This window comes from Paramisgurnus dabryanus, chromosome 17 (genome assembly GCF_030506205.2).
Source record: "Paramisgurnus dabryanus chromosome 17, PD_genome_1.1, whole genome shotgun sequence".
Lineage (NCBI taxonomy): Eukaryota > Metazoa > Chordata > Actinopteri > Cypriniformes > Cobitidae > Paramisgurnus > Paramisgurnus dabryanus.
The window spans coordinates 19,714,613-19,786,701 of NC_133353.1; the positions used below are offsets into that span (position 1 = coordinate 19,714,613).

A 72,089-nucleotide genomic window follows, 5' to 3' on the forward strand; every position below is an offset into this window, starting at 1 on the left:
AATATGAATATCACCACCTTTAATGAATCTTATCTATTTATTAATTGTAAATCTTATTAATTTTGGCATTTACTTATACATTTTTTTTAAATCAAGGTTGAAACTGTTAACATTAGTGAATGCACCATGAACTAACATCAATTACTTTAATCACATAAACATGAATTAATAAATGCTTATATACACTATATTTTCCATAGTTTGTTCATGTTATATAATGCATTCAAAAATGTGAACAAATACAACTTTTTCATCAATCATATTATTCAGTAAACGAATAATCCAGGGTCTGTTCTGCTCACACAACAGCTTACAGTCACAGCTCTAATATAGTAACGTTATGTATGAATATAAACCATGAACGAGTAACTCGAATAAAACTCGTGTATACTTCGCACAGGATGCCTGTAATCATAGTGACAGTTGTACATTGAATGACTGTACCCTTTATCAACAAATTATTATTTTACAATAGAGGCAGAGCTGAGGTGCTATTTTATGCGCAATGTTATGCACTTATAACAACGCATTGTAATTACACAAGAAGAAAATTCAAGCTCACGGATAAACAGTCAGTGATGAAATAAGGATAATAAACAATAATGTATATATCTTAGTAAAGGTATAAATTGATTTACTCAAGAGCAGTGAGAGATTAATTGCTTGATTAACATTAGTGACAGATAAGCAAAAAAGGTAACTTTTTCCTTCTGTTTACTTTCTCCTAAGCTCTAAATGGTCGTGTTTGAGGATACTTGCAAAGACGGGATTTTTGATGCATAACCTTATGTGTATTTAAGGACAATAAGCGGCAAGAATACTCACAAGCTCAAAGAGAAGCGAATGCGCAACTTTCTTATTCCCCTCATACAGAAACAGCGCATTTAACACTGTTGTTATTGTTTCAATTTAAAATCACTTGTTTTTAAATGCGGATACATGTTAAACGTCAACATTTCTTGACCACGCGCACATGCAACTGCAAGAACTGACAGGTGGATGACATCAAAGTACTGCGAGAGCATTTCGGAAGCAGTCTCGTCTCATGAGTTCTCGGTTCGCTCTCACGGGATTTTGATGTCATCTGACTGCCTCTTGGTTCTTGTGGTGCCAAGTGAAGTTTACCCATGAGTTTAACAACTCGTTGTATCAGCCACTGGTTAGATCAGCGTAGCAGTCAAAAACGATCACGTACGAGACAAATCAATTACCCCCAAAATACAGGACCCTAGGCTTACTGTGCAAAGACACGTAAATTACCTGGCTGTTTGATTTTCTTAGCCCACGAACTGAAAGGCTTGCCAATCTTCCTCATTTCGCTAAGTCAAGTTAATCTCCATTGGTCTTATACACCTTTATCGATGTCCAAAACATCGGATCCTTCCTGCATTACAAGTATGTCCATGCTAGCAGAAATAAAGTTTTACCTCAGTTTAACGTGAGATACAGCCAGAAAACCCGGAGTGGATCTGGTGCGTATGATTACAGAACGCTTACAGTGGAGAGAGGAACGTGATTTCGCTCCACTCCAGGCTTTGATCACATTCCACTTAACAAGGTGATTACACGGCGTCTTTATGAAAAGTTAATTTAATAATTTTGCAACTTACAGAAATCCGTCGTAGACTCGCTGCAATCGACGGAAATCCGTCGCTACGACTGAGAACTTTAATCCATGTGGTAGCCAGTGTAAAGATGCCAGAATTGGACTTATGTGGTCATACTTCTTAACACAAGAAAGAACAATTTTTGAACAACTGTGGAGGATTCGCACACCCCAGAGGACTGTTTAGGATTTTCAGGAACTGTGGACACTATTTGCACAAATTAAGGCACAATCCTTTTGTTGTTGCGAAGGTGACCGAACTCGCAAACAAACAATCAAACGCTGTGCAAAAGTTGTCTATGACGCTGCGGACTCTTGAAAAACATGACACAAAGATCATTCCAACGACTTCGCAATGGCATGATGGGGTATGTGTATGGTACCAACCTTTTTAAAGAAATGGTTAAAGAGAACTACAAGCGGGAGATGACCAATCTTCTGTGTACGGCCATATCCAACGATGCCAATGTGTGCCTGCCACCAAATTATTAACCAGGCTCAAGGTAAAACAGATGGGGTGAAAAGTATGGATGAATCTTTTAATAATATGGTTCAGATGGCTGTTAAGGCCAAAGAGCCACCCTGTGTGTTTATTAGAAAAGCCCTAGAGGTGTTCTATGAATGTGATAATGAAGAGTTTTACATTGCTAACATCATCCTCATGTCCACATTTGTAGTTGATATATGCGTTGATGTGCTTGGTTCCTGCATACACTTTCTATGGTATTTAGACCAGTGGTTCTCAACCTTTTTCCGCGTGCGGCGCCCCTTGTGTACGGTGCACAGCTTTGTGGGCCCCCCCAAGAAAATTTATGACAAAAAAACTGTTCTAATATTTAACATTTTAATTAAACAAAACATAATAAGTTTTACATAGTAGTGCTGTTGCTTAGTAGCCTTATTTTTTTTTAGGTTTAATACACAGAATCCATGATAAATTAGGGATGCACCGATACCGATACTGGTATCGGGTATCGGCCTCGATACCACATTTTCTAAAGTACTCGTACTCGTTAAAAGTCCCCTGATACATGGAATCGATACCACGGTCTGAGAAATGTCTATGTTTGAGTGGCGTGTAAGGGGGTTAATGCCTCTTGTGTTGTCCAAAGAGGCAGAGTTTACAACAAACTGGAAAACTAGTCCTTTGTTTTTTTGTTAAATTATATGACTAAAGCTGTTACCTGTAGATTTAAATCATGTTTTTTTATTAAGTACTCGGTATCGGTATCGGCAAGTACTGAAATGCCAGTACTCGTACTCGTATTCCAAAAAAGTGTTATCGGTGCATCCCTATGATAAATTAATGTATTTTATAAAATGTCATAAAACATGGGCCCCCCTGGCACCATTTCGCAGCCCCCAGATTGAGAACCACTGATCTAGACAACATCATAACGTTTAATGATGATTAAAAACCATGTGTGTGCCAGTGTTACCTCTTACGCAAGTTTTTACATGATATGTTTTTAGTTTTCAAAAAGATTTTATCTATTTTATTTTTACTTATCACAATGATTGTACAATCAATCCATGTTGTATATTTGCATATATTTGTATATTTAACAAAAACTACGCTTAAGTAGTTTTAATGTTTTTTGTCACTTTGGTTTTCTGCATTGAAAATGTTTACTGCATGTGTTTTGCTGTATGTTTTGCTGCTCTGATTTCATAAAAACACAAATATACATGATTTCTTTGTCTTAATATCAGTGATGTTACCATTAAATGCAGTAATTAGAACATTTAGACATCTTGTTCAGACAATGTGTGACATTGGTCATATATATATATATATATATATATATATATATATATATATATATATATATATATATATATATATATATATATATCTTTATATGTTTTCTCGATTCCGCACAGAGAAACGTGAAACATTAATAGAAATTAAATGTGCCTTATGTCTTTCAGCAGTGTAAAAATAATGTCAGCATTAGTATAAAAAGCTAAAACCCCACAGGCACGACCTGATCCTAATTCAGTAATTTTGTTACCTGATGTTTGTCACATAGACAAAGATCAGCTACTCCATGTCTCTACGAATCCTTAGCTTTAAAACTGAATTATGCCATCATTTTCTTTTAAGACACAGTGTCTTAACCTTAATAAACCCCTATTTTCCTATTTTTTTTACTTCCCATCTATACATTAATGCTGTGTTTTGGGAGATATGAAGTACTTTTGTACCTGTCTACCACTCAATTCCTCAACTACACCATTAGCTTGCCTGTAAAATATCACATTTTTATGAAAAATTCACATAAATTTTTATCTTAATTTGATTTAAATTGTTTTTAGATATTGATCTTGATGTTATGTGTTGAATTCAACCATTTGGTGTATAGAAAAAAAAAACTGTTTTATGGTTACAGTTTAGGAAATAAATAATTTTTGACCAGCAGATGCCCATAGAGACCCATTCATTTTACTGTGTGTGGCCAACTGCGCAACATCAATACTTTAGTGAAGCATTTTGTGAATTTATGTTTATACAAACATTAGAAAGGTCATTAAAATACAAATAATTTCAAATAGTATAATTTTTTGTAGTTTTTGAAGCATTTTGAAATGTCAGTTTTTACAAAATGCCACAGAAATTTAACTAAATGTAAGGGTGTTTGTATGTGTGTGTGTCTGTCTGTCAGTATGTGTGTTTGTGTGTGCACGTGTGCGTGCGTGTTTGTGACTTTGTCTTTTTGTGTGTGTCTGTGTCTTTTTTGTGTGTGTAAGTTTTACTGTGTCTTTGTGCGTGCGTGTGTGTGAGTTTGTGTGTGTGTGTGTGTGTGTGTGTATGTGTGTGGGCATGCACACACCTGTGTGGGCATGCACACACCTGTGTGAGCATTTTACATCTTTGTTTTGTATCTGGGTGATTCTCACGAAACCATTGAAACACCACGGCACTAATGATTTTAGCTATAAAATGTGTAATATAGTAATATTAAAAAGCATCAGAATTAACACACTACTGTGTTCTACCTTGCACAATGTGTGATTTCAACATAAGAATTTATAATTTGTCAATTTTATCTCATTTTCTGCTGGAATTCTCATTACCGCAATGTGTCCGGCTGTGTTTGAACATGCGTTATGTTGTAATTTAATCAAATTAACACAAAAATATTTAGAAAAAAAATAAATGGATGTTTTGCTAGACTACTTTAGATGACAGAAAAAATATTTACTGAATATTCATCTATAATAATAATGAAGAAAAATTAGGAAAATGATGTGTCCATGCCTGATGTTCTCATCCTCCGCAACACTTTTTGAAAACAGTTTAAGCACACATACAGAATTTTAATAAAGTTTGATTTTGAGTGACAAAGCACATGGACCAGTTACTTCAAGATGGCTACCAGGTAAGATCATTTTTTTACAGTTAATTTGAAATATTGTCTTGTCAGAATGCTTACACGACATTTTGATTATCATTACCGCAACAGATGCTTATTAAACGTTAATTTAATTAATAGAAGCATAATACTTTGATTTTAAATGCATGGGCAGAATCTCCAAATTATGTTCTTTCAGGTTTGTCATGTCATTTTGAAAATATGTCAGTGTTGATGTTTTCTGACTGTTGCGGTAATGAGATTTTTTAGAACTCATTTTTTTAATTATGTTACAAAAAGTGTTAAATGATAAGTAAAAGTGTTTAAATTAATGTTCCCATTTACTCCAGACTTTGTTTTTCAATGTCTGGTGGAAAAAAAAGTAAATTTAAGCAATTTTTACATTTTCATGCTTGACATTTTTAAAACCAAGTTTTCATGAGAATCACCCATCTGTGGCTGTTTTTTGCCAAATTCTGTAAAAATGCTCTCTGTGGCAGTCATACCCTTGTGTGTTTGTGTCTGTTTGTGTGTGTGATTGAGCATGTCTTTTCTATATTGCATTTGTGCTCTAGTACCAGGCCTATCTTTCTGTGTCAAAATTTTCAGATTTATTCTGGATGCATTGATATTATTTGATAAATAACAAGAAAAAAATGATTTTTTTTGCATTTCCCATTAATTTCAATTGGGGTCATTTTTACCCCCAAAGGGCCTCTTTTGGTGAATTTTTTTACACCTCTTTAGAATGACCAAATCAAGCCAGGGATCTGAGATGTACTTTATTATTTTCTGAAGTAATTAAAAAGTTAACTATAGTAGTAACTGCGCAATAACTTAAGCGATAACGGGGCGGTTTCCTGGACAGGGATTAGACTAGTCCTAGACTAAAATAAATGTAAGAGCTGTCCAAACTAAAAACAACTTGCACTGACTTATCTTAAAATACATCAGTGCCCTTTGTTTTGCCTTAAAATGTGAACACAGGAAATGATTTTAGTAAGGCATGTTTGTTAAAACTAGTTATATTTCCTAATTAAACTAAGGCTTAGTCCTGGCTTAAAGGCGCTCTAAGCGAATTGAAGCGTTTTAGACCATAAAACATTTTTTGTTACATACCGGAAACATCTCCTCACTATCTGCTTGCTGGTCAAACTGTAAAAAAAACGCGATCTCTGTAGACAGCCCAGGCTTCACAAACGGCAATATCAACAAGTGGCCAAACCTAGCATCACAAAACAAAACGAAGTATTCCAGCCAATAAACGACAAAAAGGATTTGGGGGTGGGGGTTGGGCGCGTTCTTGAAAGCACGGAAGGGAGGGGGAGGGGTTAGCTACGCTCCGTCTGTTTGAAAACAGTTTCAAACGTCAACAATAACTAACGTCTCGCAGATTCGCTTAGAGAGCCTTTAAGCTAATCCCCGTCCGGAAAACAGCCCCAAAGGGTTTGACAAATGTTACATAACATATAGAAACAAAACAAGCTGAATTACAAAGTCACTGACATAAAGTTTACACTTACAAAGAAAACTATGAAAACAGAGAAAAACAAATAACACAGATGTTTAAATTGAAGTTGTTCCACCAAGAGATGTGTGTCCCTAACTCCAGGACCCCTTCCGTTTGGTTGCTGCCGAACCGCGTCATAGCTCATTACCATAAAATTGAGCTGATTTGAACTCTCCTCGACGTCCAAACCATCCATGACCTCGCAGCTGGCTCTCATTGAAAATAAATGACTTTGATGCTCTCGCCGGTGGCGGTGTAAATGCACCGTTATGGCGAGAAACAGCTCCTTCATGCAAAGTGATATTATTATGGGTCAAGGTGGTACATCTCGGTATCTTGCCACACCCCAATTCACACATTTGAAGGTGTAACTGCCAAATAAGTGAGAGATAAGGTCAAGAGTGTTACTGGAAGGCAGCGACAGATACTGTACTCAGGAGCGTAGCACAAGATCGTGGACCCTATGCAAATGAAATTGTGGGGGGCCCTTACATCACTATTCTTAAATTATAATAAAATGAATAGTAATTAGTATATTAACATTTTTACTACACAGGACATGTGATTTACTGATTTAGTAACCACTTGTGAATTACTGCCTTACAGCATTGACGTATAGAATAGTATAACAAAGTGTTATTAGCATTCATGACAGCACTTTGATTTGTCAACATCTGGGGCTCTGGCCATAATGCTGGATCAACAGCTACAAACTGAGAAGGTACCGGAAGGTCGTTATTTTCGTTAATAAAGTTTAAATATGGATATTTCTTTTTTTCCCCTTTTTTTTGCAGACATACAAAAATATGACAGTAGTTACAAAATTGAGCAAGTTGTCTGAAGAAGAAAAACAAACAAAATAACATAACGACAATAACCCCCCCCCCCACCCTCCCCAGAGGCAACACATACATCGATCACACACACACTTGCAAAATACATAAGTCAATAAATAGATAGATAATAACATTAGCAAGACATAATAAACACACACGCACACAATATATAATAATTAAAAAAAATAATAATAATAAAAAAATACAATAAAGTAGTCAATGGTCCATCTGATCAGACAGGTCTGGGGCCCTATCTTGCACCCAGCGCAATTGACTTTGTCAGTGACACAGCGGGTTTTTCCCTCCACAGACGTACGTCGGCAAACTAGGGAATGAACTTGCGCTCCCTGGGCGGTTCAGCGCAAAAAAGGAGGTGTGTTGCGGCGCAAATCATCCCTGATGCTGTTTTGCAGTTTCAAAAAACAATTGCGCCACTGACCAAAAAAAAAATAGTTTAAAGTCAGTGGCGCGTTGCGCGTGGTTCATTATGCTATTTTAAGGGCGCATGCTTGACCATAATGTATAGCGTGCACAACGTTCACACACTTTGCTTATCTAATCTACACAGATGCAACAGTTATTTTTGAAAATCATAAATTGTTACAATAAAAAATATTAACACATGAGATAAGGGGAATCATAGTGGTGAGCATTGTGGTGATAATTTTTATTTTTTGTGTTACTGCGTAAAAAATTCTCATGCAAATAACGATAAAAATATTTTCATAAGTTTGTTGTGTGGCTGTATTACGTTTATTTTATGTAAATAATCATTCAAATTTTTTTTAAAGGTTTTCATAAGAAACCTTAATGTATGTGAACTTGATTTGTAAGTGTACTTCGGGGTTGGACCTTGCTTGGGTTTCTTGGGTCCGATTTCAAAGCCCCCAAACCCTTTCAGCAGTGAGGGTGGACGCAGCGATGTCCTCTGCTGGCGTCAGGTCCTGTGTAGAGGCAGATCCACCTCCCGTTACATGGCGTGCCCGATTTGTGATGGCAAGCAGCTTGGGATTCCCCCGTCTCCTGACATCATTGTAGCACTTGGTGCAACGATGGGGATGCCAGCTGATGAGACAATTGTGGCTATTTCCTCTCACGCCTGTTTAACCGACATGATTTGGGCGGGTTTCTCCTATCCCCATACAAAACAACTTCTCTGTCTTTGACTGCTCTTACAAGAACGTGGGTCTCCTCGGCTGTGAACCGCTCCTGGCGTGCGCCTGGTAAATCCGTCATAATAATAGCAACCCGCCTTGGAACTTGCGCCCTTGCGTTTAAAGGGAATGTTGGATGACGTTCTGAAAGTCACTTTTGCGCTTCACACTTGCGTTTCAGATTGTTAAAATAGGGCCCCAGATGTCACAGTAAGGTTTTCAAAAGTAGCCATTATAGGACTCCACATTTTGTAAAAAGATTTAAGCGAACCTTTTAAAGAATATCTGATTTTTTCAAGCTGAATACATTGCAAAACCTCTCGTATCCAGTCCTCATGTGATGTGGGAGAGGCATGTTTCCATTTAAAAAGGATTGCACGCCTAGCCAACAAGGTGGTGAAGGCAATGACGCGTGCTACAGATGGTGTGACTGAATCTGGGGGTAAACCAAATAAGACAGTCAATGCAGTAGGAGCGATGGTTATGTTAAGGGCCTGCAAAAGTGTTTTAAAGATGTCAGACCAGAAGTCATTCAGTTTCGGGCAAGACCAAAACATATGAAGATGGTCAGCTGGAGACTGTTTGCATCTGTTGCAGGCGTCACTTCTATTTGGGAATATTTTGGCCAGTTTGGCATTAGCAGAGCCGGCGCCAAGGGGGGGGGCATTCGCGGGCAGTGCCCCCCTAAGAGGTTGTTGTGCCAGAAGTCATTCAGACCAGAAGTCATTCAGCTTCGGGCAAGACCAAAACATATGAAGATGGTCAGCTGGAGACTGTTTGCATCTGTTGCAGGCGTCACTTCTATTTGGTAATATTTTGGCCAGTTTGGCATTAGCAGAGCCGGCGCCAAGGGGGGGGGGCATTCGTGGGCAGTGCCTCCCTAAGAGGTTGTTGTGCCCCCTACACAGTTTTTTTTAATAATTTAATTTATATTACGAAAAATTTTAATATATTGAACGTTGAATGTTTCATGATTTAATGTAATAAAAATGAGAAAATATAGTTGATATATGCTTTTTAAATTAAAAAAAACCTTTCTCTGATTGGTTGAATGGCCGCGTCTCATGCGTCATTACGTCTTTAGCGTATTGATGTGACTAGACGAAGCAATGTTTTTTCGCGGCATTTTGTGAATTGTTTAAAAAAATGGATATTAGAAAATGGCTCGTCGGTTCTGCTTCTAAGAAAACTTCTTTGGATTCTTTGGATTTAGAATGTACTATCAACACCCTGCCTTCTCAAACAGCACCACCTGCTCCCTCTGACATCACACAAATACCGGTTGGCTCAAACTCAACGATTAGGACTAACGAGGCAGAGGCGGAGTTTTCAAATGTATAGCGTAAAAAACTGATTCTGCGTTTTGCTTTTGCTGTCGTAAATTTAATGTTGGTACGAGCCGTGTTGATGCGTTTGTGAACACTGCACTGTAAAAAAATTCCGTAGAAATTGCAGCTGGGTTGCCGGTAATTTACCGTAGATTTACATTTATGTTACTTACTGGCAAGAGTTTGTTCAAAGTTAAATGAACATTAAACATTTACAAGTCTTTGTCTTTACAGAGTAAAACTAAAAAAACAGCATCAAGCAAAACATTCTGGGAAACAAAATCTGAAGCAAAAAACAGAAAAAGGTTGCTGATGATTTCTGGTTCCCAGAATGCTTTGCATGAGGCTGTAATGGTATAGTTTTATTCTGTAAAGATAAAGACTTGTTAATATTAAAAATGTATTTAACTTTAAACAAATTCTTGCCAGTAAATAACATAAATGTAAATCTACGGTAAATTACCGGCAACCCAGCTGCAATAACATTGTAATTTCTACGGAATTTTTTTACAGTGTGGCTATCGTAACTGGAAGAATGCCAGTGAAACAGACCGAGGATTTCACAAACACGAAACGTCTAAAGAACACCTTTCTTCATAGACAATGTGGAAGGAGAGAGGGAGACGTGTAAGCAGTGGAAAAGAGATCTTGACTCTTATAAACGCAGACCAGCTGCAAAAGAACAGGTACAATGTGTCATCCATAATAGACGTTATTGGCTTTCTCGTGGAAAATCAGCTACCTTTACGGGGGAAATTGGATGCCTTTGACAACATGTCTGATGGAGGCAGCTGCCTTTTTCTTTCATTGCTGGACTACACAATTAAAAAGGATCCCCTTTTGGCTGACGCAGTGAAACACTTCCTCGAAATGCTACATATACGTGTCATGATGTTCAAAATGAGATCATCAGTTTACTAAGTGATGTAGTAACTGAAGCTATCGTGAAAGAAGTGGGTGACTCATATTACACAGTAAAAGTAGATGGTACCCGCGACCCCACTGGCTGCGAAAATATATCAATTGTCATTCGGTTTGTAAATGAGAACGAGTCTTTCGAAGTATCGGAGCGCCTGTTAACCTTAGCCACTGCTGAAATGGGTGATGCCCGGACACTGACAGACACCATTTTAGCAGAGCTAAACAAAGCTGGTCTTAACCCATCAAAGATCCTTAGCCAAGTATATGATGGTGCATCACTAATGTCAGGAAAGTTTGGCGGGGTACAGAAGCTGTTACAAGAAAAGCTTAATAAGAATATCCCTTATGTTCACTTAATCATCAGCTACATTTAGTTGTAGTCCATGCGATGTCAGCCGAGGAAGCTGTGATGGATTTTTTTAAAGTTTGTAACGCCTTGTACAAATATTGTAAGAAGCCCACAATAGCTGTGCATTACAAGGGTTGAGTGCCTGAAACGGCTTCTTGAACAAAGTTGGACAGGCCATTTTGCTACCGTGTCCGTCCTTCTCAACAATTTCAAAGATATCACATCTCTTCTGACTGAAATTGACTCTGTAAGAGCCCATGGTCCGGAGCTGCGAATGAAAGCTGTTGGCCTGCTAAGAGAGATAACTGCACCGAGCTTTTTGTTCATCGCAAATCTTGTGCACGAAGTTCTCGCATTGTTGGATCCGCCAAATAAGCTTCTGCAGGGAAACTGATCTTTGGACAGGTCTGGACATTGTGGCAAGTGCAAAAGCATGTGTGCAGAAACTTCGTTGTGATGAGGGATTTACAAAAGTGTGGGAGAAAGCCACGGCTGATGAACTGCCGAAATCCACAACCCCAAAGCAAAGACGCACCGGAAACAAGAATATGGACGATTATTTTGTAGAAGAAACGACGGGTCAAAGAGAAAATGACATGGAAACAGAACTCAAGAGACTGTACTACAGCACTGTAGATTCAGTGGTTGGAGAGATGGATCAGAGATTTGGTGAACGGAAGTCACACTTGTACCGCGCACTTAATGCGCTTGATCCGAAGAGCGATTTATTTCTGGATCCAAAGACCGTGAAACACATAATGGACCTTACACAATCACCAATTGTTGATGCAGAGTTTGAAGTGGCAAAACACTTTTTGAGGTCGCAACAAGAATCGAAAACAGAAGGGGACAACTGGACCACAAAATTCGTTCTCTCGAAGTACCACACAGTTCTGCAAACTATGCCTAGTGTACTGACTGCGTTTAAACATGCTCTGACTTTCGGCGCTTCTACAGCAACCTGTCTATCGCAACCTCTGTGTGTGTGTGTGTGTGTGTGTGTGTGTGTGCGTGCGTGTGCGTGCGTGAATGATTACCTTGATATTAGTTCATTACAGATTCGTAGTACATTTATTTTGTGCGTTTGATTTCAACTGTAACATTTTCAGCATTTTAGCTAAGTAGTAGCCTAATGATACTCATCACCTGATAAATGGCTTTCAGTAAAAAAAAAATCAGTAAAAGTTTGATTTTGAGTGTGTTTGCGACCCCCCAAATTTTTTTAGCAACAGCCGCAACTGCAAACCAGATCCACGAATGTGTGTGTTTGTCATTATATTATTCTGTAATCGCAAGCGTTACTGCCAGATTCACAAACCATTAAGAGGAGCAAACGTATGCGTGTGTTCGTCAGGATGACGTTGGCTCTGATTCGCGTATATGCGTGCGTTAACGTATGTGATTATAGTTAATGCAAGCAAACTTTTTAACAAAAACTCAACTTTATATTGATATCGCGAGACCGCATTTTACCTCAACGAGAAATCTGATATTTACATAACTGGCATATAGCGGTCTGATATGAAACGGACAGTTTTGTCAAAGCAGCAAACACTTGGCAGGTTCTCTTAATTTCTTACTACTAAAATGCTGTTTGTCTCTGCCTATTCCTTCGATCCATGCCCAGCGCCACTGATTTAAGTCCTTTATCAATTAAGTCATCTTACCTAGGCTTCATAAACGTACTCTTCATCCTGCTCTGACAACGTTAACTTGTAATGATTTGATTTCTCCGCGGCCGCGCTGTATCTGCAGCTGGATCTCAGCCACACCTCAAAGACCCCTCCCTATTCTACTTCTGATTGGCTAGTTTGTTAGTTTGGTTGAGAGTGAAAGATGTGTTTCTCTATGAGGTGTGATTTGTGCAAGTTTTGCAACTTACTAAGCAAACAGACAAGCGAACAAACGTGTATACGTTCGCCTGCCGTCTGGCCAAAATCCCATAGTATTCAGGCGTAAGATATGAGACGTGAGACGTCACGGTCACTTGTCGCAGCTGCGCTAAATTTTGCGCGGGTGTCGCGGGCGGACGTATTGAAATTGATAATTTTTTACTTTGCGTCCGGATAACGTACGTGCGGTTGAACGTCCGGATAACGTACGTGCGTTTGAACGTCCGGATATTAAATACTATCATCATCTTTACTAATTCGAGATATAAAACCAAGTTTGAAAAGATGCAAAGAAACAAGTGCTTAATAAAACATTCATGCATTAAGAATGAATATCAAACTATGTAGGCCTACTATTTAAAAGGTTTAGTTTTGATTCACTTTTGAGGGCTGTAAAACCACTAGTAGACACTAGCAAATAATGAAAAATGTGTTTGTTTGTTTGTTTATATAGACTATAGATAAACTCTTTACTTTAATATGTTGCCTAATGTTGTGAAAACATAATAGTGTGACAATAGTCAGTGAAAGCCAAAATCATAAACACATTTAGGACAGGAATTACAGAATTACTCCTGATGGCACATGGTGTATCTCCTCCTAGACCTGGATCAGCCCATAAGTGAGCTCCTGTCTATATGGTGCTACTTGATGGCTTCAGATACATGAGATCCCAGAGGTTCTCAGTTGGATTAGGGTCTGGAGAATGTGAAGGCCAGTCAATGGCATCAATGCCTTCATCGTCTAGAAACTGCCTAAAGACTCTGGCCAAATGAGGTTGTGCATCATGTATCAGGAGGTCTCTGCACTGCACCAGCATAAGATCTGACAATAGATCTGAAGATTTAATCTCGATGTTTCATAGCACGTAGAGGTCGTGAGACCCTCTGAGAATGGTCCTCCCTAAACCACTCTTGCTGTTGCCTGTCCAATGTATCTGTTTTCAATTGTATTTGCACCAAAATATGTATAAAGTTTTACAATCACTTGTGCCTCCGTACCGGGGTTGATTGATATTCCTGAAGGTTATCTGACTTGGTGTAAAGCTGTGATGATTTTCTTAATTTTTTGAGCAGTATATGTATATATATATAGAGGATGTATATATATAGAGGGTAGTACATGTAATCAGATCCCCAAAATCAAGAACTTGTATTTAAATTACATTACATTTTAAAATATATGTGTATTCTATTAATCTTCACATACTGTATATAAAGCATTGTAAAGTTTCATTGAGTCATTCCCATCATTGATGTTTTCTAACAAAATGTGCTTGCAACCTGGTGTTAACTGTGGTGAAATCTGATCTAAATACATATTTTATGGCTGATATGTTTGTTTATTTTTGCATACATGTCAAATGCAATTACAAACATGTCTTGTTTAAAATTGGCATATATTTTCTTGCTCTTTGTGCTGTGTCAAAATAGTACAATACTGTCTTACTTAAATGTGAAATATGAAATCATATATAATATATTGAAATCAAATATACATAGGTCAAATGTAGATGTAATCAAAAAGTACTCATATTACATAACACAAAATGTGTAATCTAACAGATTAGGTAACTGACTACAAATTTTGGCATGTAGTTTGTAATCAGTAACTGATTACAATTCTTATAATCTACCCAAAGCTGGATATATACAATATTTCCATATAAAGTGGAAGATGGTTAAGGTGGTAGTGAAATAGGTAGGTCTAAAACAGAAGAAACCTAAAAAGAAAAAAGGTTGTTTCGTATTTAATATTATTTAATATTGTGTAAATGTATTTAATATTATTCTGAAGATGTGATGAGTTGATTGGGATGAGGTTAGAAGTGCTGGAAAATATGTAGTGTTTGGTGTGCCTTCAGGAACATATTTGGGGAACATTGACTGTGCCTTTTTGTTTTGTAAAATACAGTAAAAATGTGTACAAATAAGTATGACAATCATGATTTAAAAGGAGTGCAAAGTGAGTTTAACGTATAGTACAGTAATCAAATTTCTGTTGTGTAGGTCTACTGTAAAATGTTTGGGTAAGATTTGGTAGGCCTACTTTAAAGTATTTGTCTGTTTATGACCCTTAAACCACAAAAGCTATAAACAAAATGATATTTCCCCTGAATCATTGAACCAAGTTAATAGGGGCCAAGCCCCGAGGTGCAAGGACCCTATTGTTCTTCGGCGAGTAAGTACATCTTTGATGTCTTTCAGGTATTTCTTCCTCTATTTGGTAAATACACTTTAAATCTAGATATCTTATTGTTTTTAAATGATGATGATGTATGGTTTCAATTATTCTTTTTACTGTTTTTATTTTTATATTAATTTTATTGTGTAAGCCGAACAGCACATTGGTGAACATTGTTGTGTTTAATGGTGCTACAGAAATAAATTGACTTTGAATAGCCACAAGGTGGCGCTGTGATCCACCTTGTTTTGTCAGTGCCAAACAATGGATTATGTAAAGAAATTGGACAATAAATACTTTATAGACAACACATAACAGAGGCCATACACTGATTTTATGCAAGGCATTTTTTCATTTACATCATGTGACTTAATACGTGAAGAGAATCTGTAAGATTGTACTGTTTATGCCATGTGTTGCTATACTATTAAATAAATGTGCCTTTGGGTAAGATATTTCTCAACTGATTATTTTAACTTATTTGTCATTAAAAGTGTAACAGCTTTTAACATATAATTATAATAAAAAAATTGGCCCGGACGTACGTATCTTCACACGTACGTAGTATCACACGTTCATTGATCACGACGTCTGCTCACGGAAAAGTACGCGACCATCGGCACGACTGATTGCTTAGTTTGCAAAGCAGATGCATAAGCAACACCTCATATTTCTCTCATACTATTTGTAGGCGAACGCATGATTTTTTTTAATTCGCAGCCTACACCACACGCCGGAGACCCCACCCGACTGCAAGCTCTTTGGTGAGCTCTGCTTTGAATGAAGTTTCATCGTGACAAATAAATAGACTAATGCGGAGTGATATGCGGTTATTTATAACGGTGCACACTTTCTGTTTAGTAACTTAGTATGATAAGAACATTTATCACAGGCTTGGAAACAAGTTGTATCTTGTATACATATGGAAATAGAGACTATTGTGCAGCAAGCATTTATTTTACAGGCTAGCACTGGCTAAAACGTGTGCAGTGCTTGCCTAACTCAAATAATTTGGTTTTCACCTGCTCTCTTTCCTTATTTTTTTCTTTTATTTCTCTATCATTTTTTTCTTGATAGCCAGGTTTTTGTTTTGACATCAATACAGCAACAAGCGGCGAGTGGCGTGTCTCTCAGCACCGGAACACTCACCAACTTCCCGGTCTCATTTACAGAGTCTGACTTTTCTCTCATAAGCACGAGTGTCACAGATCGCACAGATATAAAATAATAACTTTAATAATAATTATAAAATGATCGTCAAAGGGCCCCTCACATGCCAGGGCCCTATGTACTCTGTCACCCCCCCACCCACTTACGACACCCCTGACTGTACTCAACCATGGGTTAAACAACCCTAACACACTAAACAACACATCCTTTTTTAGTGTTTAACTAAACTAAGAATACAGTCATGATTGAACACATCAAAACTTAAGGAGATTTCACAATCACTTAACACAAGACACACACTCAACAAAAGAGTGCATACATGTTTATTTTACAAAAGACAAGTAACAAAATACACCATTTGTATGGAATCCTACTCTCCAGAAAATGGAGAATTAAGGAGCAATAGGTTGTGATAAGTAGAGAGACTGGGCTACAGTGACATATATGGAGGGACACAATTCTTTCTTCAACACACTATCACACAAATTATGTTCTTATAGTGAGTCACTCCTCATTAAGTTAAAAAAATACTAATAGGTAAACTATACACTGAGCTCACTCCCTTTCTCCTGAACATACAAAGACTTGCTCCTAATACTTAATGCCAAGCAAGAGTCCAGATGGCTGATAAAGGCACCTCTAAAGAGTTAACATTAACAGTCAACCGAGGAGAGCTCAGTAGGAGCTTGCCATATGGCATGTGGCACCACTGCCAAAGGAAGTTCAGGGTGGCTCTGATAGTGACTCAGAACAGAGCAATAGATGTACACAAAGCCCACTTAAGCATGTTAAACTGTCCCCAGAACAGCAAGCTGTGGATAGAGATCAGGTTGTTCAATGGTGCAGTGATTTAACAGAAAGTGCTTTTTAAGTTATACTGTCAAAATGAACAGTAAATATTCCCGTAACATGAGAAGGCTGCTATTTTGTAACCAGAAAAAAATACAGGTTACCTCACCCTATTGACAGGTGAATATCAATTCACCGCACCCTAATGACAGGCTAAACATTAAGTGCATATTATTCCAATTCAGAACACAAACATGCTTAAAACCATTAACAAGAGCTAGAAACATCATAAGCTCATCTGGGCAACTTGTGAAAATTAGGTAAGGTATGAAGATCAATATGATGTATCTTTTCAAGGGTGAGATGAAGAGTTGACCTCCATTTTAGTGATGGGGGGCCTTCACTTTCCAAAATCAGTAGCCATACTTATCATTCAGATGTGTCCTACCATCACCAGTCTGATCTGTAAAAATCAGAAAAATATACAAAAGCAAAATTAAGACCGGGAACTACAGTGGAGATCAAAATTAGAGAACAATTTTTAAACACACTTTCTGAAATACTCGCTACTTAAGTTGTCTGTTGATTTTTCTGTATTTTCCCCTGCTTCTATTAATGTAAAGCTGCTTTAATACAATTACCTATTGTGAAAAGCGCTATATAAATAAAATTGAATTGAGCTTCTTTTTCAAGGATGCACGATGGGAAGCTCTTCACAACATGTATTTATCAACATGTGTGTGGCTTGTCATGTCAAATATGTGTTCAGCGAACCTATGTAAACCTATGTGCATCACGTGTCATGTCAAAATACAAGCCTGCTGCAAACACTTTGATGGGTTTATGATAAAAGAGACACTTGCGTTTTCCAGATACTCGCTTAATCTCACGTGTAATCACAGTTTAGTGATAAGTTAGTAGCCTCTTTCACACAGTAATTTCAGTAAATTACCATGAATTTACCAGAATGAATTTACCAGTAAATACAAAAATGTGTGTTTCCTTTTTTTTAATCCATGGTCAGTATTTTGTTGTTTTCACATCTGTGGCCAACGCTGATGGTCGCGAAGTTGCTTGTGACCAAACAATATTGTGTTAGGCGACGTCAAATGGAACCTGTATTTGCACATTAGGCTTCACAGAGGGTGTGCTAAGGACATCAGCAATTCGGCAAATAGATGGCAAGCTGTTTCAAATGTTAACTTCAGTTCAGGTGTGCTCGACTTTTAAGCAGTGTGTGTGTGTGTGTGTGTGTGTGTGTGTGTGTGTGTGTGTGTGTGTGTGTGTGTGTGTGGAAACGTCCGTAGACAATGCGGGGGTAAACGTGCCATCTGTATCAAAACTATATGATTGGCCCGATGCTGTCAGTGTGGTCTGACATCGTCCGTTCTTAATGCTGGTTCTGTTTGCACATGACCTGTTAACTATTTCCCCACCATTGACGAGTTATCTCGAGATTAAAGGGCAAAGCTGCAAAAAGTGTTTGATTTCTGGGGTATGCTTTAAACTGCAATACATAATAATAATAATAATAATAATAATTATAATTATTATTATTATTATTATCAACTCTTTTCTGTAGCACTTTTAGATATGAAAGGATGATTCTTCTCAAATACCACCAATGTGTAGCATCCACCTGGATGACAGCAGCCATATTGCTCCAAAACACCCACCACATATCAGCTTATTAGTGAAGAGGAGACAGAGTGATATAGCCAATTAGAATAAATGGGGATGAATAGCAGGCCAATGGACAAATTTGGCCAGTATACCAGGGGCACACCCCTAAACTTAATTTAAAAGTTGAGACTTATTAAAATCAGAGCCCTCAGGGTAGCAATGGGCACATTCCTGCTCAGTTTACCTGCTGGAGGAACCCAGACACAGTAGTCGGGATCATCTTCTGGGTAATCCTTGGACATGGTTGCAGGTGGCTAGAAATAGGGGTATAAATATATAAAAATCAAGGAACAAGAAAACTGTAGCTCTAAATCACAAAGGATTAATTTGTTCGAGTAATCCTATAGACTTATGAACTTATTTCTATTGCTGCAAGCACATTTTCTATAAATCCTGTATACGTAGAGCCTGTCAAGCACATTGTAGCTCTTAACAACACTTACCCTGCTTAGGCCAATGACTGTTTTCTTCATACTTGTCTTTGGACTCTTGACAATAGAAATGCTGTTGTCACATCCTTCTGTAGAAGGGATAAATCATATTATCAATGAAGAATCACATAACATTTTATAAAACATTTATTTCATATGACATACATTATCATAGTTATGACTTTAAAAAAAACTACAAGACAACTCAAGAAAGACACAAAACCACTATGTGATTTTTTTTACCTTTTGATGGAGAGGCACTTTTGCTGTGAAGATTAAGAGATCTGGCCTTCTGTTTATCATGAGATGCCACTACTTCACCAGTCTGGTCTTCACTGTCTTTCATTTCTAAACACAGAAACAAAAAGGTGTTCAAAAACTACCCTCAAGTCAAGATTCTGTGACCATATATAAAACGTGAAAAGCAAATTCACATTCTGAATTTAAAGAGGCACAATACTGCCTTCTTGTGTACAGCCATGGAATTACTTTGTAATAAAACCTCACAAAACTACAATATCCCTCTGATTTAGAATAGTTGTGGGTAGTTATTTTGCTCAAGATCTAACCGTTAGGGCAGTGAGTGCGAGTTTCGGGGCTATTGCCATGGGAGTGTTCTGTGTTGTCCATCTCTGCAGACTGAATAACCTCCATATTATTATCATCAGCGTCTGTGTCCTCTGTCTTCTCATATTTCTTTTCTTTTTCTTCTTCTTCTTCTTCCTCCTCCTCCTCCTCCTCCTCCTCTTCTTCTCTCCCACCAGAGGGAAGCTCCTTCATGTTGAAAAGCTCAGGGGGCAGACTGGCTCGCTTTGGGGGCAAATTCTGTTTTTGTGTGGGTGGGAGAAAAACAAGCCACATGAACCTCATTAATTGTCTAAAATTTTCAAAAGGGATTGACCCTCCTTAGTTAATGTTGCTAACATGGTAAAGCTTTCCTTCTATTGCTTGTGTGATCATACTAAGTAAATTACTTCAAAAAGCATTTAAAGGGGTCATATGATGTTGCTAAAAAGAACATTACTTTGTGTATTTGGTGTAATGCAGGGCTAGTCAAATGCTGCCCTCCAATAATCTTTACGTGGAAGGTAGCACGCTAAGAGACAAGGTTATTGGAAACCTGTTCTTGCCGACATTTGCTTGTAGAAGTAAGAGTTACACAGGTTTAAACAGCGGTTCAGTTTAGTCATACGTGAACTGGCTTCATTTAATATGCGCACACAAACTGTTGTGAGAGAGACAATCTATTTTACAGTCTTTTGAAAAGACAAAGTTTACAATGTAACACTGTACTGCATGATTTGAAAAGATTACACGGTTTGTAAGATGTACTGAATTCTGCATGCAACAATGTGTAAATAATAAAAAAAATATTTGTTAGGTTTTCCATAGCACCGCGATAGTACACAACTCTAGCAATAAATCTACACATACTAATGTATACTGGTTGTGATCCTGAAGCGCCAGTTTCAACACAGTAGTAACAGATCCATCCTTTAGGAGCAAATATTGTACAATCCTCGAATTCTCCATGGTTTAGGAAGCAGTCATCACTAAAATGACGAGAGCAGATAGTTTCTGCACACCAAAATCACCTGTGTTAAATCTACACTGCTTGTGTTAATATGGGTACCAGCAGACCTGGTGGTACCCATATACACCAGGAGTGGACATTTAACATTGGTAAATTTGCTGTGTGGTTACAGTGCAGAAGAATGGCACTGCAACCATTTATTGCATAAACTGTAACCACTGTTTTTCACTTCCTTTGCATACTGTACAATATTATTTTGCCCTCATATCTAAATAAACAGCGTTTTCTGGACATCGTGAAAATAATTACTCTGCAAAATCACAAACAGAAATGGGCTAGTTAACAAATCAGGTCTCCTTGGCAAAAGCAAGTGGGCGGGCATTATTCAAATATTCTATTAAAGGCAATATCTTCCTTTAAATTGCACACCAAACTTTGTAAGGGGCTGTTCACATATTGCATCTTTTGTATGCTCAAGTTCATTATTTCAAATGTAGGCACGCGATATTGGCGCTCATACTCGTTTTATCCAGACGTGTCCGCACCGCATCAAGTTAAAAACATTTAAACTTTTCAGAATACCGCAAGCGCACGTCATGTAACAAGAACCAACCAACAGTCACTTTTCCACGCGGTTTTAGTTGCGAAATGTGAACCGCCCCTAACTCTGCACATCCCCTTTATGCTCAAACTGCTACATTATACTGTAACGAGAGTTTAAGGGCCCTATTTTAACGATTTGAAACGCAAGTGCGAAGCGCAACGCGCAAGTGAGTTTGTGGGCGGATCTTGGGCGCTGTTGCTATTTTCTCGGCGTGAGAAATAACTCTTGCGCCGGGCGCAAATCAATAAGGGGTTGGTCTGAAGTAAGTTCATTATTCATAGGTGTGGTTTGGGCGTAACGTCAAATAAACCAATCAGAACGCTATCCAACATTCCCTTTAAATGCAAGGGCGCAAGTTCCAGTCAAAGACAGAGAAGTTATTTTGTATGGGGATAGGAGAAACCGCCCAAATCAGCGTAGGTTAAACAGGCGTGAGAGGAAATAGCCACAGTCTTATCAGCTGGCATATCGTTGCGCCAAGCGCTACAATGATGTCAGGAGACGGGGGAATCCCAAGCTTGCCAGCATAAATCGGGCACGCCGTGTAACGGGAGGTGGATCTGCCTCAGGACCTGACGCCAGCAGAGGACATCGCTGTGTCCACCCTCACCGCTGAAAGGGTTTGGGGGCTTTGAAATCAGACCCAAGAAACGCAAGCAAGGTCCAACCCCAAAGTACTCTTACAAATCAAGTTCACATATATTAAAGTTTCTTGTGAAAACATTTTAATTATTATTTACATAAAATAAACGTAATACAGCCACACAACAAACTTATTATTATTAACTTATGAAAATATTTTAATTGTTATTTGCATGAGAATTTTTTTACGCAGCCACACAATAAATAAAAACTATCACCACACAATGCTCACCACTATGATTTCCCTTATCTCGTGTATTAATATTTTTTAGTGTAACAATTTATGATTTGCAAAAATAACTGTTGCATCTGTGTAGATTAGATGCAAAGTGTATGCGCGTTGTGCACGCTATACATTATGGTCAAGCATGCGCCCTTAAAATAGCATAATGAACCATGCGCAACGCGCCACTGACTGGTCACTTTTTTTCTGGTCAGTGGCGCAATTGTTTTTTGAAACTGCAAAATAGCATCAGGGATGGTTTGCGCCGGAACACTGCTCTTTTTTTGCGCTGAACCGCCCAGGGAGCGCAAGTTCATTCCCTAGTTTGCCGACGTGTGTTTGTGGAGGGAAAAACCCGCTGTGCGCCGGTGCAAAATACGAATGATACATGCGTCACTGACAAAGTCAATTGCGCTGGGTGCAAGATAGGGCCCAAAATTCAAAAACCCATAAAAGGGGCTCTTCAAAACCAGCATGGTTACTTTTACCTTTCCACTGTACATGACAAATGATGGCCAATAAACCAGAAGAGTCGATGGGGAGGCAACCATCTGCGTAATTATCGGATCCAATTTGTATATATTCAAAAATAAACTTGTGTAACTACACCGCATGTGACACGTTGACCGGAAGTGATGTATTTTAGTGTGTTTCAATCAAAACACTGTGTGAGATAAAAAATTAATCCTTTAACTCTTTCCCCGCCATTGACGAGTTATCTCGTCAATCTGCAATACCGCTATTATCTTATCTCTTCCGCAACTTATAGTTGTATTGCCCTAGGCCTAGGGCAAACAGCTGTATGTCCGTGTATGTTTTAAAGATCACTCTGCTTCTGATCTCTATCAAAAGTCCTTCACAAAAATGGAATTATCTCAGCTTTTTGCTCAAAATTTGGTGTTTTTGATTAAACCTACACATATTTACACAGAACACATGAAGGTAGGATGAAACTGATTTTTTTGTTTGAAAGCAGAGGGTCTGTTCTTTAATTTCATATATATGTATGTTTATATATTTAACTCTTTCCCCGCCATTGACGAGATATCTCGTCAATCAAGAGAAAACGCTTCCCCGCCAATGACGAGTTTTTCCGTCTTTCCGCAATACCGTCTGTTTTAAAGATCGCTCTGAATGGGATCTCTATGAAAAGTCCGTCACAAAAATGGAATTATCTCTGCTTTTTGCTCAAAATGTGGTGTTTTTGCAGAAACCTACCCATATTCAAAATCTGATTACAAAAGAACTACTGGATGAAACGTTTTTTTTTGTTTGAAAGCAGAGGGTCTGTTCTTTCATTTGGTATATTGTATTGTTTATATATTTCAAGAAGAACATTTTCTGGAAGACATTAAACTTTTGTGAAAATCATGAAAAACGCTGGCGCTGGCTGGCAACTTTTTTTTTTAAACGCTGGCGGTGAAAGAGTTAAAAAGGAGCATTTTCTGGAAGGCATTAAACTTTTGTGAAAATCATGAAAAAATGCTGGCGGCGAAAGAGTTAAAAACTATTTATTACTGATAAGTGAATTATTAACTATAAATATATATATTCGCAGATTAAAGGCTCTTGTGCTGAAATGAGCTTCACTCCCATGTTAACTCAGATTTACGATTAAAATGAAATTGCATGCCACTAGAGGGCAAACTCCGATAGTCATGTCCGAATGTAGTGAACAATGGAAAGACGGTTTAGCCTAAATACCTTTAAAAATAAATACAAAAAATATATATTTATGCTATTGCAATTTTTATTTACGGAGTTAAGGTCGGTCCGATTTTCTTTGCTGTGAGGGAAGGGTTTATGAAAAGGCACCAGCAATGCTAAATAACACTAGATTCACTTTTAACTTAATAAAAAGTATAATAATAGCAATTTAACTTAGCATTTACTTTTTAGCATTAACTAAACAAAACACAAGTAATTTTCCCCTACTTACTTTACCTTTGAATGTTTATTTATTAATGTTCCTTTTCGAAAACATCATCATGTCATAAGCCTTTTTTCACACAGTAATTACGGTAAATTACCATGAATTTACCAGAATGAATTTATCAGTAAATACAACAATGTGCTGTTTACCCACGCAGTTACGTTCATCTTTTTACCAAGAAGACAAAATTCACACATCAGTACCATATTACTGGGAAACTCTGTGAGAAAGCGGAAGTTACCTTAAAACTGCCGTGCGACAAGCTCAGTGTTGTATTTGTAACCAATGGCAGGTTATGACTTTATATCCACAGTCCGTATTTCGTTGTTTTCACTTCTGTGGCAAACACTCACAGTCGCGCAGTTGCTCGTGACCAAACAACATTGTACAGGTAACTTCAAACGTAACTGAACTGGGGAAGAGTCGCAACCTGTGTCTTGAACAGCAGTAATGTTTACACATTAGGCTTCACAAAGAGTGTGCCAAGGACATGGGCAATTCGGCAAATAGATGGTAAGCCGTTTTAAACAACTTTGGTGAAATTAATGTGGACATTAACTTCAGATGTGCTCAACGCTAAAGCAGAGTGCGTGTGGAAACATCTGTAAACAGTGCGAGGGTAAACGCGTCATCTGTATCAAGACGTTATGATTGGCCCAAAGCTGACAGTGCGTTCTGACGTTGCCCGTTTGTAAATGCCGGTAATCCTTATTCTCCATTCACACATAGCACTTACCAGTATATTACTGGTAATCTTACAACCTCTCTTACTGGTAAATTGACTGCACTAATTTACCAGAAAAGTTCTGTTAAAAAATGATCTGTTAACTGCAATTTACCAGTAAATTACCAGCCTGAGACTGCAGTTTACATGTGAGTTATACAATTTTCGCTTACATGTGTACTATGAAAAAACAGTGCTTATAAATAGCTGTGCAAATGTGGTGGCTTGGAGCTGGAAACGGTATTCCTTACGTCATGACTTAACAAGTGGATAACGTGAGCCTGGAGACTGCAGTGTACACTGTGAGTTTATAAAATTCTCGCTTAAATGTGTGATATGAATAAATAGTGCTCGTATTCGGCTGTTTAAATAGTATCCTCTATTGAAATAAGTGGAGGTTTGGACCCGGAAACAGTATTCCTTAAGTCATCAGGTAACAACAGGACAGCTCTCTCTCTCTCATCACGACTGTGATTAAGCCAGAGGAACAAGGATGCTCACTTTAGCATCTTTGTGGCTCAAATACTCTAAAATCGCTCAACTCTTTCCCCCGCCAGCATTTTTCAAGATTTTCACAAAAGTTTAATGCCACCCAGAAAAAGCTTTTCTTTAAATATATAAACATACAATATATTATATGAAAGACTAGACCCTCTGCTTTCAAACAAACAAAAAATGTTTAATCCTACCTTCATTAGTTCTCTTTTTATCACCTCTCAAATATGGGTAATAGGGATGTAATGATACTTCGCAGTACGATACTTTGCGGTACAAAAACAAAATGCCACAATGTTGCATCGTAGCATGATGGGGATATTTATACAATGAGGTTCTTTTAATTTTATTAATTGACCGGTCAACACGTGATCTACTCTGTGCCAGCGTCACCTGTGCTTCACTGCAGTCACACATACTTGAAGGCCGGGGTATACCTTTTTTCCGCGTCCGCACAGCTTTTCGAGTATACTCCCCACGGCTACACGCGTTCGACACTATACGCAATACAAATGATTTCTTATTCAAATTATTAGTCTAACAGGCTGTCAGGGCAGCACTGATTTGGCGACATTTACAGTACATTAAAACATTAGGATAGGTGAAGAAAAGTAACTGATCCACCATTGCAAAGACAGTTTAGAACAAACAACAAGACAACAAAGAACAGGAATCAAACAAACATGCTCCAGAGCTTTCTGTTCTTGGAAGAAGTAAAAGTTAAAGAAGAAAAACGATAGTGTGTGTGCAAATGCTGTCTATTTTCTTTGTATAATTGTTTATAGTGGAGTGCACTGTCTAAATATTTTCACGCGCATGCGCTGTTGTACGCGGACTGTACGCGCACTGTCCGCGCGGCCGGCAGCGGACCCTCTTGATGACGAAAATGACGTCATGCGGACGTCCCTAGTATACTTTCGGCTATAGCTTGAATCACTTGCAGCTTGAACTAAAGGTCAGCAACATGAATTTGGTAGAAACAGAAATTGATATAGGTGACGCCCCGTCATCTTTTAAGTCCAACGTCTGGCAGCATTTTGTTTTCATAACACTTAATGGGAATCTTAATCAATCGCACGGATGCGTGCACGCACAAAAACATGTCCAGACCCGCACTTCTGTGCATCCAGCCGCACGCAACCGCATACAAAAGTCCAGGTGATGCCACACGATTGAGATATATTATTAAAACATATCAAAACTAAAGTAAGTTTATAAATAATAATGTTAATCCTATTTTGACTCGATCACTATTTGCTCCTGTAGAAATGTTGACAATGTTGGACATCAGAAATGTTGTGTGCACAGCAGGGAAAGGGAAGCAGAAATGAGAGTTGATGAGTTTAACTCTTTCACCGCCAGTGTTTTTTAAAAAAGTTGCCAGCCAGCGCCAGCGTTTTTCATGATTTTCACCAAAGTTTAATGCCTTCCAGAAAATGTTCTTCTTTAAATATATAAACATACAATATACCAAATGAAAGAATAGACCCTCTGCTTTCAAACAAAACAAAAAAACGTTTCATCTTACCTTCAGTGGTTCTTTTGTAATCAGCTTTTGAATATGGGTAGGTTTCTGCAAAAACACCACATTTTGAGCAAAAAGCAGAGATAATTCCATTTTTGTGACGGACTTTTCATAGAGATCCCATTCAGAGCGATCTTTAAAACAGACACGGACATGCAGCCGCTTGCCATAGGGCAATATGTCCGGTTTTAAAAAGTTGTGCCACCTGGTGGATAATAGCGGTATTGCGGAAAGACGGAAAATCTTGTCATTGGCGGGAAGCGTTTTCTCTTAATTGACGAGATATCTCGTCAATGGCGGTGAAAGAGTTAAGGGAGTTTAATCCTCACCCAGGGTCTCAAACATTAGAGGAAAAATCTTAAGTAAACCTCTGTCAAGTCTATAGAATTGTTGCTGAAAAAAATCAACACATGTATGTGTTATACTGTTCTGTATTTTCAGATATGAAATTAATATTTAGTTCACTAGCTGTAGGACACAGTTGGCAGTAACTATGACTGGTTTTTTAAAATAGTGCTATTTTAAAATATTCTTGTAAAAGTAAGTTATTAATCATTGTTTTCATTGTAGAATGTAAAATGCAAATGTGCAAGAAAATATGTTCTCTGTTGTCATTTTTTCCAAACCTTTTATGCCTCCAAACATGTTAACAATGTCCATGTTAAGTCTAATGAACTAAATATACTATTTATAAGTATAATGTTAAGTATAAATACATTTAGGAATAGTGGGTTAAGCAAAGGACATTGTATAGAAGTGTTAGGCTTTCAAAAAAATAGGGAGCTTGTGCCCCAGTAGAGCTTTATATCTAACAATGCCCCTGCTAAGTCGCTTAATTCAAATTTTAAGTAAAATTTAATTTTTTTCAGTGACAGACCTGCAGTACAGAAGGTTCAGTTAAGCCTTAAAGGGGACAGAGAAACATTTTTACCTTGTCATTGTTGAATAATGGTAGTCTACCCGCATTCACGAACATTCAAAAAGTTCTAGACATGCTAAAAATCTCAGTCTCATAGAAATTCCTCTTTTAGAAATGTCAGCCAGAAAACGGCCCATTCTGAAAAACTGATGCTTATGACATCACAGGCATCTCACTGGCCCTCCACTTTAAAACAATTGGCTAAATGTTTTGAGTGGAGCAAAATCAGCCAATCAGTAATGAGATTGCAAGTTAAGCCAGTAGGGGGAGCCAAATAGGTGCAAAACCACTTGTTTAAAATCTCCCACCCTAACATTACAGACCCAAACAAAAAATGTTTTGTCTACATTTCACATCACAGAACAAGGATAAATACCCCGTTCAATCATTCTATGTCACCTTTAAAATGTTACAATTCTTTATTAAGTTTTATGTACAAAAAAAAGTTACTGAAATTGTTAATATTATGAAAATTAATCTAAATTTAAAAAACTGTTTAATTTGCAAAAAACCCCACTGGATGTGTATCGTATCGTGAACCCAGCACCGAGATATACAGTTTGTGAGCTTAGTGTATCGTTACACCCCTAATGGGTAGGTTTCTTTAAAAACACAAAACTTTGAGCAAAAAGCTAAGATAATTCCAGATGCAAAGCACTCCTCAAAACTAGGGCTGTCACTTTTCGTTCGAAAATCGATTGCACTATCGATCGGACCAACCAAAAAAAGTTTCGAAAACGAAAATAGGCAATCGATTTACACCAAATATGTACACTATCAATTTTAAAAGAATTAAACAGTTAAAAGTATAGATGTAACAAAACTCACAAACAAGCAGAAAAAGAAAATAAATAATTCCGAAAGTGCATTAGGTGTGCGAAAGCTAGACAGAAAATACCCAGCAATTTTACGCACCTATAGTTTCACGCTTTCAATCGCTGCATCTAGTGTTTTGCAAAGAAAATGGAGGACAACGTCAATAAACCTGTGCAACACGAGAGAGCGTTGAAATTGTGACCTTACAGGAGATGATGAGTTATGACAAGGAGCCACCCTTGCGAGCTGACAGCGACCCGCTTTTGTGATGGAAGATTGGCAGTACGAAATACGCAGCTGGCAACGAAGTACCCGAGTTTCCCTGGGACATCAGTGCGGTTGGAGTGCGTCTTCTCAACAGATGGACATATAGTGAATGAAAGCGCTCTGCTATTGACCCCTAAAATGTTGATCGACTTGTTTTCCTGACCAATAATTTGTAATGGCCCTAGACTTTTTGCGCATTTCATTATGCCTGCCTAGTGCCGCCTAAGTGTCGGTTACGTTAAAAAAAAAAAAAATACACAGCATGTTCTCAACTTCAAGTAAGTCTATTTAAAGTTTCATTTTTTAACAGTTGTTTGAAATGGATCGAATCATTATTTAAAATAATTTTTTAATTGCCTAAATCATAAAAGCAGCCGGTTGAAGCCTGCAGTAATGTTTTTCATTTATGGCAGCAGTCCACTCTGCATATTTTTTAGAGAATGTTGCACTACTGTTGCTGTTTTTATTAGTATTAGTATTTTTCTGCACGAAACTTAATGACAATGAATTAGAAATATTGCTGACTTGTGCGTTTCAGGCGCTCTCTTTACATTTGTCTGTTATTTGGCGTTGAAAATGGAAACGTCTTTTTAGACATGGAAAATCGATTTTACAATCGATTCAATGAACACTTATATATTAAAACTTCTTAACACGCACCGGCCCGGCGGCGGTCCCTAGAGGGCGTTTTTACGTGTTTTTGTACTTTGTTTAACATCAAATATTCAATCAACAATCATAAACTTTGCATTATTTGAAAGTTTAAACACTCAAAATTCATGTTCTAAACTTTTTTTTGCAATCAATACACTGGTGTGGAAAGGGTTAAATGAAATGCAGACGGAACACATATAAAAATGGGTGTGGGTACTCACATATCTTGCCATATCGTTCTGATAATTTCTGACAATTCCCAAAAACTTCAACGTACATTGCAACGTAAGGGTCCACTCTTCAAAAAGCATCCCACGTTTTAATCCAAAACAACGAAAAATAGTGATAAATCCAGCAATATCCTCCTTTGTTTACATCCGCGCGTCCGCTAAGTATGATCGATCATGTTTATTTTCTATCATATATCGAGTTTTATCAGTGAAAATCCATCTCTTCCTGCTTCGTTAGACTCTTCCGATAAATATCCCGCCCTACTTTTCTGTTTTGTTCAATCAGATAAGGTTTGACAACTCAAAATGTGACGGGAACACCGATTTGCCCAGAGATATGTCCTTCAGCTCACCATAGGCTTTTGACTGGATTACGCCAAAACAAAGCCAGCCAATGCTAAGCCAGCAAAGTTTTGATGGGCAGGGGTAGTAACCAATCATGAAACGATTACAAGGATTCAACTTACGTCAGTAAAGTGTACTTCTGCGCAAATCTACAGAAGCGCACGGAGAGAAATGCCCACGCCCCCTCCGTGCGCCTTTGTTTGTTTGGGTAGCATAGCAGCCGGCTAGGCTCTCCGGAGCCGCTGAGAAACCTCTCAAAGGTTAGATATAACATCTCCATTGTGGATTGTCGACTGCAGAGGACTTGTTTGTGTTGAGAGTGTTTTGAAGAAGTTGATAAAGAGCATGATCGCGGAGCAAAAATACAAGACTGGATATAAACAAACCGCGTCGTCGACGAGAGATGGACCGGACTATGAGCTCAGCTGCGCTCGCTTGGATAAAGTAAGTGGATTCTTTTGTTCATTAGTTATTTTACGTTACATTTCTTGTTTCTTGTTAGCTGTTTTGATTATAAAGTAACATTGGAGATGACTAAAATACGAGTTTTACATGGTTTCCTTTTCTATGACATGTTATATAAATGAATCATTTTTATAGCTATATGAATCAAATGCACAGAATATACAAACTAAAAACTAGAAAATAAGATATGTGGTGGAAAATATGAGTATTACCAGCTGAGAAATATAGGTTATTTGGCAAACATAAGACATTTGTAATTATAAATATATTCATGTAATGTCTGTATGTGTGTATGTATTATGTTCATGTATATTACATCATAGTTTCTCATACAAATAGTTGTATGTCTCTAACTTTTGACTCGAACTAAAATCCTCTCTTGCTTTGTGTGTGTCTGTGTTGTGTTGTGTTGTGATGTGATGTAACAGGTCTTCAGCTGACATCCAGAGGAGGACTGGAATCTGGAGTGCATTCATGAGCGACCACATTCAAAATAGCAAGTATTTTGTTATAATGTGCAAATGTTTTTTTCTGAAATAGTTTTTTCTATGTGCTTTGGTGGGCAGAGAAGTTCTGAATTGATATACATCATGTAATATGTAGTCCTGACTCATTTTCTTTTGATAATCATGTCATTTTGTTATCATGTGTATATTTGGAGTTTCCAAGTGCACTTTTTCTGAAAGGACGCCTGGACTTTTTTGAAATAAAAGCTCACAGAAACAACAGTTTTTGGAGTATCATTCTCAAATTTGAATCACAGCATGGTCAGACATTCAGTTTACCTATATGGTGTCCCCAGGTGTCTCAGATGACCATTTCATACCTTTTTTGCTAAGTGAATGTTATTTAAAGAAAAACGGAAGTCATTTAATGTATATTTTACCTTGTTTTACTCGGTTTCTTTACTACTCTGAGTTGTTATGACTATTAGGCAACAATATGTCAAGTGTCTAGTTTCAAACAGGACCAGAATTATGAATATAGACCATAGGGTTTAAGAGCTGCAGACGTTTTAGTTTGGAGTTGTCGTTTTTCAGAAAATGCTCAAAAATAGAAGTGCTGGCTAACAGGTTAAAAATCGAAAATGATTTTTTCACAAAAGTGACAGCCCTACTCAAAACTTAGACATTAAGCGCTGAAAATGTGTGGTCAAGTTATTTTTGGGACTGACCGTTTTGCAAAAAAAATTATATTCAACCTGCCAAAGTGGCAAGTGGGATTGGCTGTCTTAACCGCCACAGCGGAAATCTACCCGCATTTGGTGGGTGTTAATGTCAAGCTGTGTTTACTGGTGATAAACATATTTAATTAATTTGGCACCTATAGTACTTTTTACCAAAAACAGATTTATACATTTAAGCAATATACTTGTCATTAAATCAATGACACAATATATGGATTCAAAAATACACTTAAAAACATGGGATGCAGGTGTTTTTCAGGTCTTCACTATGTTACATATGGAGAACTGAAGTGTTAATTTCATTTGTGCTTAAATGTCTGCTTCAATAATTATTTGTGGTTTTAATTTTCAGTCTCAAAATGTTATACTGCCACTAAATTTGATATAAGACTGTCATAGAGTTTCTAATTTACACATCAAAACACTACAGAATGTCCCTTACCCTTTTTTAATCACACCCTGGTTGAGTTTGTCTTAAACGAATGTGTATTTAAAAAAGGAACATAAATGAATTCAGACTTACTCCTATAGTTCCAGTCTTCAATTTGAATTTACCTCCTCCCTTAATGGCTCCAAACATAGGTAAAGATAACTTCTTTACTTTCTCTGCAGGCTCACTGCTAGAACTATAAAAGAGATCACAGTCTTACAAAAAATAGTATTAGTTCATTAATAATGCTGAGAATCCCTGTTATGATTTTTAATTAGAGCTTTAAATGTCTTCTGATAAGTTTATTAGTTGAAATTTACAGAATTTTCGAATGCTAGACTAATTTGTGGAGGTACTTGAATCACTAAGCTCACCCACTGGGCTGCAGTGAAGGCAGTTGGGTAGGTCTGGTCAGCTCCACCAGTTTTCGTAGTCTCTGACCCTCCTTCTTCAGCTCAGCCACATGTAAATGTAGTTTTTTTCTTTCTACACCATCCAGAGCTACCATGCTACGTACAACACTCATGAACGCATCAAGAGGGTCCTCTAAGGAAGAGCTGGAGCTTCCTGACAGTAGAGAATATACATAATGTAACCTAGTGATCTACTAAATTTTTTATTTTATTTTACATGGCCACAGGAACAGGCACATTTTACTGTTAAATTTTAAATCGGAGAACAGCTATGGTGAGAAAACTATGTTGTTCCAATGGATTTGGTGTGAGCAGGCTCTCTAATGTTTACCTTTTCCAGAAGAACTGAGCCTCTTCTCCGTTTCAGCAAGCTCTTTCTCAACCTCAGTCAGTTTGGCCAACTTAAAAAAACACACATAACATCAGTATAACATTTATATGCACCAAGAAGCTAATTGAAACATGGGTAACAATATAGGCTGCATTCATACGGCAAAATTTCGGGAGTGACAACCGCATTTGCTTACTTAAGTTTGAGTCTGAAAATATCTTGTTCACACAGCAATTTACAGACACAAATAGAATGCTAGGCGGCTGCTGGTGACTTCTCTTCCGAGAGGCGCAAATTTAAAATATGTGTTCGGAATGTCATGTGTGTTTGGTTCCAAAACGCAGTAAATGCCATTTATTTAATTAGTTAACACCAAAATCAGTATTGTATCAGGTCAGTATTAAAAAGTAAATTCTAAATTTTACGCAAAATCCGATATCCGCCGTGATAAATCTGCTCAACAAATCACAGTGCACCATTCCACGCACTGTAAACAACAATGGTGGCGCGTTGAATACACACGACACGGAATACTAGTTTCCTCATCTACTTTGTACTTCGTGATCAAGAAACAAACAAAAACAAATAAACTGCATCAAGCTTCTGCCGTGCTAACACATTGACCCCAGGGGATCTTATGAAAAACTTTCCATTATTTTACTCAAAGTCAACGAAAATCGAGCAGGACCAAAACATTTTACAGCTGATCGCTGACAAAAAAATTCAGTGACAACGTCAATATGACAAAGCATTTTGATAAATGCCATTAATGTTTATTTTTTTATCAGTGTATACTACTAGTCAACTAAATAAATATAACATGGCAAGATGAATGCACACTTATATATTGATTCAATAGATTTATAGCATTTTGAAAAAAAAAATATAGCATTTTGCCGGAAAGAAATGTTTTTATAATAAATCTTTGAAAATCAAATTATGGATTTGAATTTTTTATGTTATTATAACCTAAAGATGCCATGTGAAAGTTTGTAACAGAAAATAGTGGTTTTAATCTTGTCACTTTCATATATATGGATGAGACAAACGAATGCTTTTTCCTTGTCCATTGTTTGATTAACATTAGAAACAGACAGCATAAGAGTACAGTAAGTGCACAGATCCAATTCTGTGAGTTTGGTTATAGAATACGGCTGTCACACCCGTAAATAACCAAACTGCTTGTGTATGCAACCGTAAGCACTCAAATACAGGTTTGACAACTGTAATCTGTTACCGCCTGAACGTAGCCATAGATTATATGACATCAAATCTTTACCAGTGATTTATAGGTATCAGGATGCTCCTGAATTTTTCCGGCCTTCTTCATACGCTCTGACCTCTTCCGTTCTACTGCACCAGTCCGGTCTAGGAACGTGTCATCATCACTGTCATAAAAATCTTCATCCTCCCAGTTCTTCTTCTTGCGCTTCCGAGACACTGTCAGGGTCCATAAAAAAGGTTGCCTGTGACTGTATTGAAAAAATGCCTGCAAAGATTTTCTATACTGTAACTAGTACAGCAAACAGTGGGTCTAACCACATTAAAACTTGTAAGCTGTCATCAAAAAAAAAAAAAAAAAAAGATTGAAAGTTGCCAGCCAGCGCCAGCGTTTTTCATGATTTTCACCAAAGTTTAAAGCCTTCCAGAAAATGTTCTTCTTTAAATATATAAACATACAATATACCAAATGAAAGAACAGACCCTCTGCTTTCAAAAAAAAAAAAAACGTTTCATCCTACCTTTAGTGGTTCTTTTGCAATCAGCTTTTGAATATGGGTAGGTTTTTGCAAAAACATCATATTTTGAGCAAAAAGCAGAGATAATTCCATTTTTATGACGGACTTTTCATAGAGATCCGATTTAGAGCGATCTTTAAAACAGACACGGACATGCAGCAGCTTGCCATAGGGCAATACTTCCGGTTTTAAAAAGTTGCCTGGTGGATAATAGCGGTATTGCGGAAAGACGGAAAATCTCGTCATTGGCGGGGAAGCGTTTTCTCTTAATTGACGAGACATCTCGTCAATGGCGGGGAAAGAGTTAAGACAGTTCTATGGTGCAGATTGAACACGCTAAAGTTTCTTTTGCTTACCGGTAGATGTCACGTGACAGACACAGTCGTTCCGTTACTCATCACTATGACAACACAACAAGCTTCGTCGCCAGGATTGATGTGATGATGACAGTAGCGAAGTGGCAATCGGGAGAGTCGGGACTTTTCCCGGTGGGCCGGTAGTGTTTTGAGGCCGCTGATAATAGCTGGGCTTTCAGTCTTTTGTTATGCATGCACTTCCGCCACACATTGTATTTCTCGCGCGGAAACACTATTTATCATATTTAATATGCTGCAGCGCCCAAAATGTATCTGGCCGCACTGCTCTCTATCTCTATCAAGCCCGTCTTCCCTAGAGTTCTAGTCGAGCGAGCCAATACAAAAAAAAGAGAAAGAGGCTACACAATAGCCAATCAGAAAATAGCACTGTTGTATCTGGGTAAGATTTCATGCAACAACCAATAAAAAACATATCCTTGTTTGCTTTATTTATACTGCCAATAATTTAAGACTGTTGTTATTACACGAACTAATTTGTTAAACACATTCAAATGAAAAATAAAACGTAATATGTGGTAACCTCCTGCTGTCATGCTGGAACAATTCAATTAAAAGCCTGTCTCTTACAGACGCCTGTCTCTTTTAGACGCCTGGTGTGATGATAGGTTTGGGAAAATAATAGCCCGGGCTATTATTTGAAGTTTTACGGTATTTCTTATGACGTTTTTGAATACTTTATGTTATCATTTATGAATGTATAATCCTTGGTTTAGATTTATGAATATATAATCATTTGCTTAGAATCATATTAAGTCTGACTAGCTACTTAGAAAAACTGCCAAGGTAGAAAAGTACGTAGAATGTTCTTTTGTTATCATATTACCTTTGGTAAATGCATCATCAAACTGCATCAACAAGTTACTATCTTTCTTTTGGTAAAATGTAGTCAATCCTATTTTACTAGACTTAGCAAAATATGTGATGTTGTTACAATTGTGAAAGTCTGTAAGGTTCGACCTTCGGAATGAACCGAGTGAACCAGTGATTAAAACCTAAATAAATACAGTCCACAGAGAGGCTCTAGTCGAGAGACAGTTTGAATGTTTCCTGATGAGACATCTCAATCTGGGTTCTCCCTGCAGAATATTATAACCTCATTCGTGGTCTGAGTGCGTCTTGTTTTTGTTAAGGTTCATAAGAATTTTAAACCTGACAGTGGCATGCACCTACCAGCCTCCTGTCTCAGAAGACCACGAGCCTCTAGGATGCGGCAGGCCTCTAAACAGCACTGGATAGCTGCTTCTTTCTTTTTCCCCGTGTGTGTCACCTCAGCCACTAGCTGCCTGCCCACTGCATCATCCACAGGCAATCTAAAAAAACATAAATGTGACCAAATCAGCAACCTTCATTCATGTGATGCAAAACATTATTTAGTAATTACCTCAAATTTACCAGACAATCTGTAAATTTGACTGATTACACCTGCACACTGGTAAATAATTTTCTCAAAAATATTTGCACGCTCTCTGCATGAAAATGGTATTAAGAAGCAAATGCTTACTTAATTCGGCAGAGCCAGGTGCTATGTCCTTTTTCTTCATATTCAAACTCTAGTTCTTCTCCTGAAATTAACATAAATAGGTTTATATAGTTTTTTTTGGAATTTAACAAGATTTTAATCTCTGTTAATTTCACATGATCATTACCTTCTCTGTCATAGAAGCCCTGTAGGGCTTTTTTAGGATCTTTAAGGTACGCTGCTTCCTGATCCTCGTGAAACTCAGCAGCAAATGGATTCTCCTCATTTTCATCCTCTTCAGGCACTGCCTCTTCAGCTAAGAGGAGAAAAAATTAGTCTGACTATACTAAACATAGTCAGAATATTCAGCAAAACATTTATCAGAACATGAAAAACCAAGAGCATACATTTGGTTTACACATTACAGGTTTAAAAATCAACTGCATGTGACCCTGCCTGTGCAAATCTGGTTGAACAAATTTTTTGTATGACTTCCTGTAAAAATATAATCTTGAAATCATCAACATTAACTGAGTGAGCGGCCAATAATACCAAACACAAGACTTTATTTGTTCACTTTAAAAAGAAGAGCAGTGCAGCTTTTTACATTGTTAGGCAACCACTGAGGCAGATGTCCTGTCAATAAAATATTGCAGCGTGAGCTCTCTAGAAACTTTGGTTTGATGTAAACTGTCATATTAGCAGAAACTTTGAAAAGAGGGCACATGCTCTGACCTTGTGTTGGCAAATATTTTCAACGGAAAGTAGCTAAAGCCTGCTTGAAAAATGGCTAAATGTTGCTAGATTACGTCATTACATAATTAGCATATCAGTGGCGTCATCATGTCGTTTTGCATTCTCACAAGCTTAATGAGCAGCGGTTGCACAACGCATAGTGCATTGTTTGTGCAAAAGCATCTGTTGTTTGTGTTTCAATGGCTTAAAAAAACTTGTTTTAAAACTGCAGTGCTTAAATACGTGTACAAACTTTACAGGAGTGTGACGTGGGCATGTAACCCCGATAGAGATGATAGCCCAAAATCTCTACCGGTTGACAAATTTCTACCGCCCACCCCTACAACACGGCGGTAAACAAAGCCTTTGAGCTATAAAAGCAATTGTTTAATTAAAAGATACTAGAATACAAGAAAATGGCATCTACTGCAGTAAATGTTTTGGACCCAACCACATTTTTTTTTGCTTCCTATACCCATGCTACTAAGTGCAGGACTTTAAATATGTTACGTGTGTTTATGGGATCTTTACAGCATGTGTGTTTGTTGTAGTCCAAGAAAAGAGATTTACGTTGGAAACGATAACTAGCAACATCTTGCATGTAAAATCGTGAATCGGACGATAGTTGCTCTTTAAAATATTGCGAGGTTACCTTTGATAAAGTGGTCGCTGTAAATTAGGGTGGTCCTTATTTTTCAACTTTTAAAACTTCATGCTCTCACACCACCAATATGTTTGAATAAAAAAAAAAAAATTGGGCAACATTTTTTCAATATTATTTAATATTTAGAGGTTGCTCAAGACCTTTGAAGTTTAACACATTCGCATATTATGTGATACTTTGTGCTAGCATGTATAATTGTTTAGTAATATATACTTATGGCAGCAATGGACTTATTTAACCATGCTCCATGCAATTAAAACTCCTGTTGTGATATGTCAAATAGTGCTTTCTTGCCCGCCAGTTCCCCTAAGTGACGACACATTAAAACTATAAATTGGAGAAGTTTTCTCCCACAGTCCCCCTGCAAACTATGCCCCTGTGAAAGACTGAAAATCTGTTTTAAGTATTACCCATTCCCCACAAGCAGCCAGCATCGTCAGAAGAGCTTCTCCCTGATGCACTGGCTTCAGTCTCATCTTTCTCCTCCTCCTCATCATTATCGGAGCCATCACCCATCATCCTTTTTTCAAGCTCTTCTCTGTGTTTCCTTGCCTGCTCTCTGAGCTCTGTTACCGTCAGTTCTGATTCTGCTTCTTCGTCAAACTCCGGACCCTGGAAAATAACAGTGATAAATATAACGTAGGTATGATGACAAAATGTATCACATGACTAGACAGAGCAGACACTTCGCTTTCACGGCTCAACATAAAGGACTGCCCGGTGGCCCGGGGCAAGCGTGAGAGATGTTCGGGCCAGTAAATAGTATTGTCACTTGCCCGATCGGCCCAGTGCTTCACCTTCAGTCACTAAATTATATTATCATCAATTTATATTCAAACTTGACGGAAGAATGTATAAACAAACTTGATGGAAGAATGGGCTTGCAGGGTGGGATCTGAGGATGATTCATGTACACACACTTGCAGGTGATCTGTGATTTATAAAGGGAACATTGCTTTGTTTTATAAGTCTTAATATTTTTGGCGTATGCCATTTTCGGCTTTTGTGCGTACGTAGACTTTTAGTAAGGATCTACAAACAATTTTATAAATGAGACCCCAGGTCAGTATAAAAAAAATATTTTGCCTTTACAAAGATACATGGATTGTAAAAAGCCATTGAGGACTGAGAGAGTATAATATTAGAAATCAGAGGAAAAAGTTATATATGGATGTCAATGGAAGCTGTGTGACCGAAAATGCTGCTTATTCACATGTTTTTGCTTGTAACCTTCTCATTTTATCAGATATTTGCATGAAATTTGAACACAAGGTAGAATTTTGTTTAATGTTTTAGTTGGAATGGGTATCAGACTTTGGTTGGAATGTGTTTTTAGAACGATGCCTGGAGTTCTGATGTTCTGACAGGACCTTCACTAATCTACCAGCACAAATTGGACTACCAAATTTCCACTGTTTATTTAAATACCTCCTCCATAGGTTTCGATTAAATTTCGACAGTACCAAGATTAAAGAGATATATTTTGGTTCCCCTACCTTTCATTAAAGTCCAGAGTTTAGTGGAAACACACCGACCGGTTAAAAGTGACACAGTTGCTGTGAACTTTAAACACCTCTGGGTTGAAACTGAGCTCAAAATATCAAACGCTTCTGGTGGTTGGAATTGACATTTATTTTCGCATTTTGTAAAAACATACTACAACCATGCAGCGAGGAGTGAATATTGCATGACACACATTGTAACAGTCCCATCTAGGCGGAAACAGGTTTTATGCCTCAGAATTTCGACGCCTGCCTGTGATGTTAGCATTACTAAACAGTTTATTTTTTTCTTTGGCAGTGATGGTTAATATTAAAGGAGGGGTGCATGATCTCTGAAAGCCAATGTTTACATTTGAAATCCCCTAAACAAACATGTCTCTACCCCAATAAAATCTGGACCTTCTTTTGATACCCCCACATATGCAACTCAGGCAATAATGTCGGTTAGTAGACACGCCTCTTACTGCTGATTGGCTACAAGTGTGTTTTGGTACTCGGCTGACTCCCTTTTCCAAAGTGTTTTCAAAAACCATGCACCCCGCCTTTAACTTAAAGATTTATTGAAGTAGTAGTATATGTAAGCATTATGGTATTTGGCTTAAAGTCACCATGGTAAATCTTCATAACTGGAGCATATCACATGTTGTTAATGGCTTAACTGTGGCAAGCATTACTTAACTTATACCTGCTCTGAACTACGCTAGATGACCATCTTTTACCAAATAGCTTTTGGTTATAGGCCTACCTGCAGTATAAAGAGTCTGGTGCTTCCGCCAAACTTCAGCACGTGTCCCACGCGGAGCCTTATATATGTTTTAGGCGGTATCTTGCTCTTATTGACAAAAGTCCCATGAGTACTGCCCAGATCATAGACATAGAAGCCCCTCTCCTCTTCCACTTCCCCGTCCTGCCCCACTCGGCCCCGGTACTGCAGCACAGCATGATAGCGGGAAATGGACGGATGCTCCAGAGACACATCACACACCGGCAGCCGACCCACCACAAAATAACTCCTTTGAGACAGATGCACCGTGTCTAAAATAGCGCCATTTTTAAGCAGCTCAAACGAATAAGAGACGTCAGGAATAGATCCCCACAGTGGCTCCGTGTACGGCAATGGAGGGAATTTACCAGACTGGAGTAATTTGACAGGGATTTGGGGTCTGGTGTCCTTGGGTTTGAGAGGAATAACGTTAATTATTTTATCTACACCGGGCTTCTGTTTGTCTAAACTTTCGTCTGATGGAGTATTAGTTGGGTCAGGTTTTGTGTATTTCCCATGTGAAGTTGATTGGGGATGTTCAATAACGCAATCGCTGTTTTTTGCTTTGGAGCTGTTTGGGTCTTTTGCTGGTCTCTTTACCGAATCTGACCCATCCGATTTCTTCATCGAGAAGGATGAGGGCACGGAAATAGCCGGTTTCTTGAAAGGGTCGTTCGTGTTTTCATTACTGCTGGCGGTGTCCTCTTTCGTATTACAAAGTTGACCATTCCCAGGATCCGAACTCTCCTCTGTATCCATCGCAAAATGAATATTTTTAGGGTGTACGACGCCTTCAGACTCCATCATGTTTGGTGTAACACTTTAATGTTTCCGTTCCTGTTATTACAGTAGTTGTTAAACATTGTGATTTGAATTTGTTTAGTTGATGGAAAGCAGTATAACAAAATATTTTTAATTTTAACGTATAATAATTATTCCAACCATTTATAGCGTATTTAGCCTTTTTTATATCAGAATGTGGGGTTTCGATGTTGAAGGAACTTTTATATTTTACACGGACACACGTTAAGTGTTGCACCTGGTAACCGCGGTCCTTAACTAACTTAAACATAAATAATATAATTCACGTTATTCTGCTATTCTTCGCCCTTTACGGTCATCAGCTTATATTGGGTAAAGAAAATGCATTGCTTGATGCTGTTTATACTTTATAAATCTCACTTTAAATAACAAAAATGGTCTCAACATAGCTTTCAGTTTTGTTTAGGATTTGTACAGAAACAGGATTTGTTTACAGAACGTGTAACGTTAGAGGCTTTTACCTCAAAATTTAAATGACAAATAGTGTGTAACATAAAGAAAGTAAGGCCTGTATTAAGATTTTTTAAAAACTTTTTTGTGCTTATGATTTATTATTTTTCATTGATGCTTTGTTTAGTTTGTTGTTGCTTTTAGTTCATTTTGTAAATACACACAAAGTTGATGCTACAATATTGTACAATAAATACATAAAACATTAGCCGTATAGTAAGAGTAAATAATGTACTGACCATCTTATCTTCTTTTGATGTTTCTGTGAAATTTACAGAGATTCACCTGAATGGATTAGTTTTGACAGCTATAAGGAAAAGAAAGAGCAATATTGTCCTTATCTATCTCCTTTAATTATTCGAAAATCACCACACCTGCATTACAAGATAGCTGAAGTAATTTGTACTGTGGTTTACACCGTAATGTTGCTTTGCTGGTTAAACAGTGCTGTTTTTGTTTTTCTTTTGATTGTTATCAGGATTTGTATCAGTGTTACAGAAACATCTTAATATTGAATGAAGATGATGCGCTATTGGGGTGAGCTTCCTGTAGCTTCAGCGCCTTCAGGTCGCAGTTCTTTTGACCTTCTGCAGCGTGAGTTTCGCCAGGTGGAAATGCAAGACCCTCCGCTGCACCAGCCATCAGCACATCGCCCACGTCCCACCACCATGCTTGATATCCCTTCTGAGCCCTGCAGCCTAACCATTCATACTGTGCAGCTGACCCAGCATGCCCGTCGTCTCCGGGGACTCATTGCTGCTGCACAGCAAAGCCAGCAACCCCTGTCCACTTTATCAGAACCCCCAGGTGCCTTCAAACCAGAAGACACAGACCTTCTACCTCCCCGGCCTGCCACACCAACCGTACCCGATGATCTTCTGCCTTTGGACAGCAAAGCCCCCCGGCAGCCATTCCAGTTACGTCACAGTGACCCAGAGAGTGACTTTTACAAGTGAGTTTATAGATCTTATTTATTAATAATCAAAGAAGCACTAAACATCAGCAGCTTCAATCATGGGTTTTATAGACCTGCAGCTATACTATACAGTTGTGCATCACAGAATTATCAGTAAAAAACCATGCACAGCTTCTCTGTGTCGTGATTATACAATTTTGTAGTAAGAAGAAAAGTTTATTACTTTAATTACTGTTTATTTTTAGTAATATCTTTATATATTGATTCAGTCATTTGGAGTTACTTAGATGAAAAAAAATGTTTTCTAGTGCCCTAATGTAATCCGCACATTTTCTGGTTTAAAACATAATTTTGACAAGTATTGTGTCAAATATCTGTAAAATTTTAATATCCGTTTCATTAATTTTGTTGTTGTGTTGTGGTCATCTCAACATTAAATTTATTTATATGTTTGGATCATAATATCATTGGTCATCAAACACCATATATGGAAAAACCTATACTGGCCAGTGACCACTACTCACCTCCAAACATACCTTTGTACAGTTACATATTTTCTCAATATTGCAGTCTTGTATAGTTAACGTTTGTCAAGAAAATACCATAGTTTATTGTGCTAATTTCTTATTAAATGCGGGGTGCATGATCTCTAAAAGCCAATGTTGATATTTGAAATCACCTAAACAAATACGTCCATACCCCAATAGAATCTGGACCTTCTTTTGATAGACCCGCCCCACACATTGTCGTGGATTTTTTCAGGAGAATCAGAGACGGTTGAGATGTAAAATTCTCTTCAAAGTATTTTATTAAAGAATTGTGTCAGACAGCTTGAAACACAATACTGGTCATAGGGTGTATACACCTGCATTGGTAAAATGATGATCACAATGACTATGACAATGACCCCGTTCTGAGTTTTTCAGTGATTTAAATAGTGCCCCCGTTTTAGTAGCCCTCCCATTCGAACAATCTGTTTGTACTGTGCCTGTATCTTTGCAACCTTTAAGTTGCTACACAAAAAGACAGCCATTGCTGGTAAAACACAATGGCCCTCATTTATCAAAAGTACGTACACCAAATTTCCAGCGTACACCTGGCGTACACCCAAAACCACGGTGACTTTGAGATTTATCAATATGGACGTTGGCGTACGGCACGCTCAAATCCTACGCCAGCTCAGGAGGTGGTGTACGCACATTTTGAATTAGTGCAGAAATGCGCAAACAATTCCTAACACACAAAACGCACTGACAAACTAAAATATATGATATATTATGACCCACTGTAAAAAAACAAAAACATAGTAATTATAAACTTCAGTGTTTATTTTTATGCAACATGTACTTCAGTGTTTAATTTGTGAGACTTTACCAAAGCATTTGATTTGTATGCATATGTATTCCTTCAGTTGAGAGCCTGGGCGCTTTACCTGACGTTTCAGGGCAAAGCATGTGAGCGGAGCGTACCTTGAGCCGTGCGGTAATATTACCATCAAAGCGTCTCTCTAAAAACTCCGCTCGCTCAGCACCGCTCGTTGAACCCAGAACGCCCTTTGATAATTTGCTAGTTCGAGAATCTGTAAAAACATCTAGCAATAAGTTATGGAATTCAAGCCTTATACATAAATGTAAAGTAAAAATCAAAGTTTAGATTAGACAGGAAGAAAACATTGAAAGGAAGTGCGGAGAGACTGTAAAAGTTAGCAAATATTCATCCTGGAATCTGAAGCGGCACATTGCAAGAAAGCACAGGATGTGCTACGAAAACATGGTAATAATGCATCAAAAGGTAAGCTAGTTACATACCATTCGATGATAAATAAATAGCTACACATGAATAGGTAAAGTAAAATGTTTGTGTTGAATGGAGCCATAAATCTGATCATGATGACATGCGGACAAAATCATGGCCACGAAATATCTTTTATGCTACATTATGGACACTTCTTTTTCTTATTTAGTCTAAAGTATGGCCATAAATATAAAATTCTTTCCCAATATTCAAGAGTTTGTTCCTTGGAATTAATTATTATAATATTTCGTAATTACTATTACAATTATTATTACTTCAAATTATGAATTAGCCTAGTAAAACATGTGGATGTCGTGGAAACAAATAGTTAATTTGAATTATATTCGGAGCTCCGTATGGATCTTAGCTAACAAACAACTGTATGTAAATACAGAAAAACACACTACAAAAGTTACTAAATCATTTTAAAATATTATTTAAAAAAAACTTAACCGAACCATTAAGCAGACATATAATTTAGATGTAGGCAACATTAAATAATAATAATAATAATAATAAATAATTATTATTCTAAATATCAATTAAGCGTCATTAATAATAAAAATAATAATACAAATATTACAAAACGTCATGCAATTATTAATGTGTCTTTAATCCCGCTATTTAAACTCCCAAATAAAACAATTTTGTTTCTTTCCACTTCCCTGGTTTCTCCTCTTTGCCGTCTTCCATGTGTCAATGTCGTAAAATGAGGGCGTGGGAGAGGTGGAGACTTGAATATATGGGCGTGTTATTCTAATGACGATCGTTTTCAGCCGCCGCATTTATGAAGGGCAGATATTGCTTACACCTGAATTTCAGAGGTACGCACAGTTTCATAAATCAGGCGGTGAGAGGAGTGTAAGCATAATCTTACGCCAACATATACGCCCGTTTCTACGCAAGAATGATAAATGAGGGCCATTGCCTTTGTTTTCTAATGCGTCATAAAGCTATCTTGCTATTCTTACCAAGGTCACACGTCCCCCATCCCGGCCTAGCTGTGGAAAAACACTGTCATGTGCAAGCATCAGAGAGACAACTTAATTCATTTAGACCTCAACCATAAAACACATTAAAAGTATACTTTATATAAAACATTTATACTAAGCTTAAGATAAAACACTCAAAATTTCTCCACCATAACATAAGCAACCCAGGCAACGTTGCGGTTATTAAACATGCTCCTTTCTGCTGATTGGCTACAAGTGTGTTTTGGCACTCGCCAAAAAAGGGAGTGTTTTTTTTAAATCATGCACCCCGCCTTTACAGTGGTCATATAAGGAGTGATCAATGTTTCACCTACCTCTTGTAAACATAAAAGATTAATAATTGAAACCCCTACAAATATTGCTTATTCTAAAATCCTTATTCTTAAAGTCACATTAATTTAATTTAAGTTATTTCATTACAGTTAAATGTGTTGTCCTTAACTTAACACATCATGTTGTTTTAACACATTTGTTTTAAGAGTGTATGAATGGGAAACTGAAATCACATTATTTTGAAATGTTTAAACTAATCTAGGACTAGGACTGTCCCAAACAATTATTATTATTTGCTAATTGATAATAAAGATATCTGAAGTTACAAAAATACAGGTATGATGAAAATAATGTGTTTTTGAACCATAAACCATGCAAACACAATATATTATACCAAATACACAAAATGACGGTTTTTTTAGCAACGAAAAAGGTGCACTTTAATATTTGTCCAGTTCTTTACAATAGAAATGATACAGCCACTGTCATTCTTGAGCAAGAACATGCAGACATTAAATCATGTTAACTCCGAGTGAGGGTTTAATCTTCTGAGACACTTCACATCTGACACTGATCAACAGACAATCACAATGCGTCTCTGACTTTATATGAGTTTCCAAATGAACATTATTGGAAACCCAAACAAAAAGCACACGCAGTAAAAGACAGAATATAATGCATGCACTATAAAAGGTTTTGCCACAAACTCAACTTTATGCTAATATCAGGAGACAGTGGGCGTTTCTCAAACGGAAAGCTGCATCCTCTGGAGGTCACATATGCAGGCTGCATACATCATCTAGCCTGGTTTATTTAAAATAACTGAACATTACATTACGCAAGTCATAAGCATATTACAACAGTTTAAGATTAAATATAATAGTAAACTTTATAATTGTTAATATTCTGTAATAAGACTGTTATGCAGTCATCAAATGTGTCTTCCGAAAGGTTGCATCCTTTGTTAAAAGAAATGGCCAGCATTTCACCTCCATGAGACATTTTTAATTTAATAATCTCGCATGAGATCTCGTCGCATCCCTATTATATCAGCAACACTTGTTCAATATTGATAGATTCATTCTTTTGTTTAATGGGGTAAGAAACTTGACTGCTTGAAAATAAAGGACTTAGAATAAAATGAGAAATGATGTATGATATGACCCTTTTATAAATGCTTTTGCTGTTCTTTTCCACTGCTATATATTATTTCCTTTCAGAGGCAAAGGTGAGCCAGTCACAGAGCTGAGCTGGCCATCTTGTCGTCAACTTTTGTATCAGTCAGTTGCCACAGTTCTTGCTCATGTTGGCTTTGAGTCAGCAAATGAGAGCGTGCTGGAGACTTTGACTGACCTGGTCCATGAGCACTATCAACGACTTACCAAGCTGCTGCGTGTGGCTGTGGATAGGGAGGCCTGCCAGGGCTCTACACCTTTCCCTGATGTGGTTGAACAGGTCTTCCATGAGGTGGGCATTGGTAGTGTATTGGCACTCAGGCGCTTCTGGCAGGTTCGAATCAAAGATTACCACAGCTACATGGTGCAGGTAAGACACTTCCAATGTTATTCCAGGCTTAATACTTACAGTTAGTGATGCAATGATACCACTTTTTCCATTACCAATTCGATTTTGATACCAAAAATCTGAGTATTGGCCAATACCAATCTAGATCCGATACTGCTGTATCATTCAAAATGTTTTACAAGTTCAAAGAATGTCACTGTTCTTAATGAATGATTAATTATGGCAGTGTTTAATATGACATATTATGGGTTGAGCAAATAAATACATTTTCCTTAAAGGCGCTCTAAGCGAATCTGTGTGACGTTACTTTTTGTTGCTGTTTGAAATGTTTTCAAACAAACGGAGCGTATCTAACTCCTCCCCCTCCCTTCCGTGCTTTCATGAACACGCCCAACCCCCACCCCCAAATCCTTCTTGTTGTTTATTGGCTGGAACACTTTGTTATCGTTTGTGGTGCTAGGTTTGGCCACTTTGTTTTTATTGTAGTTTGGAGCCTGGACTGTCTACAGAGATCGCGTTTTTTTTACAGTTTGATCAGCGGACAGGCAGCAAGCAGATAGTGAGGAGATGTTTGCTGTATGTAACAAAAAATGTTTTATGGTCTAAAGCGAGTGAATTCGCTTAGAGCACCTTTAAGTCAGTCGTTTGTATATGTTTTAAAATTTATAAAATAAAGAATTAATTATACAACGATGGAGGATGAACTACGGCATTATCACTGGACACACTGCACAGGTGTCCAGTGATAATGCCATTTCCAAATGCCATTCCCTGTTGTCCATACAAGTGAAGATAACTCCATATCTTTTGATGTGGCTACGGCCTGCCTTCACCTCAAAAGGACCAAAATAATCAACACCCTCATTTGAAAATGGTTGGAGATCGAGTTGGAGTCTTTCCTTCAGCAAATCAGCCATCTTTTGTTCACCGAAATTTCCCCTATAGCGTCTACAAATAACACATGAAGAAATGATCTTTCTGGCTGCAGAATTAGCACTGGTGATCCAATACTGTTGGCGAAGTCTTGAAAGCAGATTATCTCTTCCACATTGTCCCAATTTCTCATGGGTGTTTTATGCCATCAGGCATTACTGCTTTACTGAGTCATCCTCCCACTCTCAAAAGCCCATTTTTCAGCAGGATCAGGTTTGTAAATCTGACTGCTTTTCTTAATCCCAGAAGTTCCACTTTCAAAACAGTTATTTCATTGCTGAAATTTTCCATTTGACAATACTGAACAATGGCACTTTCAGCAGTGTTAATATCTTCCAATGACAAAGTCTGACCACCCAATGTGGCTTTGAAGCCTTGCATCTCCTTTTCCACTTTGTTCTTCTGTTCAGATATGTTAAGTCCACTACCAGACACACACACTTGTATTTCCTGTCTTTTCTGACACAACAACTGCAACACCTTTTTCCACCGATGAAACCAAGCAAGCACCTGAGGTCTTCAACCTTTTCCATGACAAGAAGTTTGTAATCAGCTGGGTTGTTGCATTCTGTGACTCTTCGATGATTACAGTATTCACAATAGCCTGTCCTTTGACCTCAGGGTCATCACAGCTAAAAGAAGTAGTTTCCACAATATTTATAGGCCAGTCACCTTCATTCTTGAAAAGGAAGTCTGGGCTGTGGATCCATCTGCAACATGTAAGGAGTTCCTTATCTTTCAAACCCTGAGAGGCCTTGTCTGCTGGATTCTGGTTTGTGTCAACATACCTCCATTGGGAGACAACAGTGGCTTCTCTGATAATGGAGATCCTGATATAAAGCTGATGTCCTGCGTAGCATTCCAACAGACATGTAAAAACAAAGCAAAGGCTTCCAAAGCTTCAATGTCTTCTGATTTTACTGATGGCCATCCAAGAGCTTTTTCCATGTATGCAGTGGCTATTTTTTGTTCATTTCCAAAACATTCTTGTAAGAGGTTCTTTGCTTTTTGATATCCTCTGTCTGGTGGCATGTGTTGACAGCTCTTTACCAGCTCCCTTGGTTGTCCTTTGGTATACTGCTCCAAAACGTATAAACAGTCTATGCTGCCAGCAGCCTTTTCTTACACTTCAAGTTTGACTGCTCTGATAAATGTGCTGCAATTAAGAGGATCTCCATCAAAACACGGTATATCCCTTGGAGGGCCCTTGTACATCTTTTTAACGCTATACATTGCATCCCAGAAAACAATGCACAATGGGCAAGTAGGTAAATATCAGTGGACTGTGGGTAAAAGTAACCCCACATTGTAGACAAATGGGGGTGCTAGTGAGCCACTGAAGAGACGCCTTTGTCTGACCTTTTTGTCCACACTTAACAGCCAACAACTGTGAGTCAAATCTCAAGGTAATCTAAGCACGCCAAGAGCCTTAAATATGCCTGAAATAAAAGTAAACTTTGTTTGCATGTATGTAAACCTTTACCTTTCATTGTGTTATTCTATATTTTTGATAAGTTTACTATTATTTAAAAAAATGTCTAGTAACTTCCACATTTTGTTGTTTTGGAATTAATTGGCTAGTATGTTTGGATCCTGTAGGTCAGTAAGGAGCTCTCAGAAGAGTATGAAAGGCTGGTAAATCCAGAAAGGGCTCTGGAGGAATCCAAACCCCTGAAAGTTAAAGAGGAGCCGGTGAGTGACATCACATTCCCTCTGAGTGAGGAACTGGAAGTGGACCTGGCTTCAGGTGACCAGACACTGCCCACTGGTGTCATAGGTACCTCCAGTGAGAGATTGTCTGGAGGATTGGATGAAGGTCAGTCACCTCATATTTACATTAAAATTTAGAATAAATGTGTAATTCTGGAACATTAACATTCTTGAAAAATGTAAATTATGTGAAGGTGTTTAAATGAAATCGATTGATGTACTAATTCAATTTTCCAATATATACAACACCTTGTATAACACTTTTGTAGCATTATAATTTTCCTTTGCAGTCTCCCTAAGTGTTAAGGCCATATTTTAACAATCAAAGTGCATGGTCTAAAGCGAAGGATGTAAGTTCACTTAGGGCGGGTCCAAATCCACCTTTGTAAAAAAATTGTGTTGTGTTTTATTTTTTTCTAAAGGGTTATTTTCTGTTCTTACTAGGGATGTCAATTTGTGCAGTTGCCCATATTTGATCGTTTAAATTAACGATCGATCAATCAAATAATTGTTCACTGTAATAGTTCAATAAGCCTTTACTGCAGTGACATACAGCCAGTGGCAATGAAAACGCCACCTTCCTTACGCAAATTTAAGAAAAAAATTGTCTAAATAACATGCTAGTGGGATTCTAATATAAGTGTTTAGTTGGTGTTTTCATAAAATCATCAATTTAAACTTCTCTTAGGGCTGGGCAATATGGCAGAAAAATTTATCACAAATTTTTTTCCGTAGTAGCCAATATCAATAACTATCGTGATAAATGAAAAATTGTAAAACTAGCGGTGCCCCGGATCACATTACGGTTTTTGAGGCACGAACCGAAGCATTTTTCGGATCAGCAAAAAAAAATTGTGGAAAAAACTTAAAGAAAGAACAAATTAAGAAATTACTAGCATTTATAAATAAGAACAAAGTTGCACATTAAGTAAGGTCTAAAATTAGCATTAGGTACAGAAATCGAATAAAATAAATAATAACCCTGTCTTCGTTGTATCAATTAAATTTAATTATTATTATTATTTTTTAGATCTTGTTTTATAAAGGAGTCCTTGTAAACGTTGCTAGTTTAAAATTCGTTGATAATATGCTGCTGAAATGATGGGTATGGTAAATTACCTTTTAGACTAGCATTAATTCTTTCTAATATAGGAGCACACAACATTTTTTATGCCACTGGCTAAACTGTCCCTATTAAAGTCACACTTGCCTGACCACAGTGACAGTGCTCATGTACCGCATTGAGTCTGTATTACAATAAAAAGTACTGCTACTATACTATCAATCATATAAATCCATCTATTATACAGTATTTTTTTAAGGGAATAGCAGCAAGGATTGTTGAAGCCTGAATAACATGTTTGTTGATTGTTTTCACCAGAGACAGCAGGGAACAGCTCTCCCCTGTGGCATCTAACCCATGTGAAGATGGAACCCCAGGACAGCGAAGAGGGCCAGGTTTCAGGTCATGGTGTTCTGGCAGGTGACGTTTTTGAAGAAGGCCCCATGTCCGCTATGACTGAGGCTGGCATCCCTCCATCTCCTGGTGGCTCAGAAGGCAGTTATGTGTCCCATTCACCTGACTCGCTCATGGGCACGTCACCTTTTACCCAGCGCCCTAAGAAACGAATGAGAAAAGTATAACACAGTTTTGTCATCCAAATGAGAGAGACAGAAAGCACTTTCATTCTTATTTTGATAAACAGTACTGTTGAAACTAGATGTCATGGCTTTAATGGTATATTTTAGTGGAATTAAACAAAAGAGGTCCATATTGTGTGCGTTTGAATTGCTTCTCTCAGCAAATAGCGTCTGGTCACTGTTTTACCCAATTATTGAGGTGGACAATTACGTGTTTTCCATGATAAAATTAGCATATGTTTTTTGTATAAAACAATGCAGGGAGCACAACATGGGAAGTAATTATAGCATGATGTCTGCTTTAAAACACACAGGGACATCAATCAAGGAAAATTGGCAAATTAATTTCACCATGCATAAATCTACATGTTAAATAAGCAGGCCATTTCATTCCTGCTCACATTCCCAGGTGTCTCAGAGGAGGTATTATCTCTTATTCACCTTCACCAAAAACAGATTTGCTAAACACACTGGTTGACAATAAATGTAGCTTTTCAGGTATCCAAACATTATTGCTCTCAATCAAGACGAAGAGACACTGTCTATGTTTACATGCACAAAACTTTGTCAATCCGATTGAATTGAATACGATTGAAGGTTACGACAATACAGTTTACATGCACCCTAAAGATTGCAATCTGATTAAAATGTTCGTTTATATGTACATTCTGTAGAATCCGAACCGAACGTCTGTGCAAGCGCACAGCCAGGGTTGCCAGATTCGCGTATCAGAACCATCCCAAATGTATAAAACTAGCCCAAAAGCATCCCAATGGCTATTCACACTTCACAGCCCATATACCATATACCAATAACTAATGAACGAAATACTTTTATCTTTAACCTGCAGAAAAAAACAACAACTGGTGGAAACAAAATCTAAACTCGAAAAAAAGCAGAGGGCTTGGCAACGCCTCGCTGCGGACAGCATCTCTCGTCGAGTTCAGGCTTTATCTTTGGATTAAAGTCAAAACGGAGTTGGAGAAAGTTGTTCTTAAGAAGTTTTCAGATATAGGTGATGAAAACACACATTTCAAAAGTCACAACGCTATTTTATTGCTTTAAGTAGCCTAATGTTTTTAAAGTACGCATAAACGCGGCAGAATGTAGGCTACATCGCAACCTTGTAAGGGATAATGTAGAGGCAGCCGGTAGTTATCGGGAAATAAGCCCCGACAGTGTGATCAGGACCCGACGCAAAGCGGAGGGTTTTGTATCACACTGAAGGGGCTTATTTCCCGATAACTACCGGCTGCCTCTACATTATCCCGCTTATTATACGGCTACTTGTCACATAAGAAAAAAACAGACATGAATATGAATTTGAAACATTTTATTGGCATATTTGTTTTAAATTAAAATTTGTATCCTTCCGCGAAACTTTGCACAGATGCATAAAATGATCGTAATACCTTATTAAGATCCTCTGCTTCATACTTGTCTGTCTCCATATTTTCTCTTTTAGCCAGTCTTTGAGAAGTTTTAATGCTCATTCTGTATTTTTTTGTGTGTTGGCTTCGTAGCTGTCATGCTCTATTTTGACAAGTTCAGTCTCAGTAAGCTCTCGGTGTCTTGTCGTGGTTGTCCAGTGTTTGTCACAAGATGGCGCCAAACAGTAATCTTTATTTATCTTTATTGGCGCGGAGCGATTTTACTCGTACAAGTAGTACCGGCTATGTGTTATTACTTTGGAGCGGTTATTATTTGAAAAGAACGAACCTGCAATTGTCTCAACTGACCAATCAGAATCAAGCATTCCAGAGAGCCGTGTAATAAACCTTAATAATGCATGATGCCACTGCCTTGCTTTTCATATTGTGTGTTTCTATTACGAGAATCATGTTCTGTGCATGTGCACAATGTATTTTTGCCTCAGATTGAGAAAATACTACGATTCACGCGTTTACATGCGTACTTTTCTCCTGCGGATCGAATCACGGATCGGAGTACACCACCCCCTTCAATACAATCCAAATTTGCATCTGATCGTCCTCAATCATATTGATTAAAGTGTTTACATAAAGGCTTTTCAATACGATTGAGCCATCAATACGATTACTAACGGATTATTTGGTTGCATGTAAACGTACCTACTTTAAAGCACATAGGTTTTTGAGTGGACTTTAAGTTTCTGCTTCACGGGCAGTCTTATTTCAGCAAGACAAATAACTGAATCTTGACCTTACCTTTTAAGCTAACATTTCAGTTCATGCATAAGATCAAAACAAAAATAAATTATATTTTGAAATGAGTTTGCATAATAAACAAAGCAATGTCCTAATGCAAAAATCTAAATGATCACGAATATAAAACTTTAAATGTATACTGCATGCAAAATTATTTTCTTTTCAGGTTTTAATATGACCAGGGAATGCTACTGGTATTTTGAAAGTAAGTGATGTTTTTGCCAATATATGGTAACCCATACTTGGAATGTGATTTCTGCATTAAACCCATCCAGTAGTAGTGATACATGCTTTGCTCAAGGACACCTCAGTCACAGCCTGCCAGTCATGAGAATCAAACCAGCAACTGACCTTCACCACCTAGCCACCAGGCTACGACTGCCTTAAATGTATTTTGTTACAAAGAGTTTGCAATCATCTACACAGAGTACACAGAGGCTATTTTAAATATTTTTATATACATCCTTTTGGTAACAATTTAGTATGGGGAACACTTATTGAATATTAATTATGACTTTTGCCTCAGTAAACTTCCAATTTCCTGCTAATTAATAGCTTATAAGGTAGTTGTTGTAGCCATTAGGTTAAAGTATTGGATTTGGTTAAGGGAGGTACAATATGGTCATGCAGAACAAGGCATTATTATGTCCTTTATATGTAAGGGATAATGTAGAGGCAGCCGGTAGTTATCGGGAAATAAGCCCCGACAGTGTGATCAGGACCCGACGCGAAGCGGAGGGTCTTGTATCACACTGAAGGGGCTTATTTCCCGATAACTACCGGCTGCCTCTACATTATCCCGCTTATTACACGGCTACTTGTCACATAAGAAAAAAACCGAATATGAATTTGAAACATTTTATTGGCATATTTTTTTTAAATTAACATTTTTATCCTTCCGCGAAACTTTGCACAGATGCATAAAATGATCGTAATACCTTATTAAGATCCTCTGCTTCATACTTGTCTGTCTCCATTTTTTCCTCTTATAGCCAGTCTTTGAGAAGTTTTAATGCCCATTCTGTATTTTTTTGTGTGTTGGCTTCGTAGCTGTCATGCTCTATTTTGTCAAGTTCAGTCTCAGTAAGCTCTCTGTGTCTTGTCGTGGTTGTCCAGTGTTTGTCACAAGATGGCGCCAAACAGTAATCTTTATTGATCTTTATTGGTGCGGAGCGATTTTACTCGTACAAGTAGTACCGGCTATGCGTTATTACTTTGGAGTGGTTATTATTTGAAAAGAACGAACCTGCAAATGTCTCAACTGACCAATCAGAATCAAGCATTCCAGAGCGCCGTGTAATAAGCACTAATAAACAACCAATATCTTTGCTAATAAGACACTAGTTAAAAGTGAGAATTGGTCCCTATACTAAAGTGTTACCATTTATTTCTTTGGTTTCATAATGAATAAAACTTTTGTGTATCTTTTTATGTAAAATATTTGTTTTAGTACAGAAAAGGACAGATATTTGCTGCTTTTCTGTTTCTCTATGTACTTTGTCTTCGGATCTGCTTAATAAACTAATCTTTAGTAAACTAAAAAAGTTTGTACTCATTATGTTTGTTTCCAAAGACTTTTTCCTCTACAACTCAAATTTAATTGGATGTTGTTTCAGAGTTCTAGGTGCTCAGAGTGTTTGATCATAGCAACAGCAGAGGGCAGTATGGTGTCACACTATCGTATCAACGTGAACAGCGATATTAAAACCCTATTCCAGATGTTCAGTATTCTGTATATCTCGGTCTCATTTTATTGAGCACTCAGCATTCTGAACAAGCTGCATTTGGGTGGTTAGAGGAAGTCACAAATGCTATTGGAGTTTAGTGACGGGAGACCATACTGTCAAAAAGCACCGTCCTTCGGATGAGACGTTAAACCGAGGGCCTGTCTGTGGTCATTAAAAATCCCAGGATGTCTTTTGAAAAAGAGCAGGGTGTGCCCTGGCATTCTGGCCAAACTTGCCCGTTGGCCTACTTATCATCCCCCCATAGTAATTGGCTACATAACTCTATCTCCTCTCCACTAATAAGCTGGTGTGTGGTGGGCGTTCTGGTGCAATATGGCTGCCGTTGCATTATCCAGGTGGATGCTGCACATTGGTGGTGGTTAAGGAGAATCGTTTTGAGTGCTGAGGAAAAGCGCTTATATAAATATAACGAATTATTATTATCTTGTTCGTTAACTAAGGTCTGTTTAGGTTACACATTTGTTTATTGTGGTGTGTAAGCATACTTTTATTACATATTAACTAGGGGTGCACCGATCCGACTTTTTCATTCCCAATACCGATGCCTGGGCTTTGTGTATCTGTCGATACCCGATACCGATCCGATACTATTGAATTAATAATAAACTGTATACCTTCCACCTCACCTTCTTTGAAGAGACTAAAGGCACCAGTCTTTACTAACTTAACATAACTAAGACAAAATAACAGATGTTTGCAAAGTGTTGAATTATTATTTATTAAAAAAACAATTGTGCATTCAAATCTAAAATAGAATGTAAACAAACTTTTTTGAATAAATAAAATGTAGCAGTGGAAAAAAACTGTGTATTGGTCAAACATATAATAGTAATATGACCGTTACAATCACTGTAAACATCTGAATTCTTATGAATTTGTTATATAACAATTGTGCATTCAAATATAAAATAAAATGTAATAAAACTCTTAAGTTAAAATAAATAAAATGTAGCCACAAGAAATAAAACAATAGTTTTACAATAGTAATCAAACAGTAACCAAACATTGTAAACAAAAATATAAAGTGCAAAATCCTGCAAACAGGAATTTAAAATGCAACTAGCAGCTGAACCTTAGTAATAAACAAATGCTGAATAAACAAAGTTGGTCGAACAACAACTTGATCACACATGCAAATAATAATAACCAAACATTATAAACATGTAGTGCAGTGTCACACCATCATCACAAACTTGTGAATGCTCACTTAATCAGCAATGGCAAATTCTTTCTCATGAAGACAAGCATTTCTGCTCTCTCTACTGTAAGCCTACTTCTCTTTTCATCCACAATGTTAGAAACTGTGCTGAACACTCTCACTTTCCACACTAGTGCAGGGGGGCACAGAGGTATTTTGTGGCAGTGGCAGCAAGACAAGGTAATCTGTATTTGTTGACTCCCCAGTACTGGTATGGGTTGTCTGAGGTAGCAATGGTTTTCTCTGCAAGATATCCATGCAGTTGGACTGCAGGGCTTGAGCTGCTTGCTGCACCAGGATCTTCAGACTCCTCCACAATTTGCTCAAACTCTTGCATAAAGCTGCTCGGTGCTGCTGCTTCCACCCGAGGGAACTTTTCCTCTAGTTCCCCTGTCAGTGCATCTTTTGCACGCTTTGCAGATTGTGCACTTGTAAAGTATCTGAAACAAAAAAATACAACATAGGTTAGGCTAAATGAAACACTTGATAACACAAAGAACCTGAGGCTAGATAGACAGACAGACAGACCGACCGACCGACCGATCGATAGTTTTATCTATAAAATAAATTATATATCTAACTTGTATCAATTATATAAAGAATGTAAGCCTATATAATTTAGATTCTAAATGTTTAAATTTACAGCATGGAATCTTATCAAATACAGTAGAAGTGTGGAGAGTAAGAAAACTATAATATAGACCTAATGTAATTAGTTAGGTTACATAATCTTACCTGTCTTTATATCTCGGGTCCAGCAGGGTGGCAAGTGCATATAGGGGTTCATCTTCCACAGTGTCGAAGCGTTTGTTGACAGCTTGAAGCAGGGTTTTTTTCATTGTTTTGATGCCAGTATCTGCATCGCCTTCTTTAGCAAGGATGCGTTTGAGGACGGTGACAGCTGGAATGACTTCAGCGGTGGAGGCAATCGATGAGCTTACGTTCCGTGTTAGCTCTTCAAATGGTGCTAAAACAATGCTTGTTTTTTCTAGCAAAACCCACTGGTTAGCGGTCAGTGTACTGGGCAGGTCATGGTCAGCAATGTAAGCACAGAGGACTCGCTTCTGTTCCAGAAGACACTGTATCATAGTACGTAGAATTCCACCTCGTTTGGACTTCTTGTTGCATTTGCATCTGAAGCTGGATATCCTGCAGCCTTGAATACGCAAGTGGAGAATGTTTAAAATGCCCCACAATTTGTCTACCGATTGCAATTGTCACAGGGTGACTTAGGGCGGAACCAAAAATGGAGAGGAGAGGTTCCGCCCGGACAGAATTTTTAAAAGCACCTTTCACTTCCCAGTCTCCCTGTCAAACCCAAATTATGAGGAAACGAGCCACAGGTGCAGCCAATTTATGTAGCAGGTCTGATTAGAGGAGGAAATGAGGACGGGCCACATAAAAGGAGCTGTAGCAGCACACAGGGGAGAGTTGTTTTCGAGCACGTCAGACACGAGAGGCGATCGACACGGGGAAAGCTCCTCTGCCAAAGGCAGAAAGATGATCCGCACCTTTTGAAGAGCCCGCAGGCTCTGTTGATCCGGGCTGCGCTACGAAGCGTGCGGAAAGAGGACAGAGCCACAGGAGGCGAAAGAAAGGCAAGCTGTGGATCTTTTAGAGGAGCACCCCGAGGCTGGTTGTGGACGTTGTGTTGCAGTGTTGTGTACGCTCATCGGGTGTATTGCTGGTAGCGGTCGGGCTCTCTTTCCCAGGCTGAAGTAGTGCAGTTGGAGAAACACTGTGAACCTTAAAGGTTGGAAAACGAATGAATGGAATCGTAAGCACAGTCATAACAGAAGAAAAGAACGGAGTATATGTGAGTACAGACCTGCAAGTGGATTGAGTAAACGCTGGAGAAACGCCCTGCTTTGCAGGATTGATGTTGCTTGTTGTGTGGATCAGAAACAAGGGACAGTCGATATTTATCGTTGACGGTGCTTGTGAGTATTAACATTTGGTGAAGACGCTTTGCACACTAACCTGTATTTTCAGTGGATACCTCCAGGAGAAGGAGGGCGGCCCTACCCCTTTGATAGTGTGGTGGGTGAGCCGAGGAAACATCCAACGGAAGCTAAACACAGCGACTAGGCCATCAGCTAGACCAAATATTTCCATCAACCACTGGACCTGGGCAAAGTTTAAAGAGACGGGCGTCCTTTGTGTGCGCTTGAGCGTGGTGGGTGAGTCTTTGTGTCGTGGAAACTTACACTTTTGACGTGGTGCTGTGTACTGCTGTGTACTGCTGTGTATTGCTGTGTGTCTTGTCAGACAAACCCCCGCCTTCGTACACTTTGTCAAAGGAAGACGAAGAGGTTGCCGGTCTTAGCAGAAGATATCAGAATTTATGCTGTGTATACGCTTTCGGTCCACATAACGAAGCGGTGCTACGGAAACGATTTCCCGTCCAGACGTTGGGGTACTTCTGAAGAAACGGCGGTGAAGGACTGAAGGATTGGTGAATGTGTGAGTACAATTAAAGGTCATTAGTGTTGATGCGTTGATCTACCTAATACCCACTATTGCAGAGAGTGAGGTGTAGGCACTCCGCCGTCCCGGGTCTCTACAAAGGGGCGCCCCTGCTCGGGATACGATCGCCTAGACGGCAGACAGAGAAGGGCAGCGCTCGGCCTGGTGAGACGACGTGACGTGCCCACCCCCCCTGTGACCAACGAGCTCGTCGTGAGGGTTCGCCCCCGACGTTGCCAGAAGTTACCTGCGGATCTGACCTATCGAGAGGAAGCCAAGATTAGTAAGTCCGCCGTACTTACCTTATCCAACTTAAATAATTCCCCCCCACGTCTGTGCTTTACTGAAACAGGAGGGCACCGCACCCAGCTGCTGAAGAGAGAGAGACAGAGAGTGAATACCAGAGAAACGAACGGCGTGAACCTCATACTTACCGTAGGCTGTAACCAGCGAAGAGGTGAGAAAGCCAAGTTGAACTAACTGTGTCTTATGTCCCAGCTGCTGTCTGTGAAGAGAGAGAGGAAGAGAGTGAATACCAGAGAAACGAACAGTGTGAACCTCATACTTATTGTAGGCTGTAACCAGCGAAGAGGTGAGAAAACCAAGTTGAACTAACTGTGTCTTATGTCCCAGCTGCTGTCTGTGAAGAGATAGAGAGAAAGAGTGAGTGACACGACAAAGAACCGTGTGAGCACGAGGACGAAAGCCTCCACGAGGGAGACCAAGGTACGCAACCAGGACATTAACCCCCACACTCATTCTATTTTGATTCTGCCTCCAGGAGGAAGAAGGAGGGCGCCACGGAAAACTAGACTCAGGCCGGACCCTGAGTCCCACGTCCCGGACCCCAGTCGCCCCCTTGCTCCCTGTCATCCTCTCGGCCGTTGCCCACCTGGAGGGCAGAGCCTGATATTAGTTTTAATTCCACCTTCCCCATTTCCAAGCATATTTTAAATATTTAATAAAGAAAGATTGTTTTAATATTACCTGCTCTCGTTGTTGTCTGGTCATTGGGTTGGCTTTGGAGACCTCCTCAAAGGTGGAAGTTGAGAAGGGGCGTGGCTTTAAGTAAGGCATAGCCAGCCCCTGGGTGTGACACAATGGCATCGCTCACACTCCGTTGTGACAGTAGTCCCTCATTGACTACGAGCTGCAAGCTGTGAGCAAAGCAGCCTAAGCTCTGCACTCCCATGTTGTTCATGGCCTTTTCATGTTATTTGCATTGTCCCGAAGTATGACATGCACTTTGTTCAACGGAATGTGCACTTGTCAAGTATATCCGTAATTGCAGCCATGATTGTATCGCTGGTGTGTGAACCATGAAAGTTTTTAGCTTGAAGCATCGCACCGCGTGGTGTACAGCTCGTGTACAACCAGTGGACTGTTAAACTTAAAAGCGACATTGGACTCACAGCAGAGCTCCATATATCTGTAGTAAAGCTCATAGCTTGTATATCTTTAATCTCTTTCGAGACGTGTTCGCAAACTTTTTTGTACAGTTCTGGCAGTGCGGTCTCGGAAAAATATTTGCGTGATGGAAGAGAGTACCTCAGCTCTAGGTGTTTCAATAGACGACGGAAGCCCTCATCTTCAACAACTGACATTGGTTGAGCATCTAAAACAATGAATTCTACAACTTTCTGTGTAATTGAAGATGCTTTCAAGCTTTCCGCCTTTTCCAAACTTTTCGCGTCGTTGAAATGCATCCTGCAAAGTTAGTTGCTGGGCTGTATTTTCCGCTCCTTTTGTTTTGCTGAGCTGCAGGAATTCAGCGTGCTCCTTAGCATGGTGTTTCTGGATGTGCTTAATTAAATTGGTAGTATTGTACTTTGCAGTAATACCACCTCCCCTCGAAACATTTACTTTGCAGACATTGCAAACAGCCAACGAACTAGTTGGCGTGGCAAGCGTGAAATATCTCCACACAGCCGACTCTTTGGCTCCCTCCATGTTGCTTCTAGTATGGGACCCGTATGCGACACACGTGAAGCTGAATGACGTAGATTCTGCTGTGACTGAAAAAAAATGGATCGTCCCGTGGATCTGTTAATTTTTCCAATCCCCGATCCAGCTATTTTGTCAGTATCGCGGCCGATATCCGATCCTAATATCGGATCGGTGCACCCCTAATATTAACACAACTTTACAAATCATTTGTTAATAATTTGTTCATATATAATTAATAAACATATAAGTAAACTTAGTTATATGCTTGCTACAGACAATAACAACATACAAAAAATTTTGTGTAAAAACTGTTTATTACTTAAACACAGAGACTGTCCTCCAAAATCGACTACCTAATAGTTAATCATTTCTGCAAGCAGCTTTATTACGAAGTACAGTTAACTTTACTTTATGTGTTTTAAAGACACAAATATTTTAGCAGTTTACTTCGTCGTAGTTGTGTGAACCATTTTCAGCTTTTAAACATACAATCCACTATTGAATTGTTCGACACAGCACGCTCCAGAGCAAACAGACAAACAAACAAGTTTATCAAGGCAAATTGGTGCCTCCTGCACCTGTGTGTGCACATACGTGTGTGTGTTTATATATTTTTTTCACATTTTAGAATAATAGTATCATCAGAACTGTGACATAACATAACTGTGACTTAGGGAATTATATTACAAATGTTATATTGTAATAATCACTCTAAAAAAGGTTCCTTGAGGTTCTATATAGAACCATGGGGTTCTTTACTTGGCCAATAGAACCTTTTACCAAAAAAAGGGTTCCATATAGAGCCCTTGGAGGGCAAAGAACCCATTTTATTAAAATGGTTCTATAATTCACGTTTGTGACTAAAGTGTAAACTAAAGATTACACAATAATTACAGACCTGCACAACTCATTTACAAACCTACACAACTCATTCACAAACCTTTTTGTGTCAATAGGCTGTGGTCAAATAAAGAGAGAGTCAACAAATAGGCTATTCATATTTATTGTATGATTTATTTCCTGTGAGCTTTTTTATGCAAGTTTGTACATTCCCACTGCGCAAAGTGACGTCGGAATTACATCTTTTTCATGTAATTTTTGGACGTCCGAATCCGGTCCATAAAAGGGGTTGTTTTGTAACGCCAGGCGACGTCTTTTTTTCGACGTGTTCTGCACGTCAAAAATGTTGACAACCGTAGGACCTCAGTGTAAGGAAAAGAGACATGAAAAAAGCGAAAAGACATGATTGCCTCTGCACTTCATCCATCCACCGCACCGAAACCTTTCAGACATTTCCTGCCGGCTGTGGGATTTGAACTCTCAATCTCCCATGTTACAAACAAGTCTCTCTAACCACTCGGCCACATGGCCATACTTTTAGATCGTATATAAGGCTATGATCGTATATCATGAACTCAACATAGGCTATATGAGAATATTTTCATGTTAAATTGTTAGTATGGTCATATACTTTTAGTATAACAAACTACACATTTCATTACATATTTTTAAAGGTACATTTAGATGAATTTTGTATGTAATTCAAGAAAGCAGAAAAAAAACAGTACTATAATAATAATATAGACTATTTGTATGTATTAATCATTTTGGTACAATAATGCTGATATTTGTAAATAAACACATTTTTATATGCCTAATCATGTAATATAGACATAGGCCTGTCATAGACGTCCAAATGACGTCCAAAAATTACCCAGTTTAAACGTCAAATGTTGCCCGTAAATATGACGTCCAAATGACGTCCAAAAAATTAACCAGTTTAAACGTCAAATGTTGCCCGTAAATATGACGTCCAAAAAATTACCCAGTTTAAACGTCAAATGTTGCCCGTCAATATGACGTCCAAATAGGGTCATGGTGGGACGTCCAAATAGTGGACCTAGTTTGGACATCGAATAGATGTCCAGAATTGGTCATGGACCGACAGACCCAATATAGACATGATCTGCACGTCTATCCGACGTCCTGTGTTTAGTGGGTTAGCATGAAACTTACAGTGCAGTTTGCGTTTTTGGTGAATAACCAGGTGTTTTCTTTATTTTGTACATTCTATATTGTCAATGTTTAATTTAACCTGAAGGGGCATTAAAAACAAATAATCGCAAAAGTGCCCTCTGGTGGCGTATATATGCGTTGCACCATAAGCGAAGATGAGCCTCGAGACGTGACAGATTTTTTTTCAAACTGAGGAGTTCGGACTCCGGACCGGCATTTCTGCTTGTTGGTACCCTGAGGTAAGTAAACATTTTTGAAACGATGTTACTGAAATATTTAGTATAATTAGTTAATATTTATTTTGTTAGAGGTCTTGTGCTAAATAGTGATACTAGAAGCTACATTTATAATATTTACCTCAGTTAAAAAATACTGCTGGTAACGTTAAAGCACTGACGGGCTTCGTCAACCGTCAGTTATAAAAGCTCTGTTAAATACATTTTGTTCCGGGTTTTAATGAATTACGTTACAGTCCTGCTTTATTTCTTTGTCATTTTAAATTAAATTGCCAATGTTGTAAGGAGACGAAATTCGAGACAGGAGTGTAATTTCAATGAAGTGCGTGGTCAAGGCACCATCTTGGGTGGAAGGGAAATGATAAGTAAATGTTTGTCGCAGTTTTACACATATTCCGTGAGTATTTTTCGCTTGTTCACGTGTGTTTTATCAGGGTTGGAGCTAAACTCTGAAGGAAAGTGAAAACTGCTGGCCACACAGTTGAGAACTTTCCGCCGGTCTGTATTATAAATGCACGATTGCAGTGCAGCGTTTGTATCCGCAACAAGTCTAGAAATGCATGTTTTCTGTGATGCACACAACGAATTAATGTGATGGTAGCTGTTAAGACACTTACATTTAACATTCAAATGTTTAAAAACCAAACGTGTTCAGGTTTTTATGCGTATTTGGTTTGTGAAGTGTAATTTATGCTTTTTTCCTTCCCCTCACAGATAACCCTGGTTAATAAATGGTCAGTAGATGACACGTCACTGGCTTTAAAATATAACCCCATTGATGCAAAAAGGTAAGGTGCTTAAAGGGACCTCGTAAACCTGACTTCTGTCACTAATGTTCATCAAAGAGCAAAATAAAATAAATCTGTGTTTTGTAGCTTTAATGATAATTCTTATGTATTTCATTTAGAATTTAGCATTAAAGACTGTAAATTGTTTGAGGACTTAATTTAAATTCTGTTTATTTCACACTATTTTTTTTATTGAACATTGTGTTTTGAAAAATACATCACTAGTCAATTGCAACCTCAAGTTAATGTAGACTTTAAGGAACTTGTTTGTCTGAAAGTGTATATATAAAGATTTTGTGTTTTAAGATGCTGCATGGAATGACAATGAGGTTTGGAACAGACTTGGTGAAGAACATGGAAACATCTCTAAATAAAATGGCCCCAAACATCATCAGGAGGTCAAAAGTATGAAGTAAAAAACATCTCTACGCCAATTTCATTGGAACAGCAGAGGAAACCACAGAAGGTAACTACATCATATGCAGTAGCGTAACGAGCCAACACCGGGCCCCTAAGCAGGATTATCAAGGCGGCCCCTTTACTACAGCACGTGATGACGCAATGTCCACAAGCAGGCTACAATGAATGGGACAGGACAGGATCATAGAGACATGAGATGACTGACAAAATCAGAAATAGCCTACGCGCACCACAACAAAAACATAACATCGGTGACAGCGCACCAAACAACACTGCTGGTGACAGCACACTATAACATTTTGTTACTCACTGCTATGACTACACACACATACACCTAGGTCTAAATACATAAAAAAGATGCTCACTTACATTCAGGGGTTAAATTGGGATTTTTTTATGTGGGGGGGGGCTCTGCGGGGAGGGGTACTTCGATGGGTAACATGTTTAATACTGATGACAGCAAAGCCACTGGTGTGTTTCAGTGACATTCTTGACCTCTGATAGGATTTGATAAGTTTTAGCTTTAAAGCTGTGCCAGAGGTTGACCCCAAATATTTTAAAAAGAGCATCTGAATTTTAAATGATGCAAATCTATGAGTTTGACACCCTATATCCATTTGTTCCACATGTCATTATGCACAATTGATCAAACTTTAAAGGAAGTTAAAAGAATTAACCTCCTTGAATAATTCTAGGCATAAGATACTAGGGCTGTGTATCGCCAACAATTCCCCGATACGATACGTATCCCGATACAAGGGTCCCGATACGATGCGCATCACGATACAAGACTATTTTGAATTACATTTTTGTTCAGAATTTAGGAACATTATTATTATTATTTTTATTATTATTTGTTTATTGTTCATTGAATAAGCAGTTTTGTAACAGTTGTGTTTTTGCCATTCATTTATTAGCTATTATACGTATTTAAAATCCCAGAGTTAGTACTTAACTTATGTTTTTTTAAAAGCAGTTTTACAAAGATGGTGCCTTACTCTTGTCTCTCATTATTCTACATCTATAAATATATCTATAAACATGCAGTCAGACTTAATACTATTTAAAAGAAATCAAATTATGAATGTGACCATTACAGTTTGAAGTAGCTCTGTATCTCTTCTCTAGACGTACACTTTTCACATGCAAATCTTTGTCGTGTTTCTTCTCAAATGCGTTAGTACTGTTTTATAAGAGCATGGCTAATAAAGCCCTTTGCAGTAGTATAGGCTAAGATATCTGCGCTTTCATACTGAACTCATTGACTTTAATGCGCGCGCGAGAGAGAGAGAGCGCGAGTACGCGGCTCACTATGCAGACACGTGCACCAGCGAGACATACACGCAAAGTAAAAGTATACCCCGCTAGTGGCGGAACTAGAATTTTTTTAATGGGGTGGCCAGGGGGTGTCCAAAGCTACTTTAGGGGGTCCATAGTCCATAAAAGAAAATGACTTGTAACCATGTATCAAGAAAGCATAAATGAATCTTTTGATCGCATTAGATGTAAACATAATAAGGGTGAATTCTACTGTATTTCTTACATCTGATTTACTGTCTGTTAAAGGGATTCACCCAAAAATGAAAATTCTGTCATCATTTACTCACTCGTATGTTGTTCTAAACCTGTATTTTATTTTAATAAACACAAAAGAAGATATTTTGATAAATGATGGTAAGCACACAATTAATGGTATATCCATTGAATTCCATCATGTTGTTTTTAATCCTGCTATGGAAGTCAATGGTTACAGCTGTGTGCACACCATCATTTATCAAAATATCTTCTTTTGTGTTAATCAGAAATTCGTACAGGTTTAGAACAACATAAGGATGTAAAAATGATTTTCATTTTGTGAATATCCCTTTAATGAAGCAAAAGATCAGGAAATCTAAACTCCATGATAAACCTTAAACTTACTTCAAATAGCAGAGCTCAACACAATGTTTATTTACGAAGATACAGAAGATGCAAAAGTTTTCTTTTTTCTTTTGATATTTAATTAACTTTAATGACAGAGAGACTTCAACAGGTTAGGCTAAGACCGAATGCAATAAAATGTTTATTCGTTTAAGACGTACAGTAACCAAATGTTTAGTATGAAAATCACCAAGACAGCTATTTTGACATATGAGCATTTGTCCGTTTAAACCAAAAAGACGCGAAGTTGCGATCATTAAGGCAAGCTCTTGCTGTGCACGCGCACTATCGTATATGCGCAACGCGCTTTCAAGTCCAATGTGGCAATCCAGTCGAATTAACAATAATACAGTAGCCTATAAAGATCACGTCAAGAAAGAAAACATGGTGCTGGGTTTTGTTGTAAAAAGAATTTGTAATCTTAGACTTTATTCTGTCCACAAGAAAATTACCACACATCCAGCATATCCCTTACGAAAATTAACCATGGTTATATTGTGGTAAAAGTGTAGTAACCATGGTTTTTTGGTGTACTGATTACTATCAGCAAAACCATGGTTTTACTACACTAACTATGGTTTAACTATGGTTTTTGAAAACCATGATTGTCAAAACCATGGTTATTTTGTAGTTACTATGGTTTTACTACAGTAACCATGGTTTTTTGGTTTTAACTGTAGTAAAACCATGGTTAATTTTCGTAAAGGATACGGTGAAATCGTGTAGTATTAGCAATGTACGACTTAAATTACATCATTTTAAGAGATTCCAAGCATTATGTAGACATGACATTTGTCTTCTGATGTTATGAAAAGTATTCGTTAAGTTACAGTATTTTTTCTGACGCGTTTTTGAAAAGACATCACTGGTGGAGAGATAACAGAACGCGCGGTATGTATATTTTCTTAATTATGTGAAAAGCACAACATTCAGTTTTTATAGACATACAAAAAATGACACTTTAACGTTTTAAATGATGTATAAATCATATCTGTATGTCCAAAATCAGCAGAGTAATCCAAGTCTCTTTGCGCAGTGATTGAAAATTAAAGAGTTTTCGCCGCGACCGCAGAGAGGGTTAATATTCATAATGTTTTTAACAATGTGCTGCGCTGCCGCACGTCGAAAATAAACATAGCGATTAAGTGAAAGTAGCGCATTAAATTTGGGGTGGCACACGGGGTGGCCAGTGACATGTCAAGGGTGTCCAGTGCCACCCTGGACACCCCTCTGGCTCCGCCACTGTACCCCGCCACCTTTAACTTTACGTACTGTTAAAACATCATTTTTCCATCTTAGAAACATTGCCAAACTGCGTCCTATGCTGACTTTCCCTGTGGCTGAAAAGTTAATCAACACTTTTGTCTTTTCACGTATTGACTACTGTAATGCCTTGCTGGCTGGAGTTCCTAAAGCTACCCTAAACAAACTACAGTTGGTACAAAATTCTGCTGCTAGAATTCTGACTGGGACCAGTACAAGGGAGCACATTACACCTACCCTAGAGGAATTGCACTGGCTCCCTGTCAGTTTTCGTGTTGATTTTAAAATCCTTTTGCTTACCTATAAGGCCCTAAACAATCTGGCTCCCCAATATCTGCGTGAGCTTTTAATCCCTTACACTCCTACACGTGCTCTACGCTCTTCTGAAGCTGGTCTTTTAACTGTCAAAACAACACGCCTAAAAACTATGGGTGATCGGGCTTTTACTTGTGTGGTCCTAAATTGTGGAATTCTTTGCCCTCAGAGATTAGGAATGCAGAATCCCTGGGTATTTTTAAATCCCACCTTAAAACGTACTTTTTTAGAGTAGCTTTTCGGTGATAACTTTGTTTGTTGTTATTTGGCTTTTACCTTTGTATGTTAAGTTTTAATACCTGTCATGTTATGTGCTCCTTTTAATTTCTTCTCTTTTTATGTGAAGCGCTTTGAGATACTGCTTTTAAAGGCGCTATATAAAATAAAGTTATTATTATTATTACTCCGCGGGACACATGCGTCCTTTCCATATGGATCACGGATCACAGTAATTCGTCACGTTAGTTTCAAAAGTACATCCGAATCGATACGGAAGGTGCTGTATCGATGCGCGCATCGTCAGGCGTCCATGACGATGTATCGTCGTATCGATATTTTGAACACAGCACTATAAGATACCCAAAAAGACTCTTACATGTCTTATAAATTAGCCATAGAGATTCCCTATGCTGGTCAGCAGCTAAAACAATCATATAGTTAGGTTTGATTTGTGTAATCAAAATAAATTATTTTATTAAACTATGCCTATGTCACAGGTCGGAGCGGACCCGAGATAGCTAAAGGGTCACGCCCCTTCCTAGTTTCCACCTCGAGGAGGTTCCCAAAGCCACCCCAATGACCAGACACACAAGGTAAGCGTATAATTAAAACAAACTTTATTTAAATTACTTAAAATAAGTTGGGGAGGGGAAAGGGGAACTTAAAATAAACGGCCTCTTCTGGCCTCCTAGCAGGTTGAGAGAGCGGAGAGGGGACGAGATCTTCAGGGGGGTCTTTTCTATCCGTGGCGCCCTCCGTGTCCTGGAGGCAGAACTTCACCAGGCGGTGATGCAGAATAGGTATCTGACGGTTAACTGTGGTTTAATCCTCTCTCTCTCCTACAGGTGGCGGGCTCGTGATCTCCTCGCTTGGAGGGTTCGAGGCTGTGGACACAAAAGCACACTGGACTATGGTTGTGATCTCTTCTCTTGTTCTCTCCTACAGGTGGCTGGTAGCAGTTGGACACAGTAGGTACTCCTCAGGTAACTTACTCGTCGTTCTCCTCTTTTAGAGGGCTCCGGGCTGTAACACAAATCACACTCTCTCTGTTAACTGTGCTTTTCTTACTTGCAGGTGGCTGGTAGCAGTGGATACGGTAGGTACTTCTCAGGTAACTGGCTCGTCGTTTTCCCCCTTTAGAGGGCTCGGGGGTGTAACGTTGGATTTCCACCGACTGCGGAGCGGCTGCAGATCTGCTCCGCTGCGTTACGGCTCCGTACTCGGCCGTCCGTCAATACCCACCAGTTCCGTATTGGTTGCAGAGCGGCTGCGTGCTGAAGTGACGAGGACCTGAGGTCTCGCAAATTCACGTGATGATCGCGCGATACCTAGTTCTGTCTCCGCCAATTATGACTTAATTATGACGTTTTAACAAACCAGCCCAGATCACAACACGAGATCTCGCGTAGACAGAGACATCAAATCCATCCAAAATTCAAAAAATAAGAAAGCTGCTAAAACCATTTATTTATGCTCTATCTTTAATGTCTTTATTATACCATATACTTTATCATTTAACTACCCCTAGCTCTGTTCTTGTCTATTATTTGTTGTTTCTGTATTAATGACTTTGTAATGTTTGTATTGCAAAGATTTAACAAAGGAAAAAAACACGAGATCTCGCGAATTCAGGTATGATCACGCGATAAAGTCATGGCTCCGCCCTGCGGAGCTGTCCGGCATCCGTCAAAAATAGAAGCTCTGTGTATTTGTGCCGGAGGGCTGCGGATGGCCGGAGCTGTGACGGATTCGGAGCGCAGTCAGTGGAAATACACACATTGACTTGAATGGAAACCGATTGACTCCGCCGCCGTTCCGCAACGGATCCGCAGCCGTTCCGCAGTCGGTGGAAATCCAGGGTAACACAAATCACACTCTCTCCGTTAACTGTGCTTTTCTTACTTGCAGGTGGCTGGTAGCAGTGGATACGGTAGGTACTTCTAAGGTAACTGACTCGTCGGTTTCCTCCTTTAGAGGGCTCGGGGCTGTAACACAAACACACTTTCTCCGTTAACTGTGCTTTTCTTACTTGCAGGTGGCTGGTAGCAGTGGATACGGTACTTCTCAGCTAACTGACTCATCGTTTTCCTCCTTTAGAGGGCTAGGGGCTGTAACACAAATCACACTCTCTCCGTTAACTGTACTTTTCTTACTTGCAGGTGGCTGGTAGCAGTGGATACGGTAGGTACTTCTCAGGTGACTGACTCGTCGTTTTCCTCCTTTAGAGGGCTCGGGGCTGTAACACAAATCACACTTTCTCCTTTAACGGTGGCTTTCTCTACTTACAGGTGGTGAACAGGCGAATGAGTACGGTGAGTAGTAGGTCAGCAATCTTTCTTGCCCGGGCCTTAGTCAGAGAAAATGAATGCGGTCACTGCCGAGCTGAACGCTGCCCTCTCCTTTCCATACGTGGGATTTGCTGGACTCGGAACAGGGGCGCACCTTTGAAGAGACTCCGTGACAGGCAGTGAATAGCCGACTAAGCTTCAGCAATGTAATACTTCACTCACAGGCAAACCAACACTCTGAATTGTACTCACGTGCAAACTTTTCTTTCTGTACCCTTTTTCCACCGTCACCACCGTAATACACGTTGCCCGGGCCGGAGACCTCGTAGTGTCTCACCAGCCTCCACACCCAGGGTATATGGACAGCGTATGATAGGCTGACTCTTCGTTCGCCATACAGTGTCTTCTCCGTTCGAATACGGCCGACTCCAAACAATGGTAGCTTCTGACAACAAGTACACAGCACTTCACTGCAATACAATCACGTGAACACACTCACTCTGTAAATCCAGGCTCACCCACGACACACTTGAAGAATCGGTTGAAGAATCCGCGGGGCACTGCGACGAATAAGCCAGAGGTTGAAAGGGTTTGCTGATGCCAGATTCCCAATGGTGTTGCATTCCCGGCTCTCCCACCGCTCTGTTCCGTGATGGGGCCGCTACGCCTGTTGCTAAAACTCTCACATGAAGCAGCTGGTATACTTCATATACACGTAACACTTTTACACGTTTGGTACTCACAAGTGCTGAATATTACTTCCTCTCTATGTCTTCTTAGCTCCCCTACCGTTCGATTTCTCCTTTGTGTATCACTATGCAGACACGTGCACCAGCGAGACATACACGCAAAGTGAAAGTATACCCCGCCACCTTTAACTTTACGTACTCCGCGGGACACATGCGTCCTTTCCATATGGATCACGGATCAACAGTAATTCGTCACGTTAGTTTCAAAAGTACATCCGAATCGATACGGAAGGTGCTGTATCGATGCGCGCATCGTCAGGCGTCCATGACGATGTATCGTCGTATCGATATTTTGAACACAGCACTATAAGATACCCAAAAAGACTCTTACATGTCTTATAAATTAGCCATAGAGATTCCCTATGCTGGTCAGCAACTAAAACAATCATATAGTTAGGTTTGCTTTGTGTAATCAAAATAAATTATTTTCTTAAACTATGCCTATGTCACAGGTCGGAGCGGACCCGAGATAGCTAAAGGATCACGCCCCTTCCAAGTTTCCACCTCGAGGAGGTTCCCAAAGCCACCCCAATGACCAGACACACAAGGTAAGTGTATAATTAAAACAAACTTTATTTAAATTACTTAAAATAAGTTGGGGAGGGGAAAGGGGAACTTAAAATAAACGGCCTCTTCTGGCCTCCAAGCAGGTTGAGAGAGCGGAGAGGGGACGAGATCTTCAGGGGGGTCTTTTCTATCCGTGGCACCCTCCTTGTCCTGGAGGCAGAACTTCACCAGGCGGTGATGCAGAATAGGTATCTGACGGTTAACTGTGGTTTAATCCTCTCTCTCTCCTACAGGTGGCGGGCTCGTGATCTCCTCGCTTGGAGGGTTCGAGGCTGTGGACACAAAAGCACACTGGACTATGGTTGTGATCTCTTCTCTTGTTCTCTCCTACAGGTGGCTGGTAGCAGTGGACACAGTAGGTACTCCTCAGGTAACTTACTCGTCGTTCTCCTCTTTTAGAGGGCTCCGGGCTGTAACACAAATCAAACTCTCTCCGTTAACTGTGCTTTTCTAACTTGTAGGTGGCTGGTAGCAGTGGATACGGTAGGTACTTCTCAGGTAACTGGCTCGTCGTTTTCCTCCTT

At 38.6% G+C, this 72,089-nt stretch overlaps 2 protein-coding genes and 1 long non-coding RNA gene across 4 annotated transcripts; 2 read left to right on the forward strand and 1 right to left on the reverse strand.

The window, feature by feature from the left end:
- Positions 1-16,615: 16,615 nt before the first annotated feature.
- slc4a1ap (solute carrier family 4 member 1 adaptor protein) lies at positions 16,616-41,128 on the reverse strand. Of its 2 annotated transcripts, none has more exons than XM_065288704.1 (14): positions 40,785-41,128; positions 38,330-38,531; positions 36,708-36,836; positions 36,563-36,623; positions 36,232-36,371; positions 34,225-34,385; positions 32,946-33,015; positions 32,576-32,768; positions 32,295-32,397; positions 19,779-20,034; positions 19,453-19,557; positions 19,222-19,298; positions 18,963-19,032; positions 16,616-17,558 (listed from the first exon to the last, which is right to left on the reverse strand). In XM_065288704.1, the coding sequence occupies exons 1-14, from the start codon at positions 40,989-40,991 to the stop codon at positions 17,509-17,511; spliced, it is 1,824 nt and encodes a 607-aa protein (XP_065144776.1). In that variant the 5' UTR covers positions 40,992-41,128; the 3' UTR covers positions 16,616-17,508. The 2 variants fall into 2 exon arrangements, with proteins under 2 accessions (XP_065144776.1, XP_065144775.1); XM_065288703.1 differs by having other exon boundaries at positions 40,167-41,128.
- Positions 29,254-31,313, forward strand: LOC141280970 (uncharacterized). The gene is made up of 2 exons (XR_012335340.1): positions 29,254-30,564; positions 31,014-31,313. It is a non-coding gene; the product is annotated as an uncharacterized lncRNA (long non-coding RNA).
- Positions 41,129-41,189: 61 nt separating the features above from the next.
- supt7l (SPT7 like, STAGA complex subunit gamma) lies at positions 41,190-51,368 on the forward strand. Its single transcript, XM_065288705.2, has 5 exons — positions 41,190-41,318; positions 41,935-42,408; positions 46,652-46,976; positions 49,488-49,704; positions 50,980-51,368. Exons 2-5 carry the CDS (start codon positions 41,972-41,974, stop codon positions 51,240-51,242), a joined length of 1,242 nt encoding a protein of 413 aa, XP_065144777.1. The 5' UTR covers positions 41,190-41,318; positions 41,935-41,971; the 3' UTR covers positions 51,243-51,368.
- The last annotated feature ends 20,721 nt before the right edge of the window (positions 51,369-72,089 follow it).

What these genes read in the sequence shown, in the direction of transcription:
- supt7l (XM_065288705.2), top strand. Translation starts at nt 41,972, where the DNA reads ATGAAGATGATGCGCTATTGGGGTGAGCTTCCTGTAGCTTCAGCGCCT. An exon ending in CCAGAGAGTGACTTTTACAA is followed by an intron (nt 42,409 to 46,651) that starts GTGAGTTTATAG and finishes ATTTCCTTTCAG; the next exon opens with AGGCAAAGGTGAGCCAGTCA. An exon ending in ACCACAGCTACATGGTGCAG is followed by an intron (nt 46,977 to 49,487) that starts GTAAGACACTTC and finishes TGGATCCTGTAG; the next exon opens with GTCAGTAAGGAGCTCTCAGA.
- slc4a1ap (XM_065288703.1), bottom strand. Translation starts at nt 40,991, where the DNA reads ATGATGGAGTCTGAAGGCGTCGTACACCCTAAAAATATTCATTTTGCG. An exon ending in GGGCTTCTATGACAGAGAAG is followed by an intron (nt 36,624 to 36,707) that starts GTAATGATCATG and finishes TGTTAATTTCAG; the next exon opens with GAGAAGAACTAGAGTTTGAA. An exon ending in AAGTGCCTCTCCATCAAAAG is followed by an intron (nt 19,299 to 19,452) that starts GTAAAAAAAATC and finishes TCCCTTCTACAG; the next exon opens with AAGGATGTGACAACAGCATT.